Raw genomic sequence first — 72,089 nt, 5'->3', positions numbered from 1 at the left:
ACACACAAACGCATACACATGCACACACACACACACACAGACACAGAACTGACATCACAGAACCACATGTTTAGAAATATGTGCTCACAAAGGCTATAATAGCACACGTTCACATCACACCAATATTCACACACTATAAATCCTAGCGCTTACTCCTGTGTGATAGAAAATCCTTGAAGTTAGACAGCACAGACATTTTATATTTATATATGTATATTGATTGTTGGCTTTTTGTGTTGTCCATTTGACCTGCATCATTTCCTTCACACACACACACACACACACACACACACACACACACACACACACACACACACACACACACACACACACACACACACACACACACACACACACACACACACACACACACACATACACACACACACACAGTACTGATCAATCAGACTGCCCTTGGGCAGTAGTGGCCTGTACCACGATAGAGGAGAGGCTAGTGTTTTAATTCATCGCTTAGTGACCTATACCGCAATGCAGTGCACGCACCTGCAGCTAATGCCTAAACTTAACCTTCAATTTGACGTTTGGTTTGACCTCGAAATTTGATGTTTAAGGAACATGGATGAACGTCTAATTCTGACATGAGTCTGTGAGAGATAGTTGACACACACACACACACACACACACACACACACACACACACACACACACACACACACACACACACACACACACACACACACACACACACACACACACACACACACACACACAGACAAACACAAATTACCCGATGTTGTGTTGTATTCTTGTTGTGACTCACTGAGCTAAGGCCTAGGCATCAGATTAGGAAGCTAACGTGAGTCTCCAGGTATCAGGCAAGCATAGGCTGGTGAAGCAGCTCGGTTACCCTCACACACTATTTAACCAGTGCTCCACAGTGTGTATGCCATGCATTATAATAAAGGCCTGCAGTATTTCAACCCTGCACCAATCCCCACGCACGCACGCACACACACACATAGGTTCCAAAGGGACTGTATCAATGCATGCCAATATGAGTGAAATCCAACCCAGAGACTTTTATTGTTACACCTCCAATAACACTGACGTCATCACAATCACAATCAGTATGGGATCAGTTTAATCAAGATTCTACGGTATTATTTCCATGGAATTAGTTGAAGCTATTGACAATCTCTTTTCTTTGACGGTGCATCAAGGAGAAAAAAGGTGCTGTTTTTACAAAGATCATTATGTGCTAGAAGAGTAACTGTGGAAGTATAAGCACACCTAAGTTTGCAAAATTCCAGGAACTTTCAATCAATTCTCTGGTTTTCCAGAAAATATTTTTTAAGGATTACCTGCTTATTCCATGAATCTTCCAACCAGGATTTCAGGAAAACCAGGGAATTTATTGAAAGTTCATGGAATTTTGCAACATTAGGCCCACCTACACCCTCTGATGAAACAGCAGAGAGAAATAGACTTGGGGATGAGGGAACAGGGGAGAAGAATTTGACGAGAGAAGAATGGGACCGAGGGAAAAGATAAACAAAATTGTCTCTACAAATTCTCTATTAAAATGTAATGATCATAATGGAGTGAATGATTGTAAAAGAAGACTGAATGGCAGGAGGAAAGAACGGTCACAGAAGCCCCGTTTATACCTGGTTCTAACTTGCATCCTTTGTCCTAGTCTTGTCCACATTCTGATTGTGCCCACATTTGTAGACAGGTGTAGACCACCAAAAGACCCATTGTGATCTGATTGTGATCCGATCATCATGCCCACCTCCGGAAGTAGTCTGACATACATTGTGGGCTCCCGAGTGGCACAGTGGTCTAAGGCACTGCATCTCAGTGCTAGAGGCGTCACTACAGACCCTGGTTAGATTCCAGGCTGGATCACAACCTGCTGTGATTGGGAGTCCCATAGGGCGGCGCACAATTGGCCCTGCGTTGTTCGGGTTTGGCCGGGGTCTTACAATAAATAAATAAATGTCATTTTGAAAGAATAGCTGTGTAATAATTTGCATAAAGGAAGGGACCAGGAAATCTGGTCACAATACATACACAGTGGGCGGATAACAGACCCATTTTAATGCCATGTATAGACACATTTCTGGAAATATGGGCACAATCAGAATGTAGAAAAGATCAGGACAAAGGACCCATGTTAGCAACAGGTGTAAACAGGGATAGAGAGAAAGACAGAAAGAGTGAGGGCAGAGGGTTTAATAGTAAGAGATAATTACTACTCTCATCAATCAATATTTAATCAATTTTATATTCAATTTAATAAATGACATTTTGTTTTTAGCAAGTACTTTGAGCAAAAGGTATGAAAAGTGATTCATGTAAAAAGTTATTATTAGGTCTACTATTTAATACATAAAGACAGGCTTATGAAAACAAGCAAATATGAAAAAGGTTGATGGACAATGTTGTCATCAATATTGGGCATCTCTGCTGACCATCATCCAAGCCATAGAAAAGGAAAGCATTAACAGAGTTTGACCTCAACCAAACCTTGACCAAAGTTACAGTGAAGGGGGTCAAAATGGTTACTCCTTTCTCTCCCTCTCTCAGCCTTATACTCACTCCTTTCTCACCCTCTCAGCCATATACTCAATCCTTTCTCTCCCTCTCTCAGCTGTATACTCACTCCTTTCTCTCCCTCTCAGCCATATACTCAATCCTTTCTCTCCCTCTCTCAGCTGTATACTCACTCCTTTCTCTCCCTCTCAGCCATATACTCACTCCTTTCTCTCCCTCTCTCAGCCATATACTCACTCCTTTCTCTCCCTCTCTCAGCTGTATACTCACTCCTTTCTCTCCCTCTCTCAGCCATATACTCACTCCTTTCTCTCCCTCTCTCAGCTGTATACTCACTCCTTTCTCTCCCTCTCAGCCATATACTCACTCCTTTCTCTCCCTCTCTCAGCCATATACTCACTCCTTTCTCTCCCTCTCTCAGCCATATACTCACTCCTTTCTCTCCCTCTCAGTCTTATACTCACTCCTTTCTCTCCCTCTCTCAGTTCTATACTCACTCCTTTCTCTCCCTCTCAGCCATATACTCACTCCTTTCTCTCCATCTCTCAGCTGTATACTCACTCCTTTCTCTCCCTCTCAGCCATATACTCACTCCTTTCTCTCCATCTCTCAGCTGTATACTCACTCCTTTCTCTCCCTCTCAGCCATATACTCACTCCTTTCTCTCCCTCTCTCAGTCTTATACTCACTCCTTTCTCTCCCTCTCAGCTGTATACTCACTCCTTTCTCTCCCTCTCTCAGTCTTATACTCACTCCTTTCTCTCCCTCTCAGCCATATACTCACTCCTTTCTCTCCATCTCTCAGCTGTATACTCACTCCTTTCTCTCCCTCTCAGCCATATACTCACTCCTTTCTCTCCCTCTCTCAGTCTTATACTCACTCCTTTCTCTCCCTCTCAGCCATATACTCACTCCTTTCTCTCCCTCTCAGTCTTATACTCACTCCTTTCTCTCCCTCTCTCAGTTCTATACTCACTCCTTTCTCTCCCTCTCAGCCATATACTCACTCCTTTCTCTCCATCTCTCAGCTGTATACTCACTCCTTTCTCTCCCTCTCAGCCATATACTCACTCCTTTCTCTCCCTCTCTCAGCTGTATACTCACTCCTTTCTCTCCCTCTCTCAGTCTTATACTCACTTCTTTCTCTCCCTCTCTCAGCTGTATACTCACTCCTTTCTCTCCCTCTCTCAGCTGTATACTCACTCTTTTCTCTTTTCTCTCTCAGCTGTATACTCACTCCTTTCTCTCCCTCTCTCAGTTGTATACTCACTCCTTTCTCTCACTCTGAGCCATATACTGACTCCTTTCTCTCCCTCTCTCAGCTGTATACTCACTCCTTTCTCTCCCTCTCTCAGTTGTATACTCACTCCTTTCTCTCACTCTGAGCCATATACTCACTCCTTTCTCTCCCTCTCTCAGCTGTATACTCACTCCTTTCTCTCCCTCTCTCAGTTGTATACTCACTCCTTTCTCTCAGTTGTATACTCACTCCTTTCTCTCCCTCTCTCAGCTGTATACTCACTCCTTTCTCTCCCTCTCTCAGTTGTATACTCACTCCTTTCTCTCCCTCTCAGCCATATACTCACTCCTTTCTCTCCCTCTCTCAGTCTTATACTCACTTCTTTCTCTCCCTCTCTCAGCTGTATACTCACTCCTTTCTCTCCCTCTCTCAGCCATATACTCACTCCTTTCTCTCCCTCTCTCAGTTGTATACTCACTCCTTTCTCTCCCTCTCTCAGTTGTATACTCACTCCTTTCTCTCCCTCTCTCAGCTGTATACTCACTCCTTTCTCTCCCTCTCTCAGTTGTATACCCACTTCTTTCTCTCCCTCTCTCAGCTGTATACTCACTCCTTTCTCTCCCTCTCTCAGCCATATACTCACTCCTTTCTCTCCCTCTCTCAGCTGTATACTCACTCCTTTCTCTCCCTCTCTCAGTTGTATACTCACTCCTTTCTCTCCCTCTCTCAGCTGTATACTCACTCCTTTCTCTCCCTCTCTCAGCTGTATACTCACTCCTTTCTCTCCCTCTCTCAGCTGTATACTCACTCCTTTCTCTTTTCTCTCTCAGCTGTATACTCACTCCTTTCTCTCCCTCTCTCAGTTGTATACTCACTCCTTTCTCTCACTCTGAGCCATATACTGACTCCTTTCTCTCCCTCTCTCAGCTGTATACTCACTCCTTTCTCTCCCTCTCTCAGCTGTATACTCACTCCTTTCTCTCCCTCTCTCAGTCTTATACTCACTCCTTTCTCTCCCTCTCTCAGCTGTATACTCACTCTTTTCTCTTTTCTCTCTCAGCTGTATACTCACTCCTTTCTCTCCCTCTCTCAGCTGTATACTCACTCCTTTCTCTCACTCTGAGCCATATACTGACTCCTTTCTCTCCCTCTTTCAGCTGTATACTCACTCCTTTCTCTATCTTTCAGCCATATACTCACTCCTTTCTCTCCCTCACTCAGCTGTATACTCACTCCTTTCTCTATCTTTCAGCCATATACTCACTCCTTTCTCTCCCTCACTCAGCTGTATACTCACTCCTTTCTCTCCCTCTCTCAGCTGTATACTCACTCCTTTCTCTCCCTCTCTCAGCTGTATACTCACTCCTTTCTCTCCCTCTCTCAGTCTTATACTCACTCCTTTCTCTCCCTCTCTCAGCTGTATACTCACTCTTTTCTCTCCCTCTCTCAGCTGTATACTCACTCCTTTCTCTATCTTTCAGCCATATACTCAATCCTTTCTCTCCCTCTCTCAGCTGTATACTCACTCCTTTCTCTATCTTTCAGCCATATACTCACTCCTTTCTCTCCCTCACTCAGCTGTATACTCACTCCTTTCTCTCCCTCTCTCAGCTGTATACTCACTCCTTTCTCTCCCTCTCTCAGCTGTATACTCACTCCTTTCTCTCCCTCTCTCAGTCTTATACTCACTCCTTTCTCTCCCTCTCTCAGCTGTATACTCACTCCTTTCTCTATCTTTCAGCCATATACTCACTCCTTTCTCTCCCTCTCTCAGCTGTATACTCACTCCTTTCTCTCCCTCTCTCAGTCTTATACTCACTCCTTTCTCTCCCTCTCTCAGCTGTATACTCACTCTTTTCTCTCCCTCTCTCAGCTGTATACTCACTCCTTTCTCTCCCTCTCAGCCATATACTCACTCCTTTCTCTCCATCTCTCAGCCTTATACTCACTCCTTTCTCTCCCTCTCAGCCATATACTCAATCCTTTCTCTCCCTCTCTCAGCCTTATACTCACTTCTTTCTCTCCCTCTCTCAGCTGTATACTCACTCCTTTCTCTCCCTCTCTCAGCCATATACTCACTCCTTTCTCTCCCTCTCTCAGCTGTATACTCACTCTTTTCTCTTTTCTCTCTCAGCTGTATACTCACTCCTTTCTCTCCCTCTCAGCCATATACTCAATCCTTTCTCTCCCTCTCTCAGCCTTATACTCACTTCTTTCTCTCCCTCTCTCAGCTGTATACTCACTCCTTTCTCTCCCTCTCTCAGTCTTATACTCACTCCTTTCTCTCCCTCTCAGCCATATACTCACTCCTTTCTCTCCCTCTCTCAGCCTTATACTCACTCCTTTCTCTTTTCTCTCTCAGCTGTATACTCACTCCTTTCTCTCCCTCTCTCAGTTGTATACTCACTCCTTTCTCTCACTCTCAGCCATATACTGACTCCTTTCTCTCCCTCTTTCAGCTGTATACTCACTCCTTTCTCTCCCTCTCTCAGCTGTATACTCACTCCTTTCTCTATCTTTCAGCCATATACTCACTCCTTTCTCTCCCTCACTCAGCTGTATACTCACTCTTTTCTCTCCCTCTCTCAGCTGTATACTCACTCCTTTCTCTCCCTCTCTCAGCCGTATACTCACTCCTTTCTCTCCATCTCTCAGCCTTATACTCACTCCTTTCTCTCCCTCTCAGCCATATACTCACTCCTTTCTCTCCCTCTCTCAGCCTTATACTCACTCCTTTCTCTCCCTCTCTCAACTGTATACTCACTCCTTTCTCTCCCTCGCTCAGCTGTATACTCACTCCTTTCTCTCCCTCTCAGCCATATACTCACTCCTTTCTCTCCCTCTCTCAGCCTTATACTCACTCCTTTCTCTCCCTCTCTCAACTGTATACTCACTCCTTTCTCTCCCTCGCTCAGCTGTATACTCACTCCTTTCTCTCTTCTCTCAGCTGTATACTCACTCCTTTCTCTCCCTCTCTCAGCCTTATACTCACTCCTTTCTCTCCCTCGCTCAGCCTTATACTCACTCCTTTCTCTCCCTCTCTCAGCTGTATACTCACTCCTTTCGCTCCCTCGCTCAGCTGTATACTCACTAATTTCTCTCCGTCTCTTAGTTGTATACTCACTCCTTTCTCTCCCTCTCTCAGCTGTATACTCACTCCTTTCTCTCCCTCTCAGCCATATACTCACTCCTTTCTCTCCCTCTCTCAGCCGTATACTCACTCCTTTCTCTCCCTCTCTCAGCTGTATACTCATTCCTTTCTCGCCCTATCAGCCATATACTCACTCCTTTCTCTCCCTCACTCAGCTGCATACTCACTCCTTTCTCTCTCTCTCAGCCATATACTCACTCCTTTCTCTCCCTCTCTCAGCTGTATACTCACTCCTTTCTCTCAACTGTATACTCAGTCCTTTCTTTCCATCTCTCAGCCTTATACTCACTCCTTTCTCTTCCTCTCTCAACTGTTTACTCACTCCTTTCTCTCCATCTCTCAGCCTTATACTCACTCCTTTCTCTCCCTTTCTCAGCTGTATACTCACTCCTTTCTCCCCCTCTCAGCCATACACTCACTCCTTTCTCTCCGTCTCTCAGCCTTATACTCACTCCTTTCTCTCCCTCTCAGCCATATACTCACTCCTTTCTTCCCTCTCAGCCTTATACTCACTCCTTTCTCTCCCTCTCTCAGCTGTATACTCACTCCCTTCTCTCCCTCTCTCAGCTGTATACTCACTCCTTTCTCTCCCTCTCAGCCATATACTCACTCCTTTCTCTCCCTCTCTCAGCCATATACTCACTACTTTCTCTCCCTCTCTCAGCTGTATACTCACTACTTTCTCTCCCTCTCTCAGCTGTATACTCACTCCTTTCTCTCCCTCTCTCAGCTGTATACTCACTCCTTTCTCACCCTATCAGCCATATACTCACTCCTTTCTCTCCCTCACTCAGCTGCATACTCACTCCTTTCTCTCTCTCTCAGCCATATACTCACTCCTTTCTCTCCCTCTCTCAGCTGTATACTCACTCCTTTCTCTCCCTCTCTCAACTGTATACTCAGTCCTTTCTCTCCATCTCTCAGCCTTATACTCACTCCTTTCTCTCCCTCTCTCAACTGTTTACTCACTCCTTTCTCTCCATCTCAGCCATATACTCACTACTTTCTCTCCCTCTCTCAGCTGTATACTCACTCCTTTCTGTCCCTCTCAGCCATATACTCACTCCTTTCTCTCCCTCCTGTATACTCACTCCTTTCTCTCCCTCGCTCAGCTGTATACTCACTATTTTCTCCATCTCACTCAGCTGTATACTCACTCCTTTCTGTCCCTCTCAGCCATATACTCACTCCCTTCTCTACCTCTCTCAGCTGTATACTCACTCCTTTCTCTCCCTCTCAGCCATATACTCACTCCTTTCTTCCCTCTCTCAGCTGTATACTCACTCCTTTCTCTCCCTCTCTCAGCTGTATACTCACTACTTTCTCTCCCTCACTCAGCTGTATACTCACTCCTTTCTCTCCCTCTCTCAGCTGTATACTCACTCCTTTCTCTCCCTCTCTCAGCTGTATACTCACTCCTTTCGCTCCCTCTCTCAGCTGTATACTCACTCCTTTCGCTCCCTCGCTCAGCTGTATACTCACTTCTTTCTCTCCCTCTCAGCTGTATACTCACTCCTTTCTCCCCCTCTCTCAGCTGTATACTCACTCCTTTCTCTCCATCTCTCAGCCTTATACTCACTCCTTTCTCTCCCTCTCTCAGCTGTATACTCACTCCTTTCTCTCCATCTCTCAGCCTTATACTCACTCCTTTCTCTCCCTCTCTCAGCTGTATACTCACTCCTTTCTCTCTCGCTCAGCCATATACTCACTCCTTTCTGTCCCTCTCAGCCTTATACTCACTACTTTCTCTCCCTCTCTCAGCTGTATACTCACTCCTTTCTCTCTCGCTCAGCCATATACTCACTCCTTTCTCTCTCTCACTCAGCTGTATACTCACTCCTTTCTCTCCCTCTCAGCCATATACTCACTACTTTCTCTCCCTCTCTCAGCTGTATACTCACTCCTTTCTCTCCATCTCTCAGCCTTATACTCACTCCTTTCTCTCCCTCTCTCAGCTGTATACTCACTCCTTTCTCTCCATCTCTCAGCCTTATACTCACTCCTTTCTCTCCCTCTCTCAGCTGTATACTCACTCCTTTCTCTCCCTCTCTGAGCTGTATACTCACTCCTTTCGCTCCCTCTCTCAGCTGTATACTCACTCCTTTCTCTCCCTCTCTCAGTTCTATACTCACTCCTTTCTCTCCCTCTCTCAGTTCTATACTCACTCCTTTCTCTCCCTCTCTCAGCTGTATACTCACTCCTTTCGCTCCCTCGCTCAGCTGTATACTCACTCCTTTCTGTCCCTCTCAGCCATATACTCACTACTTTCTCTCCCTCGCTCAGCTGTATACTCACTCCTTTCTGTCCCTCTCAGCCATATACTCACTCCTTTCTGTCCCTCTCAGCCATATACTCACTCCTTTCTCTCCCTCTCTCAGCTGTATACTCACTCCTTTCTCACCCTGTCAGCCATATACTCACTCCTTTCTCTCCCTCACTCAGCTGCATACTCACTCCTTTCTCTCTCTCTCAGCCATATACTCACTCCTTTATCTCCCTCTCTCAGCTGTATACTCAGTCCTTTCTCTCCATCTCTCAGCCTTATACTCACTCCTTTCTCTCCCTCTCTCAACTGTTTACTCACTCCTTTCTCTCCATCTCAGCCATATACTCACTCCCTTCTCTCCCTCTCTCAGCTGTATACTCACTACTTTCTCTCCCTCTCTCAGCTGTATACTCACTCCTTTCTGTCCCTCTCAGCCATATACTCACTCCTTTCTCTCCCTCCTGTATACTCACTCCTTTCTCTCCCTCGCTCAGCTGTATACTCACTATTTTCTCTCCCTCACTCAGCTGTATACTCACTCCTTTCTGTCCCTCTCAGCCATATACTCACTCCTTTCTCTCCCTCGCTCAGCTGTATACTCACTACTTTCTCTCCCTCACTCAGCCTTATACTCACTCCTTTCTTCCCTCTCAGCCTTATACTCACTACTTTCTCTCCCTCTCTCAGCTGTATACTCACTCCTTTCTCTCCCTCGCTCAGCTGTATACTCACTCCTTTCTCTCTCTCACTCAGCTGTATACTCACTCCTTTCTCTCCCTCTCAGCCATATACTCACTACTTTCTCTCCCTCTCTCAGCTGTATACTCACTCCTTTCTCTCCCTCTCTCAGCTGTATACTCACTCCTTTCTCTCCATCTCTCAGCCTTATACTCACTCCTTTCTCTCCCTCTCTCAGCTGTATACTCACTCCTTTCTCTCCCTCTCTCAGCTGTATACTCACTCCTTTCTCTCCCTCTCTCAGCTGTATACTCACTCCTTTCTCTCCCTCTCTCAGCTGTATACTCACTCCTTTCTCTCCCTCTCTCAGCTGTATACTCACTACTTTCTCTCCCTCTCTCAGCCGTATACTCACTCCTTTCTCCCCTCTCAGCCTTATACTCACTACTTTCTCTCCCTCTCTCAGCCGTATACTCACTCCTTTCTTCCCTCTCAGCCTTATACTCACTACTTTCTCTCTCTCTCTCAGCTGTATACTCACTCCTTTCTCTCCATCTCTCAGCCTTATACTCACTCCTTTCTCTCCCTCTCTCAGCTGTATACTCACTCCTTTCTCTCCCTCTCTCAGCTGTATACTCACTCCTTTCTCTCCCTCTCTCAGCTGTATACTCACTCCTTTCGATCCCTCTCTCAGCTGTATACTCACTCCTTTCGCTCCCTCGCTCAGCTGTATACTCACTCCTTTCTCTCCCTCTCTCAGTTCTATACTCACTACTTTCTCTCCCTCTCTCATCTGTATACTCACTCCTTTCTTCCCTCTCAGCCTTATACTCACTACTTTCTCTCCCTCTCTCAGCTGTATACTCACTCCTTTCTCTCCCTCTCTCAGCTGTATACTCACTCCTTTCGATCCCTCTCTCAGCTGTATACTCACTCCTTTCGCTCCCTCGCTCAGCTGTATACTCACTCCTTTCTGTCCCTCTCAGCCTTATACTCACTACTTTCTCTCCCTCTCTCAGCTGTATACTCACTCCTTTCTGTCCCTCTCAGCCATATACTCACTCCTTTCTCTCCCTCTCTCAGCTGTATACTCACTCCTTTCTCACCCTGTCAGCCATATACTCACTCCTTTCTCTCCCTCACTCAGCTGCATACTCACTCCTTTCTCTCTCTCTCAGCCATATACTCACTCCTTTCTCTCCCTCTCTCAGCTGTATACTCACTCCTTTCTCTCCCTCTCTCAACTGTATACTCAGTCCTTTCTCTCCATCTCTCAGCCTTATACTCACTCCTTTCTCTCCCTCTCTCAACTGTTTACTCACTCCTTTCTCTCCATCTCAGCCATATACTCACTCCTTTCTCTCCCTCTCTCAGCCTTATACTCAATCCCTTCTCTCCCTCTCTCAGCTGTATACTCACTCCTTTCTTCCCTCTCAGCCTTATACTCACTACTTTCTCTCCCTTTCTCAGCTGTATACTCACTCCTTTCTCTCCCTCCTGTATACTCACTCCTTTCTCTCCCTCGCTCAGCTGTATACTCACTATTTTCTCTCCCTCACTCAGCTGTATACTCACTCCTTTCTGTCCCTCTCAGCCATATACTCACTCCTTTTTCTTCCTCTCTCAGCTGTATACTCACTCCTTTCTCTCCCTCGCTCAGCTGTATACTCACTATTTTCTCTCCCTCACTCAGCTGTATACTCACTCCTTTCTGTCCCTCTCAGCCATATACTCACTCCTTTTTCTTCCTCTCTCAGCTGTATACTCACTCCTTTCTCTCCCTCGCTCAGCTGTATACTCACTATTTTCTCTCCCTCACTCAGCCATATACTCACTCCTTTTTCTTCCTCTCTCAGCTGTATACTCACTCCTTTTTCTTCCTCTCTCAGCTGTATACTCACTCCTTTCTGTCCCTCTCAGCCTTATACTCACTCCTTTCTCTCTCTCTCTCAGCTGTATACTCACTCCTTTTTCTTCCTCTCTCAGCTGTATACTCACTCCTTTCTCTCCCTCTCTCAGCTGTATACTCACTCCTTTCTCTCCCTCTCTCAGCCATATACTCACTCCTTTCTCTCTCTCACTCAGCTGTATACTCACTCCTTTCTCTCCCTCTCAGCCTTATACTCACTACTTTCTCTCCCTCTCTCATCTGTATACTCACTCCTTTCTCTCCCTCTCTCAGCCATATACTCACTCCTTTCTCTCTCTCACTCAGCTGTATACTCACTCCTTTCTCTCCCTCTCAGCCATATACTCACTACTTTCTCTCCCTCTCTCAGCTGTATACTCACTCCTTTCTGTCCCTCTCAGCCATATACTCACTCCTTTCTGTCCCTCTCAGCCATATACTCACTCCTTTTTCTTCCTCTCTCAGCTGTATACTCACTATTTTCTCTCCCTCACTCAGCTGTATACTCACTCCTTTCTGTCCCTCTCAGCCATATACTCACTCCTTTTTCTTCCTCTCTCAGCTGTATACTCACTCCTTTCTGTCCCTCTCAGCCATATACTCACTCCCTTCTCTCCCTCTCTCAGCCATATACTCACTCCCTTCTCTCCCTCTCTCAGCTGTATACTCACTCCTTTCTCTCCATCTCTCAGCTGTATACTCACTCCCTTCTCTCCCTCTCTCAGCTGTATACTCACTCCCTTCTCTCCCTCTCTCAGCTGTATACTCACTCCTTTCTGTCCCTCTCTCAGCCATATACTCACTCCCTTCTCTCCCTCTCGCAGCCATATACTCACTCCTTTCTCACCCTCTCAGCCATATACTCAATCCTTTCTCTCCCTCTCAGCCTTATACTCACTTCTTTCTCTCCCTCACTCAGCTGTATACTCACTCCTTTCTGTCCCTCTCAGCCATATACTCACTCCTTTCTCTCCCTCTCTCAGCTGTATACTCACTCCTTTCTCTCCCTCTCAGCTGTATACTCACTTCTTTCTCTCCCTCTCTCAGCCATATACTCACTCCTTTCTCTCTCTCACTCAGCTGTATACTCACTCCTTTCTCTCCCTCTCAGCCATATACTCACTACTTTCTCCCCCTCTCTCAGCTGTATACTCACTCCTTTCTCTCCATCTCTCAGCCTTATACTCACTCCTTTCTCTCACTCTCTCAGCTGTATACTCACTCCTTTCTCTCCCTCTCTCAGCTGTATACTCACTCCTTTCGCTCCCTCTCTCAGCTGTATACTCACTCCTTTCGCTCCCTCGCTCAGCTGTATACTCACTCCTTTCTCTCCCTCTCTCAGTTCTATACTCACTCCTTTCTCTCCCTCTCTCAGCTGTATACTCACTCCTTTCGCTCCCTCTCTCAGCTGTATACTCACTCCTTTCGCTCCCTCGCTCAGCTGTATACTCACTCCTTTCTCTCCCTCTCTCAGTTCTATACTCACTCCTTTCTCTCCCTCTCTCAGCTGTATACTCACTCCTTTCGCTCCCTCGCTCAGCTGTGTACTCACTCCTTTCTCTCCATCTCTCAGCCTTATACTCACTCCTTTCTCTCACTCTCTCAGCTGTATACTCACTCCTTTCTCTCCCTCTCTCAGCTGTATACTCACTCCTTTCGCTCCCTCTCTCAGCTGTATACTCACTCCTTTCGCTCCCTCGCTCAGCTGTATACTCACTCCTTTCTCTCCCTCTCTCAGTTCTATACTCACTCCTTTCTCTCCCTCTCTCAGCTGTATACTCACTCCTTTCGCTCCCTCTCTCAGCTGTATACTCACTCCTTTCGCTCCCTCGCTCAGCTGTATACTCACTCCTTTCTCTCCCTCTCTCAGTTCTATACTCACTCCTTTCTCTCCCTCTCTCAGCTGTATACTCACTCCTTTCGCTCCCTCGCTCAGCTGTTTACTCACTCCTTTCTCTCCCTCTCTCAGTTCTATACTCACTCCTTTCTCTCCCTCTCTCAGCCATATACTCACTCCTTTCTCTCCCTCTCTCAGCTGTATACTCACTCCTTTCTCTCCCTCTCTCAGTTCTATACTCACTCCTTTCTCTCCCTCTCTCAGTTCTATACTCACTCCTTTCTCTCCCTCTCTCAGCCATATACTCACTCCTTTCTCTCCCTCTCTCAGCTGTATACTCACTCCTTTCGCTCCCTCTCTCAGCTGTATACTCACTCCTTTCTCTCCCTCTCTCAGTTCTATACTCACTCCTTTCTCTCCCTCTCTCAGTTCTATACTCACTCCTTTCTCTCCCTCTCTCAGCCATATACTCACTCCTTTCTCTCCATCTCTCAGCCTTATACTCACTCCTTTCTCTCTCTCACTCAGCTGTATACTCACTCCTTTCTCTCCCTCTCAGCCATATACTCACTCCTTTCTCTCTCTCACTCAGCTGTATACTCACTCCTTTCTCTCCCTCTCAGCCATATACTCACTACTTTCTCTCCCTCTCTCAGCTGTATACTCACTCCTTTCTCTCCCTCTCTCAGCTGTATACTCACTCTTTTCTCTCCCTCTCAGCCATATACTCACTCCTTTCTCTCCCTCTCTCAGCCGTATACTCACTCCTTTCTCTCCCTCTCTCAGCTGTATACTCACTCCTTTCTCTCCCTCTCAGCCATTTACTCACTCAAATTAATTTTGTATCAATATCATTCTGTGCTTCAGTTCTTACTATGGCATATTCTGTTGGCATACATTGCACATATCACCATGGACCAGGGCCCAGGTCAAATACTTCTAAAATGCAATCATTCCTTCTTTCCTTCCTTGGAGCAATCCCTGATATGACATGACTGTGCCTGACTTGTGCTAGATCATTAACCTCATAAAGGGAAGAAGGCAGGGAGCTTTGTAAAAGTATTGGAACAGACCCTCCTTCCATGGTAGTGTCAGAGTAGGACAACGACCAGCAGAGGGCAGTAGTTACACATCGCCAGTCAGTGGAAGCATCGTAATAGTCTATAGTACTCTCCTCTCCTCTCCTCTCCTCTCCTCTCCTCTCCTCTCCTCTCCTCTCCTCTCCTCTCCTCTCCTCTCCTCTCCTCTCCTCTCCTCTCCTCTCCTCTCCTCTCCTCTCCTCTCCTCTCCTCTCCCCCCCCCTCCTCTCCTCTCCTCTCCTACCCCTCCTCTCCTCTCCTCATCTGTTCTTACAGATATAGAACAGGAACAAACAGTATGATGGATGTATACCATGCTATTGCTTTCTCCTGTTCAGTTCTTTCACATCGTACCAAACTCATGAAACATCCCACTGGGCAAAAACTGGTTGAATCAACGTTGTTTCCACGTCATTTCAACCCCACAATTCAATATGATGATGTTGACTCAACGTGGAAAACTGACTGGATTTGAGAAAAGTCATTAACACAAGGGAATTATGTATTTTGTTGACCCACCTAAATCCAATGTCAGGGTGACATTTTTGGTTGATTTCAGTTCTGACTGTCACATTGTTTCATTTTACAGCAATTCAACAATATACAATAGTTGTATATATTTGCAATAATATGTACATCATCAAGATAACAATGAATTATCTTTAAAATATCATTCCACTCACTCCCCTGGCCACATATTCAGACTTCAGCTAGATCTAAAATATGATATCTACATATACAGTAGAATTCTCCCCTGTAGATTTCAGAACATCATCACATTCATGTTAATATGTATTCATACATTTTAACCGACATTCATATATTCTTACAGATATTCTAATATTGTTTTATAATTTTAACTCTAGTTATTATTATTATCATTACCATGAATAAGTATATGTATAAACCTATGCACATGTAAGTGTGTAGGAGGGAAAGACAGTGTTTAGCGTTGTACATCTCAAGTGAATACAAATCCCTCGTTTCCGCAGAACTGCAGTAGGATCAGGTTTAGCTGCAGCCTCCCTGTCTCCCTGTCTCTCCCTCTCTCCCTTTCTCTCTCATTCTCCCTCTCTCCCTCTCTCCCTTTCTCTCTCATTCTCCCTCTCTCTCCCTTTCTCTCTCATTCTCCCTGTCTCTCCCTCTCTCCCTTTCTCTCTCATTCTCCCTCTCTCTCCCTCTCTCCCTTTCTCTCTCATTCTCCCTCTCTCTCCCTCTCTCCCTTTCTCTCTCATTCTCCCTGTCTCTCCCTCTCTCCCTTTCTCTCTCATTCTCCCTCTCTCTCCCTCTCTCCCTTTCTCTCTCATTCTCCCTCTCTCTCCCTCTCTCCCTTTCTCTCTCATTCTCCCTCTCTCTCCCTCTCTCCCTTTCTCTCTCATTCTCCCTGTCTCTCCCTCTCTCCCTCTCTCTCATTCTCACTGTCTCTCCCTCTCTCTCTGTCTCTCTCATTCTCCCTCTCTCTCCCTCTCTCTCCCTCTCTCCCTGTCTCTCTCATTCTCCCTGTCTCTCCCTCTCTCCCTGTCTCCCTGTCTCTCCCTCTCTCCCTGTCTCTCTCATTCTCCCTGTCTCTCCCTCTCTCCCTGTCTCTATCATTCTCCCTGTCTCTCCCTTTCTCCCTCATTCTCTCTGTCTCTCCAACTCCCCCCGTCTCTCTCATTCTCCCTGTCTCTCTCTCTCTCCCTGTCTCTCTCATTCTCCCTGTCTCTCTCTCTCCCTCTCCCTGTCTCTCTCATTCTCCCTGTCTCTCCCTCTCTCCCTGTCTCTCTCATTCTCCCTGTCTCTCCCTCTCTCCCTGTCTCTCTCATTCTCCCTGTCTCTCCCTCTCTCCCTGTCTCTCTCATTCTCCCTGTCTCTCCAACTCTCCCTGTCTCTCTCATTCTCCCTGTCTCTCCCTCTCTCCCTGTCTCTCTCATTCTCCCTGTCTCTCCCTCTCTCCCTGTCTCTCTCATTCTCCCGGTCTCTCCCTCTCTCCCCGTCTCTCTCATTCTCCTTGTCTCTCCCTCTCTCCCTGTCTCTCTCATCTCTCATTCTCCCTGTCTCTCTCATTCTCCCTGTCTCTCCCTTTCTCCCTCTCTCTCCCTGTCTCTCTCATTCTCCATGTCTCTCCCTTTCTCCCTCTCTCCCTCTCAGCCCTTTTTGTCACAGATATTAACCTCTAAAGTCTTTCAAGAAATCACATACTTTCTTCTCTGTCACTTTCTCTACAACCCCCTCATCTCTCTATCCTTGACAACTCCTCCACCTCTCCTGAACCCACTTTCTCTCTCTCTCTGCCCATCTCTCAGCTTTAAATACCAAATGTATGTTAACACTAACCCTCAATCCTTCTCCCTCTCCCTTTTCACACTTACTCCATATTTCTTGCTCTTCACACTTACTTCCTCCCTCCCTTTTTTCTGTCCATCTCCATCTCCAGCTGCCTGCATCTCCCTACCTCCATCTCTCTCCATCTCCACCTCCGTCCATCTCCCCCTATAGCTTCACTCTCTCTATATATATACTGTATATTGTTTTTCATCATAAATGTGTGTGTTTCTATGGGAGTGATATGCCACCATCAGCGCACCCCTGTCCCTTGCGCTTCCTCTCTCTAACAGGGGGAGGCGCCCATGTGCATGTGTGTGTGGTAGTGAGGGGGGCCAGTGGAAGGGGGCATGGCCATGGCCTGGGAGTTACCGTGTGAGTGTTGGTGTTGGAGTGTGTGGGTGTTGTAGGCCCCAGACGGTGGGGGCAGCTGGTAGCTAGCTCCAGAGGAGGACCCAGACCCAGGGCCCATGTTGGACCCCATGCCCCCACCTTGGTTGCCCTGCAGGGGGTTTTTGGTGGGCTGCGGGGGGGTCTGATTGATCTGGATGGAGATGTCGCTGGAGGCCCGGGAGTCACTACGGCCCCTCTTAGGAGGAGGCCATGTCTCAGGGTGGAGGAACTGGCCGCTGTAGTCGCTGCACTCAGACAGACGGGGGCGGTAGAGGGCTGGGTGGGGGCGGTACATCTCCTCCTCAGCATAACGCTTCATAAACAGATAGACTGACATCACCCCAGCCCCCTGACAGGAGAGAGAGATAGAGAGAGGGAGAGTTATGCAGGGATCAAACGGTTTGAAAGAAAAGGGAACAAGTAGAGGGGGTACATCTAGTGGGGAGGAGGTGGAAAAGAAAGTGAGTCGAGGGGATTAGTGAGCAATGGAGTAAGAGGAAGAGAGAGAGAGAGAGAGAGAGAGAGCAATGTGAGGACAAGAGGCAAGATGGGGAAAGAGGAGGAGTAGCAGGAGGAGGAGCAGGAGGAGGAGCAGAAGGAGTGGAGCACACTGAGCTGTCCATTGCACCACATTAGTGCAGTAATGCTGACGATGTGAGAGAGGCAGGGTGGGGGATGGAGGGATGGAGGGAGAGATGGGTGAAACGAGCAGAGAACATCACACAACACTGCACCGCTAACACGCACGCACGCACGCACGCACGCACGCACGCACGCACGCACGCACGCACGCACGCACGCACGCACACACACACACACACACACACACACACACACACACACACACACACACACACACACACACACAGACACACACACACACATACACACACACACACACACACACACACACACACACACACACACACACACACACACACACACACACACACACACACACACACACACACACACACACACACACACACACACACACACACACACACACACACACACACACACACACACAGAGAGGGAGGGAGGGAGGGAGGGAGGGAGGGAGGGAGGGAGGGAGGGAGGGAGGGAGGGAGGGAAGGAGGGAGGGAGGGAAGGAAGGAAGGAGGGAGGGAGAAGACTACTGCACTGCTACAGTATGTCAACATACCCACTGACACCCCAGTCTATCCCCAGAATACTAATCCTCACTAGCTCATTGTGTATTCAGCAGTGTTCTCCTGTCTTCTCTGCAGCAAAGTACAACAACAGTCCAGTCTTCATATATGCTATGTCTTATAACTGTCATGAATGTTTGAACTTAACTAGAGTATGCAGATGTACAGAGCAAATACTGAAACAAAGACTGTACTTGAGTTAGGAGTGATGAACTGTACTGTACTTAAACAGAGTTTGCACTCATCTGATGGGCACATAAGGAGTCGACAGTCAGTGGAATTAAAATTCATATCCATAATCACACACACACACACAGACACACACACATGCACACGCGCACACGCACACACATGCACACACACACGCACACACACACTCCTCTCCCCCTGATTGGCTATGACAACAGAGAGAGAGACGGGGGGTAAAGAAGAATGGCTCCTCTGAACTCTCCACTCTGACAGGACGGGGGTAAAGAAGAATTTCTCCTCTGAACTCTCCACTCTGACAGGACGGGGGTAAAGAAGAGTTTCTCCTCTGAACTCTCCACTCTGACAGGACGGGGGTAAAGAAGAGTTTCTCCTCTGAACTCTCCACTCTGACAGGACGGGGGTAAAGAAGAGTTGATCCTCTGAACTTTCCACTCTGACAGGACGGGGGTAAAGAAGAGTTGATCCTCTGAACTCTCCACTCTGACAGGACGGGGGTAAAGAAGAGTTTCTCCTCTGAACTCTCCACTCTGACAGGATGGGGGTAAAGAAGAGTTTCTCCTCTGAACTCTCCACTCTGACAGGACGGGGGTAAAGAAGAGTTGCTCCTCTGAACTCTCCACTCTGACAGGACAGGGGTAAAGAAGAGTTTCTCCTCTGAACTCTCCACTCTGACAGGACGGGGGTAAAGAAGAGTTTCTCCTCTGAACTCTCCACTCTGACAGGACGGGGGTAAAGAAGAGTTGCTCCTCTGAACTCTCCACTCTGACAGGACGGGGGTAAAGAAGAGTTTCTCCTCTGAACTCTCCACTCTGACAGGACGGGGGTAAAGAAGGGTTGCTCCTCTGAACTCTCCACTCTGACAGGACGGGGGTAAAGAAGAGTTGCTCCTCTGAACTCTCCACTCTGACAGAACGGGGGTAAAGAAGAGTTTCTCCTCGGAACTCTCCACTCTGACAGGACGGGGGTAAAGAAGAGTTGCTCCTCTGAACTCTCCACTCTGACAGGACGGGGGTAAAGAAGGGTTGCTCCTCTGAACTCTCCACTCTGACAGGACGGGGGTAAAGAAGAGTTGATCCTCTGAACTCTCCACTCTGACAGGACGGGGGTAAAGAAGGGTTGCTCCTCTGAACTCTCCACTCTGACCGGACGGGGGTAAAGAAGAGTTGATCCTCTGAACTCTCCACTCTGACAGGACCGGGGTAAAGAAGGGTTTCTCCTCGGAACTCTCCACTCTGACAGGACGGGGGTAAAGAAGAGTTGATCCTCTGAACTCTCCACTCTGACAGGACGGGGGTAAAAAAGAGTTGATCCTCTGAACTCTCCACTCTGACAGGACGGGGTAAAGAAGAGTTTCTCCTCTGAACTCTCCACTCTGACAGGATGGGGTAAAGAAGAGTTTCTCCTCTGAACTCTCCACTGAAAGGACAGGGGTAAAGAAGAGTTGCTCCTCTGAACTCCCGACTCTGTCCCATCAGCCCTTATCACACACAGGACAGAAGATGGCTGACAGCCACAGGAATACCCAGAGGTACAGGTTCTTCCTCAACACCTGCATACAGAACATCTCAGCCCAGGACAGATAATACTGTGGAGAAGTTACATTTAGAATGACTGATTTAGAATGTATAGAGAATAGTAGTATTTTGCAGAGGCATCATGATTTTTCCTGCCTCAAATTTAGCCTTGAAGTAAACATGCAACTTTGCAAGTCATGGTGATTTAAATGCATGGCTCCCTAGGACCTAAATTATAGCTGTACTTTCCCAGCATAATGCAGTGTAATGAGTGTTGTGATGAGGGTTGTAGGGAGGTTTGCCTCAGCCGGCACTACACTGTGGCTTTAAGATGGATAGGTCAGCTGGGCACCCCAGGCAGCACAGCAGTGGCAATAATGACGTCTCCTCAACTCCCCCACCACCTGCCCCCCTACCACACACACAAGCACACAAGCGCAAACACACACACACACACACACACACACACACACACACACACACACACACACACACACACACACACACACACACACACACACACACACACACACACACACACACACACACACACACACACACACACACACACACACACACACACACACACACACACACACACACACACACACACGCTGACCTCCTTGAGTAGGAAGGAGGAGGCTGCGAAGGCAAATGACCAGCCGTAGCGGTAGTTGAAGAACTGTTCAGGCTCCCTCGGTCTGTTCATCACCTCATCATTAATACTGGAGATGTAGAGCACCAGCCCCACCACCAGACTCAGGCCTGGAGAGGGAGAGAGGGAGAGAGAGAGAGGGAGAGAGGGAGAGAGAGAGAGAGAGAGAGAGAGAGAGAGAGAGAGAGAGAGAGAGAGAGAGAGAGAGAGAGAGAGAGAGAGAGAGAGAGAGAGAGATAGAGAGAGAGAGAGAGAGAGAGAGAGAGGGAGGGAGACAGAGAGAGGGAGGGAGGGAGGGAGGGAGGGAGGGAGGGAGGGAGGGAGGGAGGGAGGGAGAGGGAGGGAAAGAGAGAGGGAAAGAGAGAGGGAGGGAGGGAGGGAGAGAGAGAGAGAGAGAGAGAGAGAGAGAGAGAGAGAGAGAGAGAGAGAGAGAGAGAGAGAGAGAGAGAGAGAGAGAGAGAGAGAGAGAGAGTGTAAGGGGGCCAGGACCAAGTTTGGGAAACGCTGCTGTGTTACAAACAAATCACAGCAAAGGCAGGAATGTGATTATAATGACTGCTTTTTGGCCTAAAATAAGATACATGTTTTTCCTAACATATCATAGGTGAATTGTTATGTTTTGAGTGCCATTCTTGATATGTTCTCATCTCTCTCTCTCTCTTCCATAGAGAGAATAGGGAGTTCCCTCATCACTGCTTCCTCCTGGTCAGGAGAGTGAACTACAAAGCAGAAAAGTCCCCAAACAGCTTCACAGAGGATAGATATTTCTTTGATTTACAATACAAAATACAGTACCAGTCAAAAAGTTTGGACACACCTACTCATTCTAGGATTTTTCTTAATTTGTACTATTTTCTACATTTCTACATTGTAGTGAAGACATCAACACTATGAAATAACACATATGGAATCATGTAGTAACAAAAAAAGTGTTAAACAAATCAAAATATGTTTTAGATTGTAAATTCTTCAAACTAGCCACCCTTTGCCTTGTTGACAGGTTTGCACACCCTTGGCATTCTCTCAACCAGCTTCACCTGGAATGCTTTTCCAACAGTCTTGAAGGAGTTCCCACATGCTGAGCACTTGTTGGCTGCTTTTCCTTCACTCTTCCTTCACTCTGCCCATCTCAATTGGGTTGAGGTCGGGTGATCGTGGACGCCAGGTCATCTGATGCATCACTCTCCTTCTTGGTCAAATAGCTCTTACACAGCCTGGCGGTGTGTTGGGTCATTGTCCTGTTGAAAAACAAATGATAGTCCCTCTAAGCGCAAACCCGATTGGATGGCGTATCGCTGCAGAATGCTGTGGTAGCCATGCTGGTTAAGTGTGCCTTGAATTCTAAATAAATCACAGACAGTGTCACCAGAAAAGCACCCCCACACCATCACACCTCCTCCTCCATGCTTCACGGTGGGAACCACACATGAAGAGATCATCCGTTCACCTACTCTGCGTCTCACAAAGACATGGTGGTTGGAACCAAAAATCTCAAATTTGGACTCATCAGACCAAAGGACAGATGATTTCTACCGGTCTAATGTCCATTGCTCATGTTTCTTGGCCCAAGCAAGTCTCTTCTTCTTATTGGTGTCCTTTGGATGTGGTTTCTTTGCAGCAATTCAGCCATGAACGCCAGATTCACGCAGACTCCATTGAACAGTGGATGTTAAGATGTGTCTGTGGCGGTCCCCATGAGAGCCAGGTTCATCATAGCGCTTGATGGTTTTTGCGACAGCACTTGAAGAAACTTTCAAAGTTCTTTAAATTTTCCAGATTGACTGACCTTCATGTCTTAAAGTAATAATGGACTGTCATTTCTCTTTGCTTATTTGAGCTGTTCTTGTCATAATATGGACTTGGTATTTTACCAAATAGAGCAATCTTCTGTATACCACCCCTACCTTGTCACAACACAACTGATTGGCTCAAACGCATTAACTTCACTAGGGTAGGGGGCAGCATTCGTAATTTTGGATGAAATGCATGCCCAAATTAAACTGCCTGCTTCTCGGGCCCAGAAGATATGATATGCATATAACTGGTAATTTTGATAGAAAACACTCTAAAGTTTCCAAAACTGTTAAAATAGTGTCTGTGAGTATAACAGAACTGATTTGGCAGGCGAAAACCTGAGAAAAATCCATTCAGGAAGTAGTTTTTATTTTCTATTTTTTTTTCTTCTATTCAATGCCATTACAGTATCCATTGACTTTGGACTCAAATTGCAGTTTCTATGTCTTCAACTAGATGTCAACAGTCTTTAGAAATTGTTTCAGTCTTGTATCCTGAAAAATGAGGACGTAAGAGCAGTCTGAATGAGTGGACCCTAAAGTGTCACAGAGCTTTTTCATGCGCACAACCGAGAGAGTGCCTTTCTTGTTTACCTTTTAAATTGACAACGTTATTGTCCGGTTGAAATATTATTGATTATTTAGGCTAAAAACAACCTGAAGGATTGAATATAAACATCGTTTGACATGTTTCTATGAACTTTACGGATACAATTTTTTTGTCGTCCTGTTTTGACTGCGTTTGAGCCTGTGGATTACTGAAGAAAACGTGCGAACAAAACGGAGGTTTTTGGATATAAAGAGACTTTATCGAACAAAAGGAACATTTATTGAGTAAATGAATGTCTGCTGAGTGCAACCATATGAAGATCATCAAAGGTAAGGGATTAAGTTTATCTCTATTTCTGACTTGTGTAACTGTTCTACTTGGCTGGTTACTGTTTGTAATGATTTGTCTAGTGGGCTATGTTCTCAAATAATCGTAAGGTATGCTTTCGCCGTAAAGCATTTTAAAAATCTGACACCGTGGTTGGATTCACAAGAAGTTAATCTTTAAAACTATGTAAAATATGTTTTGTTTTCTGAATTTTTATAATGAGTATTTATTTCTGTATTTGAATTTGGCGCCCAGCAGTTTCACTGGCTGTTGAAGAGGTGGGACGCTAACGTCTCACGTACCCAAGAGAGGTTAAGAAGAAATACCACAAATTAACTTTTAACAAGGCACATCTGTTAATTGAAATGTATTCCAGGTGACTACCTCATGAAGCTAGTTGAGAGAATACCAAGAGTCTGCAAAGCTGTCATCAAGGCAAAAGGTGGCTACTTTGAAGAATCTGAAATATAAATCATATTTTGACTGGTATAAATCCTCTACCACTTCTCTCTCCCGGATCCGGGATCCTCCTCATCAAAAAAGCTGACTAGGATAGCCTAGCCTAACGGGACAGGGATATCATATAATATAATTTTCATGAAATCACAAGTCCAATACAGCAAATGAAAGATAAACATCTTGTGAATCCAGCCATCATTTCCGATTTTTAAAATATTTTACAGCGAAAACACAATATGTATTTCTATTAGCTAACCACAATAGCCAAAGACTCAACCGCATATTTTCACCATGTTTCTACCGCATAGGTAGCTATCACAAAACCGACCAAATAGAGATATAATTAGTCACTAACCAAGAAACAACTTAATCAGATGACAGTCTTATAACATGTTATACAATACATTTATGTTTTGTTCGAAAAATGTGCATATTTGAGGTATAAATCATAGTTTTACATTGCAGCTACCATCACAAATAGCACCGAAGCAGCCAGAATAATTACAGAGAGCAACGTGAAATACATAAATACTCATCATAAAACATTTATGAAAAATACATGGTGTACAGCAAATGAAAGATAAACATCTTGTGAATCCAGCCAATATTTCAAATTTTTTAAGTGTTTTACAGCGAAAACACAATATAGAATTATATTAGCTTACCACAATAGCCAAACACACAAATGCATTTATTCACCGCAAAAGGTAGCTATCGCAAAAACCAGCAAAAGATATAAAATTAATCACTAACCTTGAATAACTTCATCAGATGACAGTCTTATAACATCAGGTTATACAATACACTTATGTTTTGTTCGAAAATGTGCATATTTAGAGCTACAAATCCTGATTATACATTGTGAATACGTAGCATCCATTCACCAGAATCTCCAGAGATATTTTGGACACTCACCTAATCTGACCAAAGAACTCATCATAAACTTTACATAAAAATACTTGTTGTATGGCAAATGAAAGACACACTGGTTCTTAATGCAACCGCCGTGTTAGATTTTTAAAAATAACTTTACCATAACAAACAGCTTGCGTTATTGCGAGACAGCGCTCGCCAAAACGGCAGAGAATAGGAATCAACATTTTCCACAGAAATACGAAATAACATCATAAATTGTTCTTACTTTTGCTGAGCTTCCATCAGAATCTTGTACAAGGAGTCCTTGGTCCAGAATAAATCGTTGTTTGGTTTTAGAATGTCCTTTTCTTCTGTCGAATTCGCGCCACAATGCTAGCCAATGTTGATAACGTTCCCATTTTCTCTCGACGCAAAGAACGGAAAACTCCAAAAGTCCCAATAAACGTTGAATAATCTCATAAAACTCGGTTGAAAAAACCTACTCTACGATGTTATTATCACATGTATCAAATAAAATCAGAGCCGGAGATATTCGCCGTGTAAACCGAACGCTTATCAGAAGACAATATCGAGGTGCTTCGCGCGCCTTGGTAGACAAAGGAAATTCCTGACCTGCCACTCCAAAAGCTCTTGTTCGACCTCAGATCAAGCTAGACACCCCATTCCACCTTCCACTGCCTGTTGACATCTACTGGAAGGCGTATGAAGTGCATGCATATCGATAAATATAAGGCAATTGAATAGGCAGGCCCTGAAACAGAGCCTCGTTTTCAGATTTTTCACTTCCTGCATGGAAGTTTGCTGCAAAATGAGTTCTGTTTTACTCACAGACATAATTCAAACCGTTTTAGAAACGTCTGAGTGTTTTCTATCCAATAGTAATAATAATATGCATACTGTATGATCTAGAAAAGAGTACGAGGCCGTTTCATTTGGGCACGATTTTTCCCAAAGTGAAAACAGCGCCCCCCCTATTGACAAGAAGTTTTAACACTGTTTTGGTTACTACATGATTCCATATGTGTTATTTCATAGTGTTGATGTCTTCATTATTATTCTACTATGTAGAAAATAGTAAAAATAAAGAAAAACCATGGAATGAGCAGGTATGTCCAAACTTTTGACTGGTACTGTATGTAGACACATTGTCAACAGAAATTCCTGATGACACCAGTGATTGTTCTGCTCAACTTGACCTTATTCAGAGATATTATTCGCAGTAATAATGGTCAGACCCTGTTCAGGTGGTACAGGAGACATCCAAAAGTAAAAATAGAGCAATGATGGAGTGGCTAGGCTGAAACAGGATGAAGACAGAATGGGCCAGATATGAATCATCACACACAGATAAGTCTTGTTCAAATTAACATGACTCAGGAGTGACAGTGGATATGGACACATACAGTAATAATCAAGGCCAGATGGAGTGGCCTATTTACCTGAGAGGATGAATGAAGGCAGTAATAATCAAGGCCAGATGGAGTGGCCTATCTACCTGAGAGGATGGATGAAGGCAGTAATAATCAAGGCCAGATGGAGTGGCCTATTTACCTGAGAGGAGGAAGGCAGTAATAATCAAGGCCAGATGGAGTGGCCTATCTACCTGAGAGGATGAAGGCAGTAATAATCAAGGCCAGATGGAATGGCCTATCTACCTGAGAGGCCAGTAATAATCAAGGCTAGATGGAGTGGCCTATTTACCTGAGAGGATGGATGAAGGCAGTAATAATCAAGGCCAGATGGAGTGGCTTATCTACCTGAGAGGAGGAAGGCAGTAATAATAAAGGCCAGATGGAGTGGCCTATCTACCTGAGAGGATGAATGAAGGCAGTAATAATCAAGTCCAGATGGAGTGGCCTATCTACCTGAGAGGATGGATGAAGGCAGTAATAATCAAGGCCAGATGGAGTGGCCTATTTACCTGAGAGGATGGATGAAGGCAGTAATAATCAAGGCCAGATGGAGTGGCCTATTTACCTGAGAGGATGGATGAAGGCAGTAATAATCAAGGCCAGATGGAGTGGCCTATTTACCCGAGAGGATGAAGGCAGTAATAATCAAGGCCAGATGGAGTGGCCTATCTACCTGAGAGGATGAATGAAGGCAGTAATAATCAAGTCCAGATGGAGTGGCCTATCTACCTGAGAGGATGGATGAAGGCAGTAATAATCAAGGCCAGATGGAGTGGCCTATTTACCTGAGAGGATGGATGAAGGCAGTAATAATCAAGGCCAGATGGAGTGGCCTATTTACCTGAGAGGATGGATGAAGGCAGTAATAATCAAGGCCAGATGGAGTGGCCTATTTACCCGAGAGGATGAAGGCAGTAATAATCAAGGCCAGATGGAGTGGCCTGTCTACCTGAGAGGATGGATGAAGGCAGTAATAATCAAGGCCAGATGGAGTGGCCTATCTACCTGAAAGGATGAAGGCAGTAATAATCAAGGCCAGATGGAGTGGCCTATCTACCTGAGAGGATGAAGGCAGTAATAATCAAGGCCAGATGGAGTGGCCTATCTACCTGAGAGGATGAAGGCAGTAATAATCAAGGCCTGATAGAGTGGCCTATCTACCTGACAGGATGAAGAAGATCCCGGAGACGAAGGCCAGGATGGTGCGCTGGGGCCGGATGTGTCCGATGTTACTGATGACAAAGGCCGTGAAGACGAAGAGCAGAGACACCATGGGGAACGGAGTGGCCGTCCGCACCATCTCTACAGGGTCACAGTGTTAGAGGTTAGAGGTCATAGCAGAAACACCATGGGGAACGGAGTGGCTGTCCGCGCCATCTCTACAGGGTCACAGTGTTAGAGGTCATGGCAGAGACACCATGGGGAACGGAGTGGCTGTCCGCGCCATCTCTACAGGGTCACAGTGTTAGAGGTTAGAGGTCATGGCAGAAACACCATGGGGAACGGAGTGGCTGTCCGCGCCATCTCTACAGGGTCACAGTGTTAGAGGTTAGAGGTCATAGCAGAGACACCATGGGGAACGGAGTGGCTGTCCGCACCATCTCTACAGGGTCACAGTGTTAGAGGTCATGGCAGAGACACCATGGGGAACGGAGTGGCTGTCCGCGCCATCTCTACAGGGTCACAGTGTTAGAGGTCATGGCAGAGACACCATGGGGAACGGAGTGGCTGTCCGCGCCATCTCTACAGGGTCACAGTGTTAGAGGTCATGGCAGAGACACCATGGGGAACGGAGTGGCTGTCCGCGCCATCTCTACAGGGTCACAGTGTTAGAGGTCATAGCAGAAACACCATGGGGAACGGAGTGGCTGTCCGCACCATCTCTACAGGGTCACATTGTTAGAGGTCATGGCAGAGACACCATGGGGAACGGAGTGGCTGTCCGCACCATCTCTACAGGGTCGCAGTGTTGGAGGTTAGAGGTCATGGCAGAAACACCATGGGGAACGGAGTGGCTGTCCGCACCATCTCTACAGGGTCACAGTGTTAGAGGTCATGGCAGAGACACCATGGGGAACGGAGTGGCTGTCCGCACCATCTCTACAGGGTCACAGTGTTAGAGGTCATGGCAGAGACACCATTGGGAACGTAGTGGCTGTCCGCACCATCTCTACAGGGTCGCAGTGTTAGAGCTTTGAGGTCATGGCAGAGACACCATGGGGAACGGAGTGGCTGTCCGCAGCATCTCTACAGGGTCACAGTGTTAGAGGTCATGGCAGAGACACCATGGGGAACGGAGTGGCTGTCCGCAGCATCTCTACAGGGTCACAGTGTTAGAGGTCATGGCAGAGACACCATTGGGAACGTAGTGGCTGTCCGCACCATCTCTACAGGGTCGCAGTGTTAGAGGTCATGGCAGAAACACCATGGGGAACGGAGTGGCTGTCCGCGCCATCTCTACAGGGTCGCAGTGTTAGAGGTCATGGCAGAAACACCATGGGGAACGGAGTGGCTGTCCGCGCCATCTCTACAGGGTCACAGTGTTAGAGGTCATGGCAGAGACACCATGGGGAACGGAGTGGCTGTCCGCGCCATCTCTACAGGGTCGCAGTGTTAGAGGTCATGGCAGAAACACCATGGGGAACGGAGTGGCTGTCCGCGCCATCTCTACAGGGTCACAGTGTTAGAGGTCATGGCAGAAACACCATGGGGAACGGAGTGGCTGTCCGCGCCATCTCTAAAGGGTCGCAGTGTTAGAGGTCATGGCAGAAACACCATGGGGAACGGAGTGGCTGTCCGCGCCATCTCTACAGGGTCGCAGTGTTAGAGGTCATGGCAGAAACACCATGGGGAACGGAGTGGCTGTCCGCGCCATCTCTACAGGGTCGCAGTGTTAGAGGTCATGGCAGAAACACCATGGGGAACGGAGTGGCTGTCCGCGCCATCTCTACAGGGTCACAGTGTTAGAGGTTAGAGGTCATAGCAGAGACACCATGGGGAACGGAGTGGCTGTCCGCAGCATCTCTACAGGGTCACAGTGTTAGAGGTCATGGCAGAGACACCATTGGGAACGTAGTGGCTGTCCGCACCATCTCTACAGGGTCGCAGTGTTAGAGGTCATGGCAGAGACACCATTGGGAACGTAGTGGCTGTCCGCACCATCTCTACAGGGTCGCAGTGTTAGAGCTTTGAGGTCATGGCAGAGACACCATGGGGAACGGAGTGGCTGTCCGCAGCATCTCTACAGGGTCACAGTGTTAGAGGTCATGGCAGAGACACCATTGGGAACGTAGTGGCTGTCCGCACCATCTCTACAGGGTCGCAGTGTTAGAGCTTTGAGGTCATGGCAGAGACACCATGGGGAACGGAGTGGCTGTCCGCAGCATCTCTACAGGGTCACAGTGTTAGAGGTTAGAGGTCATAGCAGAGACACCATGGGGAACGGAGTGGCTGTCCGCGCCATCTCTACAGGGTCACAGTGTTAGAGGTCATGGCAGAGACACCATGGGGAACGGAGTGGCTGTCCGCGCCATCTCTACAGGGTCACAGTGTTAGAGGTCATGGCAGAGACACCATTGGGAACGTAGTGGCTGTCCGCACCATCTCTACAGGGTCACAGTGTTAGAGGTCATGGCAGAGACACCATTGGGAACGTAGTGGCTGTCCGCACCATCTCTACAGGGTCGCAGTGTTAGAGCTTTGAGGTCATGGCAGAGACACCATGGGGAACGGAGTGGCTGTCCGCAGCATCTCTACAGGGTCACAGTGTTAGAGGTCATGGCAGAGACACCATTGGGAACGTAGTGGCTGTCCGCACCATCTCTACAGGGTCGCAGTGTTAGAGCTTTGAGGTCATGGCAGAGACACCATGGGGAACGGAGTGGCTGTCCGCAGCATCTCTACAGGGTCACAGTGTTAGAGGTTAGAGGTCATAGCAGAGACACCATGGGGAACGGAGTGGCTGTCCGCGCCATCTCTACAGGGTCACAGTGTTAGAGGTCATGGCAGAGACACCATGGGGAACGGAGTGGCTGTCCGCGCCATCTCTACAGGGTCACAGTGTTAGAGGTCATGGCAGAGACACCATGGGGAACGGAGTGGCTGTCCACGCCATCTCTACAGGGTCACAGTGTTAGAGGTCATGGCAGAGACACCATGGGGAACGGAGTGGCTGTCCGCGCCATCTCTACAGGGTCACAGTGTTAGAGGTCATGGCAGAGACACCATGGGGAACGGAGTGGCTGTCCGCACCATCTCTACAGGGTCACAGTGTTAGAGGTCATGGCAGAGACACCATGGGGAACGGAGTGGCTGTCCGCGCCATCTCTACAGGGTCGCAGTGTTAGAGGTCATGGCAGAAACACCATGGGGAACGGAGTGGCTGTCCGCGCCATCTCTACAGGGTCGCAGTGTTAGAGGTTAGAGGTCATGGCAGAGACACCATGGGGAACGGAGTGGCTGTCCGCACCATCTCTACAGGGTCACAGTGTTAGAGGTCATGGCAGAAACACCATGGGGAACGGAGTGGCTGTCCGCGCCATCTCTACAGGGTCGCAGTGTTAGAGGTCATGGCAGAAACACCATGGGGAACGGAGTGGCTGTCCGCGCCATCTCTACAGGGTCGCAGTGTTAGAGGTCATGGCAGAAACACCATGGGGAACGGAGTGGCTGTCCGCGCCATCTCTACAGGGTCACAGTGTTAGAGGTCATAGCAGAAACACCATGGGGAACGGAGTGGCTGTCCGCACCATCTCTACAGGGTCACAGTGTTAGAGGTCATGGCAGAGACACCATGGGGAACGGAGTGGCTGTCCGCGCCATCTCTACAGGGTCGCAGTGTTAGAGGTCATGGCAGAGACACCATGGGGAACGGAGTGGCTGTCCGCGCCATCTCTACAGGGTCACAGTGTTAGAGGTCATGGCAGAGACACCATGGGGAACGGAGTGGCTGTCCGCACCATCTCTACAGGGTCACAGTGTTAGAGGTCATGGCAGAGACACCATGGGGAACGGAGTGGCTGTCCGCACCATCTCTACAGGGTCACAGTGTTAGAGGTCATGGCAGAAACACCATGGGGAACGGAGTGGCTGTCCGCACCATCTCTACAGGGTCGCAGTGTTAGAGGTCATAGCAGAAACACCATGGGGAACGGAGTGGCTGTCCGCGCCATCTCTACAGGGTCACAGTGTTAGAGGTTAGAGGTCATAGCAGAGACACCATGGGGAACGGAGTGGCTGTCCGCAGCATCTCTACAGGGTCACAGTGTTAGAGGTCATGGCAGAGACACCATTGGGAACGTAGTGGCTGTCCGCACCATCTCTACAGGGTCGCAGTGTTAGAGCTTTGAGGTCATGGCAGAGACACCATGGGGAACGGAGTGGCTGTCCGCAGCATCTCTACAGGGTCACAGTGTTAGAGGTTAGAGGTCATAGCAGAGACACCATGGGGAACGGAGTGGCTGTCCGCACCATCTCTACAGGGTCACAGTGTTAGAGGTTAGAGGTCATAGCAGAGACACCATGGGGAACGGAGTGGCTGTCCGCGCCATCTCTACAGGGTCACAGTGTTAGAGGTCATGGCAGAGACACCATGGGGAACGGAGTGGCTGTCCGCGCCATCTCTACAGGGTCACAGTGTTAGAGGTCATGGCAGAGACACCATGGGGAACGGAGTGGCTGTCCGCGCCATCTCTACAGGGTCGCAGTGTTAGAGGTCATGGCAGAAACACCATGGGGAACGGAGTGGCTGTCCGCGCCATCTCTACAGGGTCACAGTGTTAGAGGTCATGGCAGAGACACCATGGGGAACGGAGTGGCTGTCCGCACCATCTCTATAGGGTCACAGTGTTAGAGGTCATGGCAGAGACACCATGGGGAACGGAGTGGCTGTCCGCGCCATCTCTACAGGGTCACAGTGTTAGAGGTCATAGCAGAAACACCATGGGGAACGGAGTGGCTGTCCGCAGCATCTCTACAGGGTCACAGTGTTAGAGGTCATGGCAGAAACACCATGGGGAACGGAGTGGCTGTCCGCGCCATCTCTACAGGGTCGCAGTGTTAGAGGTCATGGCAGAAACACCATGGGGAACGGAGTGGCTGTCCGCGCCATCTCTACAGGGTCGCGGTGTTAGAGGTCATGGCAGAAACACCATGGGGAGCGGAGTGGCTGTCCGCGCCATCTCTACAGGGTCACAGTGTTAGAGGTCATAGCAGAAACACCATGGGGAACGGAGTGGCTGTCCGCACCATCTCTACAGGGTCACAGTGTTAGAGGTCATGGCAGAGACACCATGGGGAACGGAGTGGCTGTCCGCGCCATCTCTACAGGGTCGCAGTGTTAGAGGTCATGGCAGAAACACCATGGGGAACGGAGTGGCTGTCCGCAGCATCTCTACAGGGTCACAGTGTTAGAGGTCATGGCAGAGACACCATTGGGAACGTAGTGGCTGTCCGCACCATCTCTACAGGGTCGCAGTGTTAGAGCTTTGAGGTCATGGCAGAGACACCATGGGGAACGGAGTGGCTGTCCGCAGCATCTCTACAGGGTCACAGTGTTAGAGGTTAGAGGTCATAGCAGAGACACCATGGGGAACGGAGTGGCTGTCCGCGCCATCTCTACAGGGTCACAGTGTTAGAGGTCATGGCAGAGACACCATGGGGAACGGAGTGGCTGTCCGCGCCATCTCTACAGGGTCACAGTGTTAGAGGTCATGGCAGAGACACCATGGGGAACGGAGTGGCTGTCCACGCCATCTCTACAGGGTCACAGTGTTAGAGGTCATGGCAGAGACACCATGGGGAACGGAGTGGCTGTCCGCGCCATCTCTACAGGGTCACAGTGTTAGAGGTCATGGCAGAGACACCATGGGGAACGGAGTGGCTGTCCGCGCCATCTCTACAGGGTCACAGTGTTAGAGGTCATGGCAGAGACACCATGGGGAACGGAGTGGCTGTCCACGCCATCTCTACAGGGTCACAGTGTTAGAGGTCATGGCAGAGACACCATGGGGAACGGAGTGGCTGTCCGCGCCATCTCTACAGGGTCACAGTGTTAGAGGTCATGGCAGAGACACCATGGGGAACGGAGTGGCTGTCCGCGCCATCTCTACAGGGTCACAGTGTTAGAGGTCATGGCAGAAACACCATGGGGAACGGAGTGGCTGTCCGCACCATCTCTACAGGGTCACAGTGTTAGAGGTCATGGCAGAGACACCATGGGGAACGGAGTGGCTGTCCGCACCATCTCTACAGGGTCACAGTGTTAGAGGTCATGGCAGAGACACCATGGGGAACGGAGTGGCTGTCCGCACCATCTCTACAGGGTCACAGTGTTAGAGGTCACGGCAGAGACACCATGGGGAACGGAGTGGCTGTCCGCACCATCTCTACAGGGTCACAGTGTTAGAGGTCATGGCAGAAACACCATGGGGAACGGAGTGGCTGTCCGCACCATCTCTACAGGGTCGCAGTGTTAGAGGTCATAGCAGAAACACCATGGGGAACGGAGTGGCTGTCCGCGCCATCTCTACAGGGTCACAGTGTTAGAGGTTAGAGGTCATAGCAGAGACACCATGGGGAACGGAGTGGCTGTCCGCAGCATCTCTACAGGGTCACAGTGTTAGAGGTCATGGCAGAGACACCATTGGGAACGTAGTGGCTGTCCGCACCATCTCTACAGGGTCGCAGTGTTAGAGCTTTGAGGTCATGGCAGAGACACCATGGGGAACGGAGTGGCTGTCCGCAGCATCTCTACAGGGTCACAGTGTTAGAGGTCATGGCAGAGACACCATTGGGAACGTAGTGGCTGTCCGCACCATCTCTACAGGGTCGCAGTGTTAGAGCTTTGAGGTCATGGCAGAGACACCATGGGGAACGGAGTGGCTGTCCGCAGCATCTCTACAGGGTCACAGTGTTAGAGGTTAGAGGTCATAGCAGAGACACCATGGGGAACGGAGTGGCTGTCCGCACCATCTCTACAGGGTCACAGTGTTAGAGGTTAGAGGTCATAGCAGAGACACCATGGGGAACGGAGTGGCTGTCCGCGCCATCTCTACAGGGTCACAGTGTTAGAGGTCATGGCAGAGACACCATGGGGAACGGAGTGGCTGTCCGCGCCATCTCTACAGGGTCACAGTGTTAGAGGTCATGGCAGAGACACCATGGGGAACGGAGTGGCTGTCCGCAGCATCTCTACAGGGTCACAGTGTTAGAGGTCATGGCAGAGACACCATTGGGAACGTAGTGGCTGTCCGCACCATCTCTACAGGGTCGCAGTGTTAGAGCTTTGAGGTCATGGCAGAGACACCATGGGGAACGGAGTGGCTGTCCGCAGCATCTCTACAGGGTCACAGTGTTAGAGGTTAGAGGTCATAGCAGAGACACCATGGGGAACGGAGTGGCTGTCCGCACCATCTCTACAGGGTCACAGTGTTAGAGGTTAGAGGTCATAGCAGAGACACCATGGGGAACGGAGTGGCTGTCCGCGCCATCTCTACAGGGTCACAGTGTTAGAGGTCATGGCAGAGACACCATGGGGAACGGAGTGGCTGTCCGCGCCATCTCTACAGGGTCGCAGTGTTAGAGGTCATGGCAGAAACACCATGGGGAACGGAGTGGCTGTCCGCGCCATCTCTACAGGGTCACAGTGTTAGAGGTCATGGCAGAGACACCATGGGGAACGGAGTGGCTGTCCGCACCATCTCTACAGGGTCACAGTGTTAGAGGTCATGGCAGAGACACCATGGGGAACGGAGTGGCTGTCCGCGCCATCTCTACAGGGTCACAGTGTTAGAGGTCATAGCAGAAACACCATGGGGAACGGAGTGGCTGTCCGCAGCATCTCTACAGGGTCACAGTGTTAGAGGTCATGGCAGAAACACCATGGGGAACGGAGTGGCTGTCCGCGCCATCTCTACAGGGTCGCAGTGTTAGAGGTCATGGCAGAAACACCATGGGGAACGGAGTGGCTGTCCGCGCCATCTCTACAGGGTCGCGGTGTTAGAGGTCATGGCAGAAACACCATGGGGAACGGAGTGGCTGTCCGCACCATCTCTACAGGGTCGCAGTGTTAGAGCTTTGAGGTCATGGCAGAGACACCATGGGGAACGGAGTGGCTGTCCGCAGCATCTCTACAGGGTCACAGTGTTAGAGGTTAGAGGTCATAGCAGAGACACCATGGGGAACGGAGTGGCTGTCCGCGCCATCTCTACAGGGTCACAGTGTTAGAGGTCATGGCAGAGACACCATGGGGAACGGAGTGGCTGTCCACGCCATCTCTACAGGGTCACAGTGTTAGAGGTCATGGCAGAGACACCATGGGGAACGGAGTGGCTGTCCACGCCATCTCTACAGGGTCACAGTGTTAGAGGTCATGGCAGAGACACCATGGGGAACGGAGTGGCTGTCCGCGCCATCTCTACAGGGTCACAGTGTTAGAGGTCATGGCAGAGACACCATGGGGAACGGAGTGGCTGTCCGCGCCATCTCTACAGGGTCACAGTGTTAGAGGTCATGGCAGAGACACCATGGGGAACGGAGTGGCTGTCCACACCATCTCTACAGGGTCACAGTGTTAGAGGTCATGGCAGAGACACCATGGGGAACGGAGTGGCTGTCCGCGCCATCTCTACAGGGTCACAGTGTTAGAGGTCATGGCAGAGACACCATGGGGAACGGAGTGGCTGTCCGCGCCATCTCTACAGGGTCACAGTGTTAGAGGTCATGGCAGAAACACCATGGGGAACGGAGTGGCTGTCCGCACCATCTCTACAGGGTCACAGTGTTAGAGGTCATGGCAGAGACACCATGGGGAACGGAGTGGCTGTCCGCACCATCTCTACAGGGTCACAGTGTTAGAGGTCATGGCAGAGACACCATGGGGAACGGAGTGGCTGTCCGCACCATCTCTACAGGGTCACAGTGTTAGAGGTCACGGCAGAGACACCATGGGGAACGGAGTGGCTGTCCGCACCATCTCTACAGGGTCACAGTGTTAGAGGTCATGGCAGAGACACCATGGGGAACGGAGTGGCTGTCCGCGCCATCTCTACAGGGTCACAGTGTTAGAGGTCACGGCAGAGACACCATGGGGAACGGAGTGGCTGTCCGCACCATCTCTACAGGGTCACAGTGTTAGAGGTCATGGCAGAAACACCATGGGGAACGGAGTGGCTGTCCGCACCATCTCTACAGGGTCGCAGTGTTAGAGGTCATAGCAGAAACACCATGGGGAACGGAGTGGCTGTCCGCGCCATCTCTACAGGGTCACAGTGTTAGAGGTTAGAGGTCATAGCAGAGACACCATGGGGAACGGAGTGGCTGTCCGCAGCATCTCTACAGGGTCACAGTGTTAGAGGTCATGGCAGAGACACCATTGGGAACGTAGTGGCTGTCCGCACCATCTCTACAGGGTCGCAGTGTTAGAGCTTTGAGGTCATGGCAGAGACACCATGGGGAACGGAGTGGCTGTCCGCAGCATCTCTACAGGGTCACAGTGTTAGAGGTCATGGCAGAGACACCATTGGGAACGTAGTGGCTGTCCGCACCATCTCTACAGGGTCGCAGTGTTAGAGCTTTGAGGTCATGGCAGAGACACCATGGGGAACGGAGTGGCTGTCCGCAGCATCTCTACAGGGTCACAGTGTTAGAGGTTAGAGGTCATAGCAGAGACACCATGGGGAACGGAGTGGCTGTCCGCACCATCTCTACAGGGTCACAGTGTTAGAGGTTAGAGGTCATAGCAGAGACACCATGGGGAACGGAGTGGCTGTCCGCGCCATCTCTACAGGGTCACAGTGTTAGAGGTCATGGCAGAGACACCATGGGGAACGGAGTGGCTGTCCGCGCCATCTCTACAGGGTCACAGTGTTAGAGGTCATGGCAGAGACACCATGGGGAACGGAGTGGCTGTCCGCGCCATCTCTACAGGGTCGCAGTGTTAGAGGTCATGGCAGAAACACCATGGGGAACGGAGTGGCTGTCCGCGCCATCTCTACAGGGTCACAGTGTTAGAGGTCATGGCAGAGACACCATGGGGAACGGAGTGGCTGTCCGCACCATCTCTACAGGGTCACAGTGTTAGAGGTCATGGCAGAGACACCATGGGGAACGGAGTGGCTGTCCGCGCCATCTCTACAGGGTCACAGTGTTAGAGGTCATGGCAGAAACACCATGGGGAACGGAGTGGCTGTCCGCGCCATCTCTACAGGGTCGCAGTGTTAGAGGTCATGGCAGAAACACCATGGGGAACGGAGTGGCTGTCCGCGCCATCTCTACAGGGTCGCGGTGTTAGAGGTCATGGCAGAAACACCATGGGGAACGGAGTGGCTGTCCGCGCCATCTCTACAGGGTCACAGTGTTAGAGGTCATAGCAGAAACACCATGGGGAACGGAGTGGCTGTCCGCACCATCTCTACAGGGTCACAGTGTTAGAGGTCATGGCAGAGACACCATGGGGAACGGAGTGGCTGTCCGCGCCATCTCTACAGGGTCGCAGTGTTAGAGGTCATGGCAGAAACACCATGGGGAACGGAGTGGCTGTCCGCAGCATCTCTACAGGGTCACAGTGTTAGAGGTCATGGCAGAGACACCATTGGGAACGTAGTGGCTGTCCGCACCATCTCTACAGGGTCGCAGTGTTAGAGCTTTGAGGTCATGGCAGAGACACCATGGGGAACGGAGTGGCTGTCCGCAGCATCTCTACAGGGTCACAGTGTTAGAGGTTAGAGGTCATAGCAGAGACACCATGGGGAACGGAGTGGCTGTCCGCGCCATCTCTACAGGGTCACAGTGTTAGAGGTCATGGCAGAGACACCATGGGGAACGGAGTGGCTGTCCGCGCCATCTCTACAGGGTCACAGTGTTAGAGGTCATGGCAGAGACACCATGGGGAACGGAGTGGCTGTCCACGCCATCTCTACAGGGTCACAGTGTTAGAGGTCATGGCAGAGACACCATGGGGAACGGAGTGGCTGTCCGCGCCATCTCTACAGGGTCACAGTGTTAGAGGTCATGGCAGAGACACCATGGGGAACGGAGTGGCTGTCCGCGCCATCTCTACAGGGTCACAGTGTTAGAGGTCATGGCAGAGACACCATGGGGAACGGAGTGGCTGTCCACGCCATCTCTACAGGGTCACAGTGTTAGAGGTCATGGCAGAGACACCATGGGGAACGGAGTGGCTGTCCGCGCCATCTCTACAGGGTCACAGTGTTAGAGGTCATGGCAGAGACACCATGGGGAACGGAGTGGCTGTCCGCGCCATCTCTACAGGGTCACAGTGTTAGAGGTCATGGCAGAAACACCATGGGGAACGGAGTGGCTGTCCGCACCATCTCTACAGGGTCACAGTGTTAGAGGTCATGGCAGAGACACCATGGGGAACGGAGTGGCTGTCCGCGCCATCTCTACAGGGTCGCAGTGTTAGAGGTCATGGCAGAAACACCATGGGGAACGGAGTGGCTGTCCGCGCCATCTCTACAGGGTCGCAGTGTTAGAGGTTAGAGGTCATGGCAGAGACACCATGGGGAACGGAGTGGCTGTCCGCACCATCTCTACAGGGTCACAGTGTTAGAGGTCATGGCAGAAACACCATGGGGAACGGAGTGGCTGTCCGCGCCATCTCTACAGGGTCGCAGTGTTAGAGGTCATGGCAGAAACACCATGGGGAACGGAGTGGCTGTCCGCGCCATCTCTACAGGGTCGCAGTGTTAGAGGTCATGGCAGAAACACCATGGGGAACGGAGTGGCTGTCCGCGCCATCTCTACAGGGTCACAGTGTTAGAGGTCATAGCAGAAACACCATGGGGAACGGAGTGGCTGTCCGCACCATCTCTACAGGGTCACAGTGTTAGAGGTCATGGCAGAGACACCATGGGGAACGGAGTGGCTGTCCGCGCCATCTCTACAGGGTCGCAGTGTTAGAGGTCATGGCAGAAACACCATGGGGAACGGAGTGGCTGTCCGCACCATCTCTACAGGGTCGCAGTGTTAGAGGTCAAATGTTATGCGCTAGAGAGCAATAGTAATTTTTTGTAGGCATCAACTTCCCCATGGCTCATTGGCCAAAGCCTATTGGGGAAGTTAATTGGTGTTTTGGAGGGGTTTTGGATAAATGCCAAAAATAAGGTATGTTGTAAACACAGGCTTAGGGAAACCTTACACGTTTTGTTCTATGAGATAATCTTCATCAGCTAATGTCACTTTTTGTGAATTTTTAAGCATTTATGTAATCATAACAAACACATAAATTACATAAAGGCTTCATAACAATTAATACATGTCATGTTAACTGACTGCTATTATCTCATAGAACAAAATGTATAATATCTCCTAAGCCTGTGTTAACCCTAGAACTTATTTTTTTCACTGTTTATCCAAAACCCTTCCTAAACCCCAATTCATTTCCCCATAGGCTTTGGCCAACGAGCCAGTAATTTCCCCCATAGGAATGGCTGAACGAACCAGAGGTAACTCATTTCCGTTTTTTAGGGCAACAAGTTGGTGAGCTCTATGCTGAGCGTGCAGTGTAAAGCTGTAAGTGTAGGGTACAGTACACTCACTCAGAATATTAGCAGTATTCTCTGTGGTGATCTCTATCTCTGGCTCAGTGAAATACTCTGACGCCACACATCTCCCGTTCTCTGTCCCTGAGAGAGAAGGGAAAGAAAGAGGAGTGTATAAAATGGAGGCTTGCATGATAAAGAGAGAGGGAGGCAGATACATACATACAGGTGTGGACTGGGACCAAAAATCTGCCCTACCATTTCTAACACAATGGACCATTTTTTTCTTTGAGGCCCCCACACCAGCCCATTTTGTTATTTGAGGCCCCCATGTTTTGCCAGTCAGTTATCATTTTGCACAAAGAAAACAATTTAGGCAAAAAATGGACCAGCCCATCTGGCATTTGCCCGAGAAGCCGGATGGCCAGTCCGCCCCTGCATAGAGTTAATGAAAAATAATACAGTATATAACATTGAGATTGTGAAGTTGCACTGATATAAGGTCCGTTTTGCATTTTCCCCTAATGGTTAAGGTTCAGATTTAGAAGGAGTGAACTGATCCTAGATCAACTATGGCTAATTCTACCCGGAGCAGTTTGGTCAGGTCACCACTGCTATTGAGGGTCAGAGGTCATATGTACCAGCCACGAAGCAGACCCTCCAGAGGCCAGAGTGCAGGGCCATCTTGACCTCCATGCTCTGGTTCTGCTGCAGCACGATGCCCTCCTCCATCAGCAGCCAGTAGTCTGTAGACACAGCCACTCCCACCAGCAGCAGACCACACGCCCCAAACACCGTGGACAGGATGGTCAGCGCTCTGCTGCTGCACGAACTCATCTAGAGACAGAGGGAGAGCGGGAGGAGAGGAGGGAGAGAGAACGAGAGAGACCAAGGATAAGTCAGACCTATTGCATGAAGTCTTCAGAGAGGAGCGAGAGACAAAGCAAAGAAAGAGACAGAGAACTCCTAATTTTAAGTCAGACTTTTAGATTAAACTCATTTACAGAGAGAGAGAAAGAGAGAGGGAGGCAGACAGATACCTCGTTCAGAAGTCATGCTGAGAGAAAGAGAGAGGGAGGCAGACAGATACCTCATTCAGAAGTCATGCTGAGAGAAAGAGAGAGGGAGGCAGACAGATACCTCGTTCAGAAGTCATGCTGAGAGAAAGAGAGAGGGAGGCAGACAGATACCTCGTTCAGAAGTCATGCTGAGAGAAAGAGAGAGGGAGGCAGACAGATACCTCGTTCAGAAGTCATGCCGAGAGAAAGAGAGAGGGAGGCAGACAGATACCTCGTTCAGAAGTCATGCTGAGAGAAAGAGAGAGGGAGGCAGACAGATACCTGGTTCAGAAGTCATGCTGAGAGAAAGAGAGAGGGAGGCAGACAGATACCTCGTTCAGAAGTCATGCTGAGAGAACGAGAGAGGGAGGCAGACAGATACCTCGTTCAGAAGTCATGCTGAGAGAAAGAGAGAGGGAGGCAGACAGATACCTCGTTCAGAAGTCATGCTGAGAGAAAGAGAGAGGGAGGCAGACAGATACCTCGTTCAGAAGTCATGCTGAGAGAAAGAGAGAGGGAGGCAGACAGATACCTCGTTCAGAAGTCATGCTGAGAGAAAGAGAGAGGGAGGCAGACAGATACCTCGTTCAGAAGTCATGCTGAGAGAAAGAGAGAGGGAGGCAGACAGATACCTCGTTCAGAAGTCATGCTGAGAGAAAGAGAGAGGGAGGCAGACAGATACCTCGTTCAGAAGTCATGCTGAGAGAAAGCGTTTGTTTCTCTACCACCCTTTGTAATATTAACCACTACACACCATGTCAGGGGCTACAGTAGCTTGAATACTACACACACACACACACACACACACACACACACACACACACACACACACACACACACTCAACAAAATCATGAGTCAGATACTCATGATTTTGTGGTTTTCGGACACTTGTGAAGTTTCACATTAACATTTTTCAGGTGTTTTTCCCGCATTAAAAAAATATCCCCACGTGATAAAAAAAAAAAAAAACACGTTTATTTTTTTTACCACTTCCAGCTACATCTGAGGGGTATTCCAGAAAGATGGTTTAACAAATTCAGGATTTCCTGGACATATCAGGCGTGTCTTAACCAGATGAGGAAGTCCAGGATTACTTGGTTCCATAACCGCTGCTTTTCGTTTAAGTTATTAGGCTGAAGTGAAGCGCAGATTGGTTGATCAACTGGCGCGTGCACGCAACATTCAAAAAGGTCCTCATGTCAATGACAGAAAAAATGACAGATATGGAGTCAAAAGACAGAGCCCAATATTTCAAAAGTCTAGAACAAGAAACAATTGTAAAACACAACGAATATGTTCAGATATTTCTCCCAAAAAGTAATACATTTGCCGCCGCAAAAGCCAGAGAGGGAGCCTGACAGAAAATTGCAGACAGTGTTAAATGCGCAAGTTTATTGGCACGGTTCCAATATCTAATAGGCCTAGTTTAATTAGTAACAATGCTTTCACTTTATAGAGCACTTTTATTGCAACGCTGGTGATATTACGTGTTAAGGCTATGGCCTAATATGTAAATTGTAGTAACCTATGTCACAATTGCAATGGTAGGCCCATTCCATAGCCTATATAGGATGAATACTAATGTATTGAATTCATAGAGTGCTTCTCATGACAACACGGGCAGCAATGTTGTTCAATGTTTAGTTGTAACCCCATGGGAGTCAGATCATCCGACAAAAGAAGGAAGGAAGATCATTGAATTCAATGACTGTTTGTGAAAGTGATTTTGTTTGGTGAAAGTTTAGGCTACAGTATTCAGTAGCGACCTGTTTGTTTATGCTGTTAAAGTTGTTTCTATTCACGTATACTCCTTCATTTGGTCCAGAGGGTGTTTGAATGGGAGATATGTGTCCATCTATAGCACCAATGATGTTTGGAAAATCTGCGGGATGAATTAGGCGAGGTATTATTATTATCATGTTGCCTAGGTTTATTAATTGGAGATTAGCAAACCATCGCTGGCAGTCAACTGATCGCAGCCTGCTGTACCTGCAATTCTATAAAGGTTCTTGATTATATGGACAACTTGATGACCAGGGAATGCAACACGGACATAAAAAAAATATCTTCAATGAGAGGCAGACTTCTTCCGGCTCTACACACCGTTGCCTTGCCAAATAGTTCAGCATCGCCCACATTGTATAGGAAATGTCCAGTGGAAAAACATCTCTAAGCAATACACAGAGTTTGTATAGCAGTCAAAGCGAAACCGCGTTGGGTTACATTTGCTATATATGAGTACATTTACCAGATATATGAGTGATTGTGCGGAAAAACGATAACATTCAAAAATACATTTTTCTGAATGATCTAAAGGATGTATTCGAGGTCCAATAATTCGTTCCCTTTGTAAAGTACGGCGAACATGGATTTTCCAAGGAGACAGGCCATAGTGAAGAAAAATAATCCGATGATAAGGCTCTCTTTCAAGCTCTCTTTCTGGAGGCGGAAATTCTGAGTTTGACAGATGTCGCTAAATACCCGTCTGGTCTCCCATTGGGGACCAACCAGAAACGACCCTGCTTAGCTTCAGAGGCAAAGCAGCAGTGGGATGCAGGGTACCATGTTGCTGGAATGTGCCAAAACCTGAAAAAAGGCAGTGAAAGCAAATGCCAGGGTAAAATAACCAACTATAGGGAAACTTGAAGGAAAGAGAGAGGCGTTTTATTTAATTACAGTATCATACAAAATGTTTCACAGAAAATATTTGTTTTGCATCCATTTACAAATTATTTGTTCTTGCGTTGAACAATTTTTTCCTTGCAATATATATTTTACTATCAATACATTTGGGTTTATATTTGCTTTCAGTATCATTATTTTTGTTTGCAATACTAAGAATTTTGTTCTCGACATCAGTTTTTTTAATTGATATTAATGGCACAAAAGTAAGTTACTCACTAGAAAATTGCACCATATGTTGTTTCAAGCGGCAATCCTTAATTAAAACATTAACAAAGTGGGTTCCCCGGTACATTTTAGGTAAAAAGCTGATGGACCGGACTGGAGAAATGCAACCACTCTGGAATCCATAGCCTACGCTCTGGACTGACCATCCATGATATCAAAATGATACTTTTAACCTATATAGTTTTTAAGCTATACAGTGTTTATTTACATGTACTTTGTTAACAAACATTGGAGTAAATGTGGAGTTTTCTTACATGTGAAACTGCAAATTAGATTTTCACTTTCACATGTGGAATTGCATGTTCACATATGAAAAACAATCGTAAGTGAAAGTTAGATTTTTAGATGTGATTCCACATGAGAAAGTGAGATTTTCACATGTAAAAGTTTTGTGAGGCACGTGAAAAGGTGCCGTTAACATGTGAACTCTACATTTAATACATGTGAAAACAGCTATTTCACATGTGAAACTGCAAATTTGACATGTGCTTTTTTGTAAGGGCACACAAATATGTCATGTTGTCGCTAAAAAGGAGTTATTACACATCCATTTGAGAACCAATCGCAGAAAAGGTCAAAGGGCAGAGAGATGATGAGGGCCAAGTTAATGATCATTAACAAGCACACACACAGGTTCCATTGTGATTCCGACATTAACTTTACAGGCCTTAGTGCTGGTTGACTGGCCAAGACTGCACTGCATATCCTCCCTCCCCAGTCAACACGCTGGGCGTGTGTGTGTTAATTCACCCTGTGTGTTCATTCATCACCCATTTGCGACACAATCGCCTCATGTATATTGTACACTGCTCTTGTCCATTGTGTCCTCACATCACCCTGAAGAGTCATTTGGTCAGTGGTCCTCAATGTTGTTTCAGAGTAACTGTCTTCGTCGGAGATGAGCTTCCAGTCTACGCTCAGTTTCTTATTTATCACACTAATGGTTAAGGATAGGATGTAGAGAGGGGAAGCTGATTCTAGACCTGTGGCTATGTGCAGCTTCTACCCAGAGTGACATCAACTGCACTGAGCCCCCATCCCACTTGCAAAGCATGCTGGGAGAAAAGGCATCTCCTATGGATGTGCTTATTGTGCAGTGAATGGAGCGAATGGAGAGGGAAGGAGGGAGGAATGGAGAGTGAAGAAGGGATAAATGGAGAGGGAAGGAGGGATGAATGGAGAGGGAAGGAGGGAGGAATGGAGAGTGAAGAAGGGGTGAATGGAGAGGGAAGGAGGGATGAATGGAGAGGGAAGGAGGGATGAATGGAGAGTGAAGGAAGGATGAATGAGAGGGAAGGAGGGATGAATGGAGAGTGAAGGAGGGATGAATGGAGAGTGAAGGAGGGATGAATGGAGAGTGAAGGAGGGTTGAATGGAGAGGGAAGGAGGGTTGAATGTAGAGTGAAGGAGGGTTGAATGGAGAGGGAAGGAGGGATGAATGGAGAGTGAAGGAGGGTTGAATGGAGAGTGAAGGAGGGATGAATGGAAAGGGAAGGAAGGATGAATGGAGAGGGAAGGAGGGATGAATGGAGAGGGAAGGAGGGATGAATGGAGAGGGAAGGAGGGATGAATGGAGAGGGAAGGAGGGATGAATGGAGAGGGAAGGAGGGATGAATGGAGAGGGAAGGAGGGATGAATGGAGAGGGAAGGAGAGATGAATGGAGAGGGAAGGAGGGATGAATGGAGAGGGAAGGAGGGATGAATGGAGAGGGAAGGAGAGATGAATGGAGAGGGAAGGAGGGATGAATGGAGAGGGAAGGAGGGATGAATGGAGAAGGAAGAGTGAATGGAGCCTGGCTTTGTGAGCGAGAGATTGGAGGATTGGAAGGGATGGAGGCAGGCAGGCGGAGAGGGACTTAAAGAGCTGGGAGAAGGGAATTAAGAATAGGGTAGAGAGAGACAGATTCAACGGAGGGAAACAGATAAGAAAACAAAGACAGGAAGGAAGATGGACAGACTTTCTACTTTCATATGTCATTTATACTACTGATTTGTTGTTGTGGATTATTAGGTGATAATTACTTTAGCATACTGATGAAATGGTGTTGCTCAGAGACTGTCACCCTCCTAATTGGATATCCTTCTCATTCTCTCCTTCTCCCTCTATTTCCAACATGTCATTGTGTTTCTTCCTTCTTTCTCCTTCTCTCTGTTTCTTTCCTTTTCCTTCTCCGTCTTCCCCTTACTTCTCCCTCTCACATCTTCATTTTCACCCTCTTCCCAATGTTCTCCCCTTCCTCCTCCTTCCCATTTCATTCCTGTGTCCTTCCCTCTCTCCTTCTCTCCTCCACCATTTTCACCCGGTCATGTTTCTCTCCCTGTGTTTTCTCTCCAGTCTGTGTGGTGACTCAGCGGAGCCCCCAGAGCTGAATGGAGATGCATGGGTATGGGGGGCGACATTGTGTGTGTATGTGTGTGTGGGGTCCAAGGAGAAGAGACATGACAGTACAGAATCTGGGGCTAGATAAGGAGGACCAGTCAGAGACATTCATTCACAGATGCAGAGGAGCATAGAACTGACTAAAGACAGAGATATGGAAAGATGAGGAGGGGGAATAGCTAGAAGAGAGACATAGAGGAGAGGAGGAGGAGAGATATGATGAGAAAGGATAGGAGGAGTGACTAGAAGAGAGACAGAGATGAGAGGAGGAGGAGAGATATGATGAGAGGGGATAGGAGGAGTGACTAGAAGAATAGACAGAGAGGAGAGGAGGAGGAGAGATAAGATGAGAGAGGATAGGAGGACTGACTAGAAGAGAGACAGAGAATAGGAATCCTAGTAAAGATTCCCTATTTTAGGTCAGTTAGCATCACCACTTTAATTTAAGAATGTGAAATGTCAGAATAATAGTAGAGAGAATTATTTACTTCAGCTTTTATTTCTTTCATCACATTCCCAGTGGGTCAGAAGTTTACATACACTCAATTCGTATTTGGATTGCATTGCCTTTAAATTGTTTATCTTGGGTCAAACGTTTCGGTAGCCTTCCACAAGCTTCCCCAAATAAGTTGGGTGGATTTTGTCCCATTCCTCCTGACAGAGCTGGTGTAACTGAGTCAGGTTGGCCTCCTTGCTCACACACGCTTTTTCAGTTCTGCCCACAAAATTTCCATAGGATTGAGGTCAGGGCTTTGTGATGGCCACGCTAATACCTTGACTTTGTTGTCCTTAATCTATTTTGCCACAACTTTGGAAGTATGCTTGGGGTCATTGTCCATTTGGAAGACCCATTTGCGACCAAGCTTTAACTTCCTGACTGATGTCTTGAGATGTTGCTTCAATATATCCACATAATTTCCTACCTCATGATGCCATCTATTTTGTGAAGTGCATCAGTCCCTCCTGCAGCAAAGCACCCCCACAACATGATGCTGCCACCCCCGTGCTTCATGGTTGGGATGGTGTTCTTCAGCTTGCAAGCCTTCCCCTTTTTCCTCCAAACATAACAATGGTTATTATGGCCAAACAGTTCTATTTTTGATTCATCAGACCAGAGGACATTTCTCCAAAAAGTATGATCTTTGTCCCCATGTGCAGTTACAAACCGTAGTCTGGCTTTTTATGGCGGTTTTGGAGCAGTGGCTTCTTCCTTGCTGAGCGGCCTTTCAGGTTATGTCGATATAGGAGTCGTTTTACTGTAGATATAGATACTTTTGTACCTGTTTCCTCCAGCATCTTCACAAGGTCTTTTGCTGTTGTTCTGGGATTGATTTGCACTTTTCGCACCAAAGTACGTTCATCTCTAGGAGACAGAGCGCGTCTCCTTCCTGAACGGTATGACGACTTCGTGGTCCCATGGTGTTCATACTTGCGTACTATTGTTTGTACAGATGAACGTGGTTACCTTCAGGCGTTTGGAAATTGCTCCCAAGTATGAACCAGACTTGTGAAGGTCTACAATTGTTTTTGAGGTCTTGGCTGATTTCTTTTTATTTTCCCATGATGTCAAGCAAAGAGGCACTGAGTTTGAAGGTAGGCCTTGAAATACACTGTCAGAGTTTACTAGGAGTGGTGGGTTGGAGTCAGGCGCAGAGAGCAGAGGGTTCGGTAAATCGTAATTTATTCTCCGGCGCAAAACAGTCACGCCAAAATACAGGGCGCATAAAACAGACCAGCCCAAACACAGGACCAAACAGTCTGGAGAAAACAAACACGAAAACACATCCATAACCAACAGAGTAACAATCCCGCACAAACCTAGGCGGACCTAACAGGCTTAAATAGACATAAATCAAGATACGAAACAGGGAACAGGTGCAACCAATAAGACAAAACGAAACGAAAAGGAAAAAGGGTAGACCGGCGACGACGACCGCCGAGCGCCGCCCGAACAGGCAGGGGAGCCACCTTCGTTGGGAGTCGTGACATACACCCACAGGTACACCTCCAATTGACTCAAATGATGTCAAGTATTCTAATCAGAAGCTTCTAAAGCCATGACATCATTTTCTGGAATTTTCCAAGCTGTTTAAAGGCACAGTCAACTTAGTGCATGTAAACTTCTGACCCACTGGAATTGTGATACATTGAATTATAAGTGGAATAATCTGTCTGTAAACAATTGTTGGAAAAACTACTTGTGTCATGCACAAAGTAGATGTGCTAACCGACTGGCCAAAACTATAGTTTGTTAAAACTTCTTAGGGTTAGCGTCCTTTTTTCTCAATTTCCGCCTGACTGACTTACCCAAAGTAAACTGCCTGTTGCTCAGGCCCTGAAGCCAGGATATGCATATAACTGGTACCATTGGAAGAAACTATGTAGTTTGTAGAAATGTTAAGATAATGTAGGAGACTATAAAACAATAGATATGGTAGGAGAAAATCCAAAGAAAAAACAACCGTAATTTTTTCTTTGGAGAGCCCATGCTCTTCCAATGGAACGTATAGGGAAATAATTTAATCTAGCTCCCAGTTTGCAATTTCTATGGCTTACATTGGGTGTCAGTAGTCTTTGTTCAAGGTTCCAGGCTTGTTTCTAAAACGAGTAAGAATAATACGTTTTAGTACAAGGACATCTGATTGGAAATTCATGAAGACAACAAGCACCTGCTAATATTGCTTTCCTATTGAACATACATCTTTCCGTATGAAATATTATAGTTTGATTACATTTTAGGGTATCTGAGGATTGCATAGAATTGTATTTTGACTTGTTGAAACAAAGTTTAAGGGTAGATTTTCGGATTCCTATCTTGGCACGTTGAACGAGTGGATTACGCAAATCGATGGCGCCACTAAACTGACTTTTTTGGGATATAAAGAAGGACACTTCATGTTATACCTGGGACCCTTTGGATGACAAATCAGATGGAAGACTTTCAAAAAGTAATTTAATTTTTAATCGCTATTTGTGAATTTATGAAACCTATGCCGGTGGAAAAATATTTTGATGTGGGGCGCTGTCCTCAAACAATCGCATGGCATGCTTTCGCTGTAAAGCCTACTGTATATCCAGTGCAGTTAGATTAACAAGAATTTAAGCTTTCAACCGATATAAGACACTTGTATGTACATAAATGTTTAATATCCATCATTTTTAATGATTATTTATTTGAATTTCGCGACCTACAGTTTCATCGGAAGTTGTCCGGCTAGCGGGGCGCCTAGCCCAAAGAGGTTTTTCATTATTTTATTTTTTTACTACCCCCTTTTTCTCCCCAATTCTGTGGTATCTAATTGTTAGTAGTTACTGTCTTGTCTCATCGCTGCAACTCCCGTACAGACTCGGGAGAGGCAAAGGTCGAGAGCCATGCGTCCTCCGAAACACAACCCAACCAAGCCGCACTGCTTCTTAACACAGCTCGCATCCAACCCGGAAGCCAGTCGCACCAATGTGTCGGAGGAAACACCGTACACCTAGAGACCTGGTCAGCGCGCACTACGCCTGGCCCGCCACAGGAGTCGCTAGTGCGCGATGAGACGGCCAAACCCTCCCTAATCCGGACGACGCTGGGCCAATTGTGCGCCGCCCCATGGGCCTCCCGGTCGCGGCCGGCTGCGACAGAGCCTGGGCTCGAACCCAGAGTCTCTGGTGGCACAGACCACTGCGCCACCCGGGAGGCCCTGGCCCAAAGAGGTTTTAACAATACATTTGTGGAGTGGTTGAAAAACGAGTTTTAATGACTCCAACCTAAGTGTATGTAAACTTCCGACTTCAACTGTATATGGTGGGAACTATTGCTTACCAGACGCCTCCGATTCACAGAGGGGATAACTTTATGGAAATGATGATATCCAAAAATAGAGGCGATAGGACTCATCTAAACTTAGCAGTCCCATGTCCTCTCTGCCAGTCAGCGCCAGATGTTAGCGTGACACTCCAGAAGCGCCAATTGACTTCAGGTCACAGCCACGGTGATGTCACTATGCTATCCTGCCAACTGGAAGGTGCGTGACAGTGCTCACATATGGTCCTTCACTAGATTAGAAGTATTGTAGAAGTAATCGCCCCTCTGGGATAAATCATGTTTTTAAAATGTCATTTAATGTAATATTGTGTATCTATCTGCATGGTCCCTAAGGTAACCTTCATGTATTCTTTGAAAAGAGAACACTCTGATGAAAGCATTAAAGCCAAAACATTGGTGAAGTGAAATGCTTTACGCTGCAATTAAGTTCCGGTTCAGAACATTGGACAGCACTCCCAATGTCCAGTTCAGCACCATGGACAGCACTCCCAATGTCCAGTTCAGCACCATGGACAGCACTCCCAATGTCCAGTTCAGCACCATGGACAGCACTCCCAATGTCCAGTTCAGCACCATGGACAGCACTCCCAATGTCCAGTTCAGCACCATGGACAGCACTCCCAATGTCCAGTTCAGCACCATGGACAGCACCCTCACTGTCCAGTTCAGGATCCTTAGACAGCACCCTCACCTTAGACAGCACCCTCACTGTCCAGTTCAGGATCCTTAGACAGCACCCTCACCTTAGACAGCACCCTCACTGTCCAGTTCAGGATCCTTAGACAGCACCCTCACCTTAGACAGCACCCTCACTGTCCAGTTCAGGATCCTTGGACAGCACCTTCATTGTCCAGTTCAGCACATTTACATTACATTTAAGTCATTTAGCAGACGCTCTTATCCAGAGCGACTTACAAATTGGAAAGTTCATACATATTCATCCTGGTCCCCCCGTGGGGAATGAACCCACAACCCTGGCGTTGCAAGCGCCATGCTCTACCAACTGAGCCACACGGGACCAAGCACATTGGACAGCACTCTCATTGTCCAGTTCAGCACATTGGACAGCACCCACACTGTCCAGTTCTGGATACTTGGACAGCACCCTCATTGTCTAGTTCAGGATTCTTGGACAGCACTCTCAAGTGTCCAGTTCAACACCATGGACAGCACTCTCACAGTCCACTTCAACACCATGGACAGCACCCTCACTGTCAAGTTCTGGATCCTTGGACAGCACCTTCATTGTCCAGTTCAGAACCATGGACAGCACCCTCATTGTCCAGTAGCACCATGGACAGCACTCTCATTGTCCACTTCAACACCATGGACAGCACCCTCATTGTCCAGTAGCACCATGGACAGCACTCTCATTGTCACCTTCAACACCATGGACAGCACCCTCATTGTCCAGTAGCACCATGGACAGCACCCTCATTGTCCAGTTCAGCACATTGGACAGCACCCTCACCCTCAGAGCTAAAGTGATGGATGAGAGGGAGTGATTGATGAATGGATGAAAATTAGTGCCCACAACACCCAAACAAAGTGTCTGCAGCAGGGCTGCCCAACCCTCTTCCTGGAGGTCTACAGTCCTGTGTGTTTTCAGTCCAACCCCAATTTAACACACCTGATTATACTTATTAGCTTCTCAACAAGACCTTAACTAGTTGAATCAGGTATGCTAAATTAGGGTTGGACTGAAAACCGACAGGACAGTAGATCTCCAGGAAGATGGTTGGGCAGCCCTGGTCTACAGAAACTAGGAGAGAGGGTCAGAGAACGAAGGAGAGTGATAACGAGAGTGAGGGAGAATAAGACAGACGGAGAGAGAGAAAGAGAGTGAGAAGAAGAGAGGAGTGAAAAAGAGGGTGAGAGAGGGAGAGAGAATAAGAGAAAGAGAGAAAGAGAGAATGAGATGAGATAGAAGTGAATGAGAGGGAGAGAGATTGCAGTGAAAATATGACTGGAGGGCAGGATTAGCCCCTCCAGAGTTTATAAGGCAAAGAAGACAAAGTGAGAGACTGAGGCTGAAACAGATGTAGGTTAATATAGGGAAAGACCTTGGCCCAAAAAGGCAAGAAGTACCACACGTGAACATGCATGCCCTGGGCTGGGTGCGCTCACACTGCACGTGCTAAACTAATTACTTGCATTAACTACGATATAACTAAGCAGCAACAAAAACTATTCCATGTCAAAATTACTCACAGGAAAAAGCACACACACAGACACACACACACACACACACACACACACACACACACACACACACACACACACACACACACACACACACACACACACACACACACACACACACACACACACACACACACACACACACACACACACACACACACACACACACACAAACACACACACACACACACACACACACACACAGTGACTCATTCAGCAAGGACGTTTAGATAATGAAATTAAGAAAGCGGTGGCCACACTGTATATGACTGCACATTTAGAGAGAGAGAGAGAGAGAGAGAGAGAGAGAGATAGAGAGAGATGGAATAATACAGTAGGTTACAGAACAATGTACATGAAATGACCAAAAAATACCACCAGCGAGGTCTTCAGTTCACCAGTCTCTCTCCATCTATCTATTACCACAGCGCTGTGTGTTTCTACTGTTTATTATAGGTACGGTAGTCAGTTTATATCACACGACACACACAATATGCCTCAGAATGTTGTTTGCAACCCCCTCCATTGCCACACTGTCACGCGGAGAGTTTGGAATTGATAAACATAGGCAGACCAGGTGCGACAAAGAAGACTGTATCCTCCAATGCGACTCTGACAAACATTAAAATGTGTTCATGTGAGTTAGACAACATAATATAGACGTTCCAGTAACAGATTAAAGCCATCCACGACAGACATAAACCATTTTGGCAGATGTTGGCTACACAACACCAGAATGTGTTCACTGAAGTAGTTTATTATTAATATCTTTAATCTTATAAACCTCATGCAGTAGGGTAAAATGGTTCAGTTAAAATGTGTTTGTATCTTTTGGGTTATGAGCAAAAACACTTACCCTGGCTGTCACAGGAGCGATATCCGAATGGTGTGTGCGCTTGACAGTAATCAAGAACCTCGAGCCTGGGAGGGTTGGCGGATTTCGCAGTTCTCTCTCTCTATCTCTCTGCCCCCTCTTTCACTCCCTCTCTCGGTTGTGTGTGTTACCCCTTTATGCTCCTTTACCCATCCTCTCAATCTCCAACTCCCGCTCTTTTTCACTCACACTATCTATGAGCACTGCTGCGGTGGGTCTGGAACTACAGTATACAGTACAACAGGGACAGTGGGGTACGGAAGAAGAGAGAGAGGGAGGGAGTGGGAAAGGCACACGAGGAAAGAGAGAGAGAGAGAGAGAGAGAGGGAGTGTGAAAGGCACATGAGGAAAGAGAGAGAGAGAGAGAGAGAGGGAGTGTGAAAAGCACACGAGGAAAGAGAGCGAGAGAAAGAGAGAGGGAGTGTGAAAGGCACACGAGGAAAGAGAGAGAGAGAGAGAGAGAGAGAGAGAGAGAGAGAGAGAGAGAGAGAGAGAGAGAGAGAGAGAGAGAGAGAGAGAGAGAGAGAGAGAGAGAGAGAGAGAGAGAGAGAGAGAGAGAGAGAGGGGCGGGGGGATGTAGAGGAAGGGAAATGCAGGGGAACAAACTGTAAGTTAAAATTAATACATTTTAATTGAACCTTTATTTTGACAGGGAGTCAATGCTGAGACCAACATCTCTTTTCCAGATGAGCCCTGTATATTACCATAAAACACATCAAAATACAATAAACACATTAAACTACACATTCATATGCACAATAAAATACACGTAATTATACAAAACGATACATGAAAAGCAAAACACAATCATAAAAAACAGACACATTCTTCCATAAAAAGGTCCGTTAACAACTGTCACACACAAGGTGCAAATTAAATAGAGAAATTAGTTTGGAGGTAACAGGCTCCTAAGTGGGGCAGCGGTCTAAGGCACTGCATCTCAGTGCAAGAGGCATCACTACAGTCCCTGGTTCGAATTCAGGCTGTATCACATCCGGTCGTGATTGGGATTCCCATAGGGCGGTGCACAATTGGCCCAGCGTCGTCCGGGTTTGCCGGCGTAGGCTGTCATTGTAAATAAGAATTTATTCTTAACTGATTTGCATGGTTAAATAAAAAATTATGTAGACTATTACAGAAGTTTTACATAAACAATACTGTACAGCCAGATAACATTCAAGCATATTCAGGGATATTTATGCAGCCTGTATGTGACCTGACATTGTGGGGGAAATGTATTAAGCCATGAGTGTTCAAATTAAAGAGAGCATCATTATCACACACTACTGTTAGTGGACAGTGACTATGAATGTGTAACTACAATCTAGAGGTGCCGACAGTAGATACAGTAGATACTAACTATATACAGTAGATACTAACTAGATACAGTAGATACTAACTAGAAACAGTAGATACTAACTAGAAACAGTACATACAGTAGAAACAGTAGAAACTAACGAGATACAGTAGATACTAACGGGATACAGTAGATACTAACTAGATACAGTAGATACAGTAGATACTAACTAGATACAGTAAATACAGTAGATACTAACGAGATACAGTAGATACTAACGAGATACAGTAGATACTAACGAGATACAGTAGATAGTAACTAGATACAGTAGATACAGTAGATAGTAGCTAGATACAGTAGATACAGTAGATACTAACTATACAGTAGATACTAAGCAGATACAGTAGATACTAACCAGATACAGTAGATAAAGTAGATAGTAACCAGATACAGTAGATAGTAACCAGATACAGTAGATACAGTTGATACTAACCAGATACAGTAGATACTAACCAGAAACAGTAGATACAGTGGATAGTAACTAGATACAGTAGATAGTAACCAGATATGGTAGATAGTAACCAGACACAGTAGATAGTAACCAGATACAGTAGATACAGTAGATTGTAACCAGATACAGTAGATACAGTAGAGAGTACCAGATAAAGTAGATACTAACCAGATACAGTAGATACAGTGGATAGTAGATAGTAACCAGATACAGTAGATAGTAACCAGATACAGTAGATAGAGTAGATAGTAACCAGATACAGTAGATAGTAACCAGATACAGTAGATACAGTAGATAGTAACCAGATACAGTAGATACAGTGGATAGTAACTAGATACAGTAGATACTAACTAGAAACAGTAGATACTAACTAGAAACAGTACATACAGTAGAAACAGTAGAAACTAACGAGATACAGTAGATACTAACGGGATACAGTAGATACTAACTAGATACAGTAGATAGAGTAGATACTAACTAGATACAGTAAATACAGTAGATACTAACGAGAGACAGTAGATACTAACGAGATACAGTAGATAGTAACTAGATACAGTAGATACAGTAGATAGTAGCTAGATACAGTAGATACAGTAGATACTAACTATACAGTAGATACTAAGCAGATACAGTAGATACTAACCAGATACAGTAGATAAAGTAGATAGTAACCAGATACAGTAGATAGTAACCAGATACAGTAGATACAGTAGATACTAACCAGATACAGTAGATACTAACCAGAAACAGTAGATACAGTGGATAGTAACTAGATACAGTAGATAGTAACCAGATATGGTAGATAGTAACCAGACACAGTAGATAGTAACCAGATACAGTAGATACAGTAGATTGTAACCAGATACAGTAGATACAGTAGAGAGTACCAGATAAAGTAGATACTAACCAGATACAGTAGATACAGTGGATAGTAGATAGTAACCAGATACAGTAGATAGTAACCAGATACAGTAGATACAGTAGATAGTAACCAGATACAGTAGATACAGTGGATAGTAACTAGACACAGTACATACAGTAGATACTAACCAGATACAGTAGATACAGTAGATAGTAACTAGATACGTTAGATACAGTGGATAGTAACTAGATACAGTACATACAGTAGATACTAACCAGATACAGTACATACAGTAGATACAGTAGATACTAACCAGATACAGTAGATACAGTGGATAGTAACCAGATACAGTAGATACAGTAGATACTAACCAGATACAGTACATACAGTAGATACAGTAGATACTAACCAGATACAGTAGATACAGTGGATAGTAACCAGATACAGTAGATACAGTGGATACTAACCAGATACAGTAGATACAGTGGATAGTAACTAGATACAGTAGATACTAACTAGATACAGTAGATACAGTAGATACAGTAGATACAGTAGATGCTAACCAGATACAGTAGATACTAACTAGATACAGTAGATACAGTGGATAATAACTAGATACAGTAGACACTAACTAGATACAGTAGATAGAGTGGGTAGTAACTAGATACAGTAGATATTTACTAGATACAGTAAATAAAGTGGATAGTAACCAGATACAGTAGATACATTGGATAGTAACTAGATACTGTAGATACGGTGGATAGTAACTAGATACAGTAGAGACAGTGGATAGTAACCAGATACAGTAGATACAGTAGATAGTAACCAGATACAGTAGATACACTAGATAGTAACTAGATACAGCAGATACACTGGATAGTAACAGATACAGTAGATACAGTGGATAGTGACTAGATACAGTAGAAACAGTAGATACTAACCAGATACAGTAGATACTAACTAGATACAGTAGATGCAATGGATAGTGACCAGATACAGTAGATACAGTAGATAGTAACACGATACAGTAGAAACTGTAGATTGTAACCAGATACAGTAGATACAGTAGATAGTAACCATATACAGTAGACACAGTAGATTGTAACCAGATACAGTAGATACAGTAGATACAGTAGACACAGTGATAGTAACTAGATACAGTAGATACAGTAGATACAGTAGATAGTAACCAGATACAGAAGATACAGTAGATACTAACCAGATACAGTAGATACAATGGATAGTAACCAGATACAGTAAATACAGTAGATAGAAACCAAATACAGTAGAAACAGTAGATTGTAACCAGATACAGTAGATACAGTAGATAGTAACCAAATACCGTAGAAACAGTAGATACAGTAGAAACAGTAGATAGTAACCAGATACAGTATATACAGTGGATAGTAACCAGATACAGTAGATACAGTAGATAGTAACCAGATACAGTAGATACAGTAGATACAGTGGAAAGTAATCAGATATAGTAGATACAGTGGGTAGTAACTAGATACAGTAGATACAGTATATAGTAACCAGATACAGTAGATACTAACCAGATACAGCAGATACAGTAGATAGTAACCAGATACAGTATATACAGTAGAGAGCAACTAGATACAGTAAAAACTAACCAGATAAAGTAGATACTAACCAGATACAGTAGATACAGTAGATAGTAACCAGATACAGTAGATACTAACCAGATGCAGTGGATACAGTAAATTGTAACCAGATACAGTAGATAGTAACTTTATACAGTAGATATAGTAGATACAGTAGATAGTAACCAGATACAGTAGATACAGTAGATAGTAACTAGATACAGTAGATACTGTAGATACTAACCAGATACAGTAGATACACTAGATTGTAACTAGACACAGTAGATACTAACGAGATACAGTATATACTAACCAGATACAGTAGATACAGTAGATAGTAACCAGATACAGTAGATAGTAACCAGATACAGTAGATACTAACCAGATACAGTAGATAGTAACCAGATACAGTAGATACAGTAGACAGTAACCAGATACAGTAGATACACTAGATAGTAACCAGATACAGTAGATACAGTAGATTGTAACTAGACACAGTAGATACTAACCAGATACAGTATATACTAACCAGATACAGTAGATACAGTAGATAGTAACCAGATACAGTAGATACTAACCGAATACAGTAGATAGTAACCAGATACAGTAGATACAGTAGACAGTAACCATATACAGTAGATACACTAGATAGTAACTAGATACAGTAGATAGAGTAGATAGTAACCAGATACAGTAGATACACTAGATAGTAACTAGATACAGTAGATATAGTAGACAGTAACCAGATAAAGTAGATACAGTAGATAGGAAACAGATACAGTAGATACTAACCAGATACAGTAGATACTAACCAGATACAGTAGATACTAACTACATACAGTAGATACTAACTACATACAGTAGATACAGTAGATAGTAACCAGATACAGTAGAGAGTAACTAGATACAGTAGATACAGTAGATTGTAAACAGATACAGTAGATACTATCCAGATGCAGTAGATACTAACCAGATACAGTAGATACTAACTACATACAGTAGATACTAACTACATACAGTAGATCCAGTAGATACTGTAGATAGTAAGCAGATACAGTAGAGAGTAACCAGATACTGTAGATAGTAACTAGATACAGTAGAGAGTAACCAGACACTGTAGATAGTAACCAGATACAGTAGAGAGTAACCAGATATTGTAGATTGTAACCAGATACAGTAGATACAGTAGATACTAACGAGATATAGTAGATACTAACGATATACAGTAGATACTAACGAGATACAGTAGATACTAACCAGATACAGTAGATACTAACGAGATACAGTAGATACTAACCAGATACAGTAGATACTAGCTAGATAGAGTAGAAACTAACCAGATACAGTAGATACTAACCAGAAACAGTAGATACTAACTACATACAGTAGATAGTAGCTAGATAGAGTAGATACAGTAGATAGTAACCATATACAGTAGAAACAGTAGATTGTAACCAGATACAGTAGATACAGTAGATACAGTAGACACAGTGATAGTAACTAGATACAGTAGATACAGTAGATACAGTAGATAGTAACCAGATACAGAAGATACAGTAGATACTAACCAGATACAGTAGATACAATGGATAGTAACCAGATACAGTAAATACAGTAGATAGAAACCAAATACAGTAGAAACAGTAGATTGTAACCAGATACAATAGATACAGTAGATAGTAACCAAATACCGTAGAAACAGTAGATTGTAACCAGATACAGTAGATACAGTAGATAGTAACCAGATACAGTAGATACAGTAGATACAGTAGAAACAGTAGATAGTAACCAGATACAGTATATACAGTGGATAGTAACCAGATACAGTAGATACAGTAGATAGTAACCAGATACAGTAGATACAGTAGATACAGTGGAAAGTAATCAGATATAGTAGATACAGTGGGTAGTAACTAGATACAGTAGATACAGTATATAGTAACCAGATACAGTAGATACTAACCAGATACAGCAGATACAGTAGATAGTAACCAGATACAGTATATACAGTAGAGAGCAACTAGATACAGTAAAAACTAACCAGATAAAGTAGATACTAACCAGATACAGTAGATACAGTAGATAGTAACCAGATACAGTAGATACTAACCAGATACAGTGGATACAGTAAATTGTAACCAGATACAGTAGATAGTAACTTTATACAGTAGATACAGTAGATACAGTAGATAGTAACCAGATACAGTAGATACAGTAGATAGTAACTAGATACAGTAGATACTGTAGATACTAACCAGATACAGTAGATTGTAACTAGACACAGTAGATACTAACGAGATACAGTATATACTAACCAGATACAGTAGATACAGTAGATAGTAACCAGATACAGTATATACTAACCAGATACAGTAGATAGTAACCAGATACAGTAGATACAGTAGACAGTAACCAGATACAGTAGATACAGTAGATTGTAACTAGACACAGTATATACTAACCAGATACAGTAGATACAGTAGATAGTAACCAGATACAGTAGATACTAACCGAATACAGTAGATAGTAACCAGATACAGTAGATACAGTAGACAGTAACCATATACAGTAGATACACTAGATAGTAACTAGATACAGTAGATAGAGTAGATAGTAACCAGATACAGTAGATACACTAGATAGTAACTAGATACAGTAGATATAGTAGACAGTAACCAGATAAAGTAGATACAGTAGATAGGAACCAGATACAGTAGATACTAACCAGATACAGTAGATACTAACCAGATACAGTAGATACTAACTACATACAGTAGATACTAACTACATACAGTAGATACAGTAGATACTGTAGATAGTAACCAGATACAGTAGAGAGTAACTAGATACAGGAGATACAGTAGATTGTAAACAGATACAGTAGATACTATCCAGATGCAGTAGATACTAACCAGATACAGTAGATACTAACTACATACAGTAGATACTAACTACATACAGTAGATCCAGTAGATACTGTAGATAGTAAGCAGATACAGTAGAGAGTATCCAGATACTGTAGATAGTAACTAGATACAGTAGAGAGTAACCAGACACTGTAGATAGTAACCAGATACAGTAGAGAGTAACCAGATATTGTAGATTGTAACCAGATACAGTAGATACAGTAGATACTAACGAGATATAGTAGATACTAACGATATACAGTAGATACTAACGAGATACAGTAGATACTAACCAGATACAGTAGATACTAACGAGATACAGTAGATACTAACCAGATACAGTAGATACTAGCTAGATAGAGTAGAAACTAACCAGATACAGTAGATACTAACCAGAAACAGTAGATACTAACTACATACAGTAGATAGTAGCTAGATACAGTCGATAATAACCAGATACAGTATATACTAACCAGAAACAGTAGATACTAACTAGATATAGTAGATACTAACGAGATACAGTAGATACTAACCAGATACAGTAGATACAAACCAGATACAGTAGATACAGTAGATACTAACCAGATACAGTAGATACTAACCAGCTACAGTAGATACGAACTAGAGACAGTAGATACTAACCATATACAGTAGATACTAACCAGACACAGTAGATACTAACCAGATACAGTAGATACAGTATATACTAACTAGAAACAGTAGATACTAACCAGATACAGTAGATGCAGTAGATACAAACTAGTTACAGTAGATACAGTAGATACTAACCAGATACAGTGGATACCAACCAGATACAGTAGATACTAACCAGATACAGTGGATACTAACTAGATACAGTATATACTAATTAGATACAGTAGATACTAACCAGATACAGTAGATACTAACCAGATACAGTAGATACAGTGGATACAGTAGATACTAACTAGAAACAGTAGATACTAACCAGATACAGTAGATACTAACCAGATACATTAGATACAGCAGATACAGTATATACTAACTAGAAACAGTAGATACTAACTAGAAACAGTAGATACTAACTAGAAACAGTCGATACTAAGCAGATTCAGTAGAAACTAACCAGATACAGTAGATACTAACCAGATACAGTAGATACAGTAGATACTAACTAGAAACAGTACACACTAACCAGATACAGCAGATACTAACCAGATACAGTAGATACTAACCAGATACCGTAGATTCTAACCATAAACAGTAGATACTAACTAGATACAGTAGATACAGTAGATACTAACTAGATACAGTAGATACTAACGAGATACAGAAGATGCAGTAGATACAAACTAGTTACAGTAGATACAGTAGATACTAACCAGATACAGTGGATACCAACCAGATACAGTAGATACTAACCAGACACAGTGGATACTAACTAGATACAGTATATACTAATTAGATACAGTAGATACTAACCAGATACAGTAGATACTAACCAGATACAGTAGATACTAGCTAGATACAGAAGATAGTAACTAGATACAGTAGATACTAACCAGATACAGTAGATACTAACTAGATACAGTAGATACTAACCAGATGCAGTAGAGACTAACTAGATACAGTAGATACAGTAGATACAGTAGATACTAACTAGATACAGTGGATACAGTAGAAACTAACCAGATACAGTAGATACTAACTTGATACAGTAGATACTAACCAGATACAGTAGATACTAACCCGATACAATAGATATAGTAGATAGTAACTAGAAACAGTAGATACTAACCATACACAGTATATACAGTACATATAGTAGATACTAACTAGATACAGTCGATACTAACTAGAAACAGTAGATACTAAACAGATACAGTAGATACTAACCAGATACAGTAGATACAGTAGATACTAACTAGAAACAGTAGATACTAACCAGATACAGTAGATACAGTAGATACAGTAGATTCTAACCAGATACAGTAGATACTAACCAGATACAGTAGATACTAACTAGATACAGTGGATACAGTAGATACTAACGAGATACAGTAGATACTAACGAGATACAGTAGATACTAACCAGATACAGTAGATACTAACGAGATACAGTAGATACTGATGAGATACAGTAGATACTAACTAGATACAGTAGATACTAACCAGATACAGTCGATACTAACTATATACAGTAGATACAGTAGATAGTAGCTAGATACAGTAGATACTAACCAGATACAGTAGATTTTAACGAGATACAGTAGATACTAGCTAGATACAGTAGATAGTAACTAGATACAGTAGATACTAACCAGATACAGTAGATAGTAACTCGATACAGTAGATACTATCCAGATACAGTAGATACTAGCCAGATACAGTATATACTAAACAGTATAACATGATGCTCTGGTGACTGACATTTAAACAGTATAACATGATGCTCTGGCCTGGTGGCTGACATTTAAACAGTATAACATGATGCTCTGGTGGTTGACATTTAAACAGTATAACATCATGCCCTGGTCTGGTGGTTGACATTTAAACAGTATAACATGATGCTCTGGTCTGGTGGCTGACATTTAAACAGTATATCATGATGCTCTAGTCTGGTGGCTGACATTTAAACATTATAGCAGTATGTTTAAAAGTCCCATAACGAAATGTTCTTACAGCTGAGAGCATTATTAACTTTAGACAGCCCATTAACAACAGAATCAGCATCATCTGTGTAGAGAACAGACAGCCCATTAACAACATCTGTGTGTAGAGAATAGACAGCCCATTAACAACAGCATCATCTGTGTAGAGAATAGACAGCCCATTAACAACATCTGTGTGTAGAGAATAGACAGCCCATTAACAACAGCATCATCTGTGTAGAGAATAGACAGCCCATTAACAACAGAATCATCTGTGTAGAGAATAAACAGCCCATTAACAACAGAATCATCTGTGTAGAGAATAGACAGCCCATTGACAACAGAATCATCTGTGTAGAGAATAGACAGCCCATTGACAACAGAATCATCTGTGTAAAGAATAGACAGCCCATTAACAACAGCATCATCTGTGTAGAGAATAGACAGCCCATTAACAACAGCATCATCTGTGTAGAGAATAGACAGCCCATTAACAACAGCATCATCTGTGTGTAGAGAATAGACAGCCCATTAACAACAACATCATCTGTGTAGAGAATAGACAGCCCATTAACAACAGCAGCATCACCAGGGGATTAGAGAGAGAGTCCTGCTAATGCCTCCATTATAGTGATACCTGTCTCCCTGTTGTTGTTATAGTGATACTATGTATCAACCTTTCTACCTGTTGTTGTTATAGTGATACTATGTATCAACCTTTCTACCTGTTGTTGTTATGGTGATACTATTTATCAACCTTTCTACCTGTTGTTATAGTGATACTATTTATCAACCTTTCTACCTGTTGTTGTTATGGTGATACTATTTATCAACCTTTCTACCTGTTGTTGTTATAGTGATACTATTTATCAACCTTTCTATCTGTTGTTATGGTGATACTATTTATCAACCTTTCTACCTGTTGTTATGGTGATACTATTTATCAACCTTTCTACCTGTTGTTGTTATGGTGATACTATGTATCAACCTTTCTACCTGTTGTTATAGTGATACTATTTATCAACCTTTCTACCTGTGGTTGTTATGGTGATACTATTTATCAACCTTTCTACCTGTTGTTGTTATGGTGATACTATGTATCAACCTTTCTACCTGTTGTTATGGTGATACTATTTATCAACCTTTCTGCCTGTTGTTGTTATAGTGATACTATTTATCAACCTTTCTACCTGTTGTTGTTATAGTGATACTATGTATCAACCTTTCTACCTGTTGTTGTTATAGTGATACTATTTATCAACCTTTCTACCTGTTGTTATGGTGATACTATTTATCAACCTTTCTATCTGTTGTTATGGTGATACTATTTATCAACCTTTCTATCTGTTGTTATGGTGATACTATTTATCAACCGTTCTACCTGTTGTTGTTATGGTGATACTATGTATCAACATTTCTACCTGTTGTTATGGTGATACTATTTATCAACCTTTCTACCTGTTGTTATAGTGATACTATTTATCAACCTTTCTACCTGTTGTTGTTATAGTGATACTATGTATCAACTTTTCTACCTGTTGTTGTTATAGTGATACTATGTATCAACCTTTCTACCTGTTGTTGTTATAGTGATACTATGTATCAACCTTTCTACCTGTTGTTGTTATAGTGATACTATTTATCAACCTTTCTACCTGTTGTTGTTATGGTGATACTATTTATCAACCTTTCTACCTGTTGTTATGGTGATTCTATTTATCAACCTTTCTACCTGTTGTTGTTATAGTGATACTATGTATCAACCTTTCTACCTGTTGTTGTTATAGTGATACTATGTATCAACCTTTCTACCTGTTGTTGTTATGGTGATACTATTTATCAACCTTTCTACCTGTTGTTATGGTGATACTATTTATCAACCTTTCTACCTGTTGTTGATTATGGTGATACTATTTATCAACCTTTCTACCTGTTGTTGTTATGGTGATACTATTTATCAACCTTTCTACCTGTTGTTATGGTGATACTATTTACCAACCTTTCTACCTGTTGTTGTTATGGTGATACTATTTATCAACCTTTCTACCTGTTGTTGTTATGGTGATACTATTTATCAACCTTTCTATCTGTTGTTATGGTGATACTATTTATCAACCTTTCTACCTGTTGTTATGGTGATACTATTTATCAACCTTTCTACCTGTTGTTATGGTGATACTATTTATCAACCTTTCTACCTGTTGTTATGCTGATACTATTTATCAACCTTTCTACCTGTTGTTGTTATGGTGATACTATTTGTCAACCTTTCTACCTGTTGTTATAGTGATACTATTTATCAACCTTTCTACCTGTTGTTATGGTGATACTATTTGTCAACCTTTCTACCTGTTGTTATGGTGATACTATTTATCAACCTTTCTACCTGTTGTTATCAAGTTCAAATCAAGTTTATTTTATATAGCCCTTCGTACATCAGCTAATATCTCGAAGTGCTGTACAGAAACCCAGCCTAAAACCCCAAACAGCAAGCAATGCAGGTGTAGAAGCACGGTGGCTAGGAAAAACTCCCTAGAAAGGCCAAAACCTAGGAAGAAACCTAGAGAGGAACCAGGCTATGAGGGGTGGCCAGTCCTCTTCTGGCTGTGCCGGGTGGAGATTATAACAGAACTATGCCAAGATGTTCAAAATATTCATAAGTGACAAGCATGGTCAAATAATAATCATGAATAATTTTCAGTTGGCTTTTCATAGCCGATCATTAAGAGTTGAAAATAGCAGGTCTGGGACAGGTGGCGGTTCCATAACCGCAGGCAGAACAGTTGAAACTGGAATAGCAGCAAGGCCAGGTGGACTGGGGACAGCAAGGAGTCATCATGCCCGGTAGTCCTGACGTATGGTCCTAGGGCTCAGGTCCTCCGAGAGAGAGAAAGAAAGAGAGAATTAGAGAGAGCCAAGATTTTCAAAATGTTCATAAATGACAAGCATGGTCAAATAATAATCAGGAATAAATATCAGTTGGCTTTTCATAGCCGATCATTAAGAGTTGAAAACAGCAGGTCTGGGACAGGTAGGGGTTCCATAACCGCAGGCAGAACAGCTGAAACTGGAATAGCAGCAAGGCCAGGCGGACTGGGGACAGCAAGGAGTCATCATGCCCGGTTTGCCGTGACGTAGGGTCCTAGGGCTCAGGTCCTCCGAGAGAGAGAAAGAAAGAGAGAAGGAGAGAATTAGAGAGAGCCAAGATTTTCAAAATGTTCATAAATGACAAGCATGGTCAAATAATAATCAGGAATAAATATCAGTTGGCTTTTCATAGCCGATCATTAAGAGTTGAAAACAGCAGGTCTGGGACAGGTAGGGGTTCCATAACCGCAGGCAGAACAGCTGAAACTGGAATAGCAGCAAGGCCAGGCGGACTGGGGACAGCAAGGAGTCATCATGCCCGGTTTGCCGTGACGTATGGTCCTAGGGCTCAGGTTCTCTGAGAGAGAGAAAGAAAGAGAGAACGAGAGAATTAGAGAGAGCATACTTAAATTCACACAGGACACTGGATAAGATAGGAGAAGTACTCCAGGTATAACCAACTGACCCTAGCCCCCCGACACATAAACTACTGCAGCATAAATACTGGAGGCTGAGACAGGAGGGGTCAGGAGACACTGTGGCCCCATCAGAAGAAACCCCCGGACAGGGCCAAACAGGAAGGATATAACCCCACCCACTTTGCCAAAGCACAGCCCCCACACCACTAGAGGGATATCTTCAACCACCAACTTATGGTGATACTATTTATCAACCTTTCTACCTGTTGTTGTTATGGTGATACTATTATCAACCTTTCTACCTGTTGTTATGGTGATACTATTTATCAACCGTTCTACCTGTTGTTATGGTGATACAGGTCCTAATCCAGGCACTTGTCATCTCCCGTCTGGATTACTGCAACTCGCTGTTGGCTGGGCTCCCTGCCTGTGCCATTAAACCCCTACAACTCATCCAGAACGCCGCAGCTCGTCTGGTGTTCAACCTTCCCAAGTTCTCTCACGTCACCCCGCTCCTCCGCTCTCTCCACTGGCTTCCAGTTGAAGCTCGCATCCGCTACAAGACCATGGTGCTTGCCTACGGAGCTGTGAGGGGAACGGCACCTCCGTACCTTCAGGCTCTGATCAGGCCCTACACCCAAACAAGGGCACTGCGTTCATCCACCTCTGGCCTGCTCGCCTCCCTACCTCTGAGGAAGTACAGTTCCCGCTCAGCCCAGTCAAAACTGTTCGGTGCTCTGGCACCCCAATGGTGGAACAAACTCCCTCACGACGCCAGGTCAGCGGAGTCAATCACCACCTTCCGGAGACACCTGAAACCCCACCTCTTTAAGGAATACCTAGGATAGGATAAAGTAATCCTTCTAACCCCCCCCCCCCCCCCCCCTTAAAAGAGTTAGATGCACTATTGTAAAGTGGTTGTTCCACTGGATATCATAAGGTGAATGCACCAATTTGTAAGTCGCTGTAATGTAAATACAGTAGATACTAACTAGATACAGTAGATACTAACCAGATACAGTAGATACTAACTATATACAGTAGATACAGTAGATACAGTAGATAGTAGCTAGATACAGTAGATACTAACCAGATACAGTAGATACTAACGAGATACAGTAGATACTAGCTAGATACAGTAGATAGTAACTAGATACAGTAGATACTAACCAGATACAGTAGATAGTAACTCGATACAGTTGATACTAACTAGATAAAGTAGATATGAATGGAAATATAGCCCACTGTAACCTTCTGTCTCCCTCCCTCCTCTCCGTCTTACCCCCTCCCTTTTCTCCTGTGGTCTCTGTCCCCCATTCTATTTTTAGATGGCTGGTGGAGGAATCCTGTATTTTTAGTAGAGGTATCAATAGACTGCTGCACACTCTGACCTCATGGGGGGAGAGAGAGAGAGAGAGCGAGAGAGAGAGAGAGAGAGAGAGAGAGAGAGAGAGAGAGAGAGAGAGAGAGAGAGAGAGAGAGAGAGAGAGAGAGAGAGAGAGAGAGAGAGAGAGAGAGAGAGAGAGAGAGAGAGAGAGAGAGAGAGAGAGAGAGAGAGAGAGAGAGAGAGAGAGGACGGAGGGGAGAAAGAGAGGAGAGATAAGGGGGATGGAGAGAACAGCTGGGGGGAGAAAATGAGAGTGAGCAGGAAAAGGAGTGAATAAAGAGAGAGAGGGTGATGGAGAGACAAGAGAGAGTTGAAAAAATAGGCAGGAAGAGAGAGAGAGAGAGAGAAGAGGAAGGTTATGTCAGAAATTCAAAATGATTGACTGACCCAAGATAAGTGCAAAGTGGGAATAGGCTTCATATATTAAAGCTACCCACACAGAAACACAGGAATGTCAGTTTGAATGATGAGATCAGATGTATTGTTACAGATGCAACAGTGGTCATTACACATTAAATACATCTCTATCATAAAACTACAGCGAGAACACACACAGTCTATCATCAAAGGAACATAAACCAGAAAGCCTTGTGTGAAACACACTGGGTCATTTTGACAGGGTGAAAGAGACAAGACACTAATTATCTTCTGTAGAATGAAAGGAGGAAGATAAAGAAAGAGTGAAAGAGGTTCAGCACTGCAGCCAAGCAGAGAGAAAGCTAGTGAGGTGGTGGGAGGCAGAGAAAGAGAGATCTAGTGAGGAGGTGGGAGACAGAGAAAGAGAGATCTAGTGAGGAGGTGGGAGACAGAGAAAGAGAGAGATAGTGAAGTGGTGGGAGGTAGAGAAAGAGAGAGATAGTGAGGTGGTGGGAGGCAGAGAAAGAGAGAGATAGTGAGGAGGTGGGAGACAGATAAAGAGAGAGATAGTGAGGTGGTGGGAGGCAGAGAAAGAGAGAGATAGTGAGGAGGTGGGAGGCAGAGAAAGAGAGAGATAGTGAGGAGGTGGGATACAGAGAAAGAGAGAGCTAGTGAGGTGGTGGGAGGCAGAGAAAGAGAGAGCTAGTGAGGTGGTGGGAGGCAGAGAAAGAGAGAGCAGGTGAGGTGGTGGGAGGCATAAAAAGAGAGAGATAGTGAGGTGGTGGGAGGCAGAGAAAGAGAGCTATAGTGAGGAGTTGGGAGGCAGAGAAAGAGAGAGCAGGTGAGGAGGTGGGAGGCAGAGAAAGAGAAAGCTAGTGAGGTGGTGGGAGGCAGAGAAAGAGAGAGATAGTGAGGTGGTGGGAGGGAGAGTAAGAGAGAGCTGGTGAGGTGGTGGGAGGCAGAGAAAGCGAGATATAGTGAGGAGGTGGGAGGCAGAGAAAGAGAGAGCTAGTGAGGTGGTGGGAGGGAGAGAAATCGAGAGCTAGTGAGGTGGTGGGAGGCAGAGAAAGAGAGAGATAGTGAGGTGGTGGGAGGCAGAGAAAGAGAGAGATAATGAGGTGGTGGGAGGCAGAGAAAGAGAGAGATGGTGAGGTGGTGAGAGGCAGTGAAAGAGAGAGATAGTGAGGTGGTGGGAGGCAGAGAAAGAGAGAGATAGTGAGGTGGTGGGAGGCAGAGAAAGATAGAGCAGGTGAGGAGGAGGGAGACAGAGAAAGAGAGAGATAGTGAGGTGGTGGGAGGCAGAGAAAGAGAGAGATAGTGAGGTGGTGGGAGGCAGATAAAGAGAAAGCTAGTGAGGTGGTGGGAGGCAGAGAAAGAGAGAGCTAGTGAGGTGGTGGGAAGGAGAGTAAGAGAGAGCTGGTGAGGTGGTGGGAGGCAGAGAAAGAGAGAGATAGTGAGGTGGTGGGAGGCAGAGAAAGAGAGAGATAATGAGGTGGTGCGAGGCAGAGAAAGAGAGAGCTAGTGAGGTGGTGAGAGGCAGTGAAAGAGAGAGATAGTGAGGTGGTGGGAGGCAGAGAAAGAGAGAGATAGTGAGGTGGTGGGAGGCAGAGAAAGATAGAGCAGGTGAGGAGGAGGGAGACAGAGAAAGAGAGAGATAGTGAGGTGGTGGGAGGCAGAGAAAGAGAGAGATAGTGAGGTGGTGGGAGGCAGATAAAGAGAAAGCTAGTGAGGTGGTGGGAGGCAGAGAAAGAGAGAGCTAGTGAGGTGGTGGGAAGGAGAGTAAGAGAGAGCTGGTGAGGTGGTGGGAGGCAGAGAAAGCGAGAGATAGCGAGGAGGTGGGAGGCAGAGAAAGAGAGAGCTAGTGAGGAGGTGGGAGGCAGAGAAAGAGAGAGCTAGTGAGGAGGTGGGAGGCAGAGATAGAGAGAGCAGGTGAGGAGGTGGGAGGCAGAGAAAGAGAGACCAGGTGAGGTGGTGGGAGGCAGAGAATGAGAGAGCTAGTGACGTGGTGGGAGGCAGAGAAAGAGAGAACAGGTGAGGTGGTGGGAGGCAGAGAATGAGAGAGCTAGTGAGGTGGTGGGAGGCAGAGAAAGAGAGAGATAGTGAGGTGGTGGGAGAAAGAGAAAGAGAGAGCTAGTGAGGTGGTGGGAGGCAGAAAAAGAGGGAGATAGGTTGGAGGTGGGAGGCAGAGAAAGAGAGAGCTAGTGAGGTGGTGGGAGGGAGAGAAATCGAGAGCTAGTGAGGAGGTGGGAGGCAGAGACAGAGAGAGATAGTGAGGTGGTGGGAGGCAGAGAAAGAGAGAGATAATGAGGTGGTGGGAGGCAGAGAAAGAGAGAGATAGTGAAGTGGTGGGAGGCAGAGAAAGAGAGAGCTAGTGAGGTGGTGGGAGGCAGAGAAAGAGAGAGGTAGTGAGGTGGTGGGAGGCAGAGAAAGAGAGAGATAATGAGGTGGTGGGAGGCAGAGAAAGAGAGAGATAGTGAGGTGGTGCGAGGCTGATAAAGAGAAAGCTAGTGAGGTGGTGGGAGGCAGAGAAAGAGAGAGCTAGTGAGGTGGTGTGAGGCAGTGAAAGCGAGAGATAGTGAGGTGGTGGGAGGGAGAGAAATCGAGAGCTAGTGAGGTGGTGGGAGGCAGAGAAAGAGAGAGATAGTGAGGTGGTGGGAAGCAGAGAAAGAGAGAGATAATGAGGTAGTGGGAGGCAGAGAAAGAGAGAGATAGTGAGGTGGTGCGAGGCAGAGAAAGAGAGAGCTAGTGAGGTGGTGAGAGGCAGTGAAAGAGAGCTAGTGAGGTGGTTTGAGGCAGAGAAAGAGAGAGCTAGTGAATTGGTGGGAGGGAGAGAAAGAGAGAGCTGGTGAGGTGGTGGGAGGCAGAGAAAGCGAGAGATAGTGAGGAGGTGGGAGGCAGAGAAAGAGAGAGCTAGTGAGGTGGTGGGAGGGAGAGAAAGAGAGAGATTGTGAGGAGGTGGGAGGCAGATAGAGGGAGCTAGTGAGGTGGTGGGAGACAGAGAAAGAGAGAGATAGTGAGGTGGTGGGAGGGAGAGAAAGAGAGAGCTAGTGAGGTGGTGGGAGGGAGAGAAAGAGAGAGCTAGTGAGGAGGTGGGAGGCAGAGAAAGAGAGAGCTAGTGAGGAGGTGGGAGGCAGAGATAGAGAGAGCAGGTGAGGAGGTGGGAGGCAGAGAAAGAGAGACCAGGTGAGGTGGTGGGAGGCAGAGAATGAGAGAGCTAGTGAGGTGGTGGGAGGGAGAGAAAGAGAGAGCTAGTGAGGTGGTGGGAGGCATAGAAAGAGAGAGATAGTGAGGTGGTGGGAGGCAGAGAAAGAGAGCTCTAGTGAGGAGGTGGGAGGCAGAGAAAGAGAGCTCTAGTGAGGAGGTGGGAGGCAGAGAAAGAGAGAGCTAGTGAGGAGGTGGGAGGTAGAGATAGAGAGAGCAGGTGAGGAGGTGGGAGGCAGAGAAAGAGAGAGCAGGTGAGGTGGTGGGAGGCATAAAAAGAGAGAGATAGTGAGGTGGTGGGAGGCAGAGAAAGAGAGCTATAGTGAGGAGTTGGGAGGCAGAGAAAGAGAGAGCAGGTGAGGAGGTGGGAGGCAGAGAAAGAGAAAGCTAGTGAGGTGGTGGGAGGCAGAGAAAGAGAGAGATAGTGAGGTGGTGGGAGGGAGAGTAAGAGAGAGCTGGTGAGGTGGTGGGAGGCAGAGAAAGCGAGATATAGTGAGGAGGTGGGAGGCAGAGAAAGAGAGAGCTAGTGAGGTGGTGGGAGGGAGAGAAATCGAGAGCTAGTGAGGTGGTGGGAGGCAGAGAAAGAGAGAGATAGTGAGGTGGTGGGAGGCAGAGAAAGAGAGAGATAATGAGGTGGTGGGAGGCAGAGAAAGAGAGAGATGGTGAGGTGGTGAGAGGCAGTGAAAGAGAGAGATAGTGAGGTGGTGGGAGGCAGAGAAAGAGAGAGATAGTGAGGTGGTGGGAGGCA

The 72,089-nt window shown here is 45.9% G+C and overlaps 1 protein-coding gene across 1 annotated transcript; it reads right to left on the bottom strand.

The window, feature by feature from the left end:
* Positions 1 to 17,048: 17,048 nt before the first annotated feature.
* On the bottom strand, positions 17,049 to 53,389 carry cacng7b (calcium channel, voltage-dependent, gamma subunit 7b). The gene is made up of 6 exons (XM_071396608.1): positions 53,063 to 53,389; positions 40,486 to 40,681; positions 39,902 to 39,988; positions 27,504 to 27,644; positions 20,890 to 21,035; positions 17,049 to 17,723 (listed from the first exon to the last, which is right to left on the bottom strand). Exons 2-6 carry the CDS (start codon positions 40,679 to 40,681, stop codon positions 17,268 to 17,270), a joined length of 1,026 nt encoding a protein of 341 aa, XP_071252709.1. The 5' UTR covers positions 53,063 to 53,389; the 3' UTR covers positions 17,049 to 17,267.
* Positions 53,390 to 72,089: the final 18,700 nt, after the last annotated feature.

Source organism: Salvelinus alpinus, chromosome 4, assembly GCF_045679555.1.
Source record: "Salvelinus alpinus chromosome 4, SLU_Salpinus.1, whole genome shotgun sequence".
In the NCBI taxonomy this organism is placed as follows: Eukaryota; Metazoa; Chordata; class Actinopteri; order Salmoniformes; family Salmonidae; genus Salvelinus; species Salvelinus alpinus.
Note: the sequence above shows the minus strand (reverse complement) of the source record. Positions and strands in the feature narration are given on the sequence as shown.

What these genes read in the sequence shown, in the direction of transcription:
- cacng7b (XM_071396608.1), bottom strand. Translation starts at nt 40,681, where the DNA reads ATGAGTTCGTGCAGCAGCAGAGCGCTGACCATCCTGTCCACGGTGTTT. An exon ending in GAGGGTCTGCTTCGTGGCTG is followed by an intron (nt 39,989 to 40,485) that starts GTACATATGACC and finishes CTTCTCTCTCAG; the next exon opens with GGACAGAGAACGGGAGATGT. An exon ending in CCTCCTTCCTACTCAAGGAG is followed by an intron (nt 17,724 to 20,889) that starts GTCAGCGTGTGT and finishes CTCTCCTGTCAG; the next exon opens with GGGGCTGGGGTGATGTCAGT.